General features: G+C 42.9%; 1 protein-coding gene across 2 annotated transcripts; it reads right to left on the bottom strand.

Annotated features, from left to right (window-relative positions):
- Positions 1–21308: 21308 nt before the first annotated feature.
- LOC147886037 (26S proteasome regulatory subunit 6B homolog) lies at positions 21309–56475 on the bottom strand. Of its 2 annotated transcripts, none has more exons than XM_087396759.1 (7): positions 56308–56475; positions 55540–56021; positions 43050–43280; positions 28986–29144; positions 28593–28745; positions 28332–28415; positions 21309–21612 (listed from the first exon to the last, which is right to left on the bottom strand). In XM_087396759.1, exons 2-7 carry the CDS (start codon positions 56014–56016, stop codon positions 21478–21480), a joined length of 1239 nt encoding a protein of 412 aa, XP_087252885.1. In that variant the 5' UTR covers positions 56017–56021; positions 56308–56475; the 3' UTR covers positions 21309–21477. The 2 variants fall into 2 exon arrangements, with proteins under 2 accessions (XP_087252885.1, XP_087252886.1); XM_087396760.1 differs by lacking the exon at positions 56308–56475 and adding an exon at positions 56107–56258.
- Positions 56476–72089: the final 15614 nt, after the last annotated feature.

The raw sequence follows: 72089 nt of genomic DNA, 5'->3' as shown, positions 1-72089 counted from the left end.
TCACGGCAGGTCGCCATAGCTAGAAGCTCAAAAGTCGACTGGTTATTTCTTCATTGCACCTTAAATACTAGAGCATTTGACTTTAGATTTGAAATGTGGATAGCTCTTGTTGTTGCCTAACCTCCCCTGAGAGGAATTAGAGAAATTTGGCTCCAACAAGTCACATTGTATGAAATAGTGTGAACTAGATTTTGTGTCAACACGGGCAGCAAGCGCAACTATCCTCCAATTGCTTGAAGCTGTAGATTCGCCCTATCACAAAGTATCTCTAGCTCAAAGCATTTTGGAAATGGTTGTCTACAAAGGGAGGACAAGCGCTTGGAAATTCTACTCAAAAGAGGAAAAAATTTAACAACTGAAATCCAATTAAATCCTCATAATAGATTGATGAAATTAATAGTCATCCTATAGGATTTTGCTTCATACAAAACCACCAAGGTTATAGTTAGTATTGGATAAAAATTTCAATAAGATCAATCCCTATTATACTAGGTCAAAACAAGAACTATGAGCATCGATATTTGGATTGATTTTTGTATATTTGGCATGAGTATTTGATGTTATCCAAAGTTTTGTAAATGTGTGCTTAACTGTGGAATGTTGTATGCATGTGGAAGTAAAGTATTGTTAGGTTTAATTGTTACCAAGTTCTATGCTAGCAATTGGAATTTGTCATAGTATGAGGCTATGTGGGCAGTTGATAAAGCATCTAAAGGATTAAACAATGAAGGGTTGATTGTGATAGTGCTCCAAATAGCCATAAGACATATTATGGCAGGAGCTATAATGGGATATGGATACAATTGCAACATGAGAAATCAGAGAGATTCGATTGTGAAACTCAAGTTAGCAATTAAAATTAATGACTGGGAGGAATCAAATTATGCTCCTTTGGCACATTACTCCTTGCAATGTGAGAGTTCCTTGTACAAGTTTAGTTAGATAAGTCATTATATCATAAAATATGAACAATACATCTCGGTGTACCAAATAGCTCTCGCTACGCAAAGAGCTTGGAATATGAATACATTGACACACATATTAGCTTGCAATGTTATACTTTTCAAGGACCACACTGAGCTAGTGAGTGTCCCTACAAGATGCCAGCTAACCAATCGGTGGCTTGCTATAATTTCCAAGGACCTCACCTCTTGAAGGCTTCGATCATTAGCCCTTGCCTACAACAATTGCCACTAACATGAATGCTTTGTTGTATTTGGACTGCAGGATGAACCACCTTTACAAGAACTGTCCAATGAGAAGGACCCCAAGAACGGCCATAGATCCCAAGACCCCAGCATTATGTTGTTGAGTATTAAGAGAGTCCAATCTCTTTGGTGTCATTAAATGTGATCACTAGGGCCCAAGCTAGAGCTCTAAGCAAGGAGCTTCAAAAGCTAGCCAAGAAAGATAACTGGCCACAGCCCAACCTATGTATGTGGGTCACACGGGTGTTGTCAAAGTAGAAAAGGGATCAGATAGAGTTATTATTCAAAGTGGACCCGATGAAACCACGACTCTACTGCATCCACTTCTACATCTTCAGGACACACCCTGTCACTACCAAATCCATCCAACCCATGTCCTAAAAGTAAGGATAATATAAGAGGGGTCCCAACTTATAAGTAGAGCCCACCAACCCCTACGAGTCATAATGAATACCTCGAAACTGCGATTGAACAACAACACCTTGCAGAGGCACAACAACTGGTCCAAGGCTATCAAGAGAAATTTGAGCAATGGATCAAGACCAGAAAGGGTGTGCACTGTGGACATGATACATCCAAACTCCTAAGCCCTTAACAGAAACCCAAAAGCCACTCCCATCATAGAAAAGATGGATGAGGAAGAATCAAGTGGATCATCGGTGGGGCATTCTCTCTCAAGGCACAAAATGTTCGAAGAGGATCCCACATGGCATTAGAATACAAAAGAGGACCCTATGTCCTTTTACAACTTTGAAGTGCCACAATATAAAGGTCGAGAGCCTATCACCCAACCTTGAGATGTGGCCATGCTAGCTGCATTCTTGTCCACATAAGTGAAAATGCATATTGCGATCCTATTTTGAGGGAATCCCATCCTTTAAAGAGATCTCTCTGATTGGATGAATGAACAAATGGTCACCACTAAGGAGGTGCTCATCGACATAGTAGGAGCACCTACAGAGGGGCCAAACCTTCTTAAGATACTAGTTAATAAACTAAGCCAATACTTTGAAAGTGATGACACCGATGCTATGCTCCCAATCACCTACCAAAACAAGACTACCACGACAATCTTGGATGGTGTTTTAGGTGTAAGCATAGTCACCAAATAGTGATGGGTTAAGTCGAGATGGATCGAGATCAAGAATACTAAACTAGTGGCCAAACTAACACATGGAGCAATAGCCCAACCAGTGGGAGTCTTGAGGGACATCAAGATCAAAACCTTTGGGCTTTTCTATCATGTCTTGTTCATCATTATGGATTTGTGTCCAACCATATAATTATGACATGATTCTAGGAAGGCCCTTTATGTGCCCTTTATCCATGATTGGTCCTTCAACCAAATCTATCTGTGCAAAGATGAGCAAATTATGAGGGTCAATCTTTAGACCTAAAAGGACCACCCCATGATCGATAATCTATTCGTGGTGATTGAGTCCAATACCATATGATGGAATGCCTCCATAAGCATGTTTCAAGCCTACAATGAGGACACAAGGGAGGATTAGGATGATCACTGGTATGCTCCACTATGCCAAAACGTGACTTCTTCCAAAATTGGATGCATGTCCTTGTGACCATAGACACGGTCGAGAAGACAAGAACACAGATGGCAACGTATCATTTGAAGATGCCTGAGGCTATAGTTCCACAAAATATAATTAATGTTTTGAGGGCACTTGAGTATGAACAGGGGATACAAAAGGTCAAGACCGACCTCCATTGATTGAAGTATGTTGGTGTTGTCATGGCACACCACAAATTCTCCATTAAGCATTGTGAACCCTGCCAACAAATGGGGCATTGATTTCATAGGACTGATCAGTCCAGCAACAAAACGGACACAAGCCTGATATATCATTGTGGCTATCAATTATTTCATGATGTGGGCAGAAGCCAAGGCTATCAAGAAGGTTAATGCACGAGAAACAACCAAATTTCTATATGATAATGTTATATCACACTTTGGCCTCCCACTCAAAATTGTGAGGGATTGTGGAACCCACTTTATCAAATGAAACAATTTGTATTTTAATGAGCGAATTCCTGATTGTCCATAGAAAGTCTACTCCCTATTATCTTATTGTGAACGGCCAAGTTGAGAGCTCTAATAAGACTCTATGCCAAACAATGACCTACATGGTGGAGGCCAATTATAATGGCTAGGAGCACAAACTCACTACTACACTTTGGGCATATTGCATGGCATACAAAGTCACATACTATATGTTTTTATCTTCCATGTCACTTGTAGGAAAAATTACATGTTGAAATTTTTTTTGTCAGGTTTTAATAATTAACTGCACCACTAAACATAATGGATATGCCAAATAATCATGAAGGAGCCACCGTGCCAGTGATTGGTCGTAATTAAATTGCATGCATGCTGGTGCATCACCCACAAATCATGGACAGGCAAGCTTTCTCACAACATGGGCAAGATCTCCCTTGCACGCCCTTTAGCCTTGCATTTGGGGTTGAGGTAGTAATGCCTATGGAATTTATAGTACCAAGCCTAAGGGTGATAGTCTGAGATTGTTTATCAAAAGAGGCCATTCCCTAGAGGCTAATAGAGCTTGAGAAGCTCAATAAAATGAGGTCAAGAGTGGCATATGGCATCAAAGTCAAATTTTTTTTCCAAAAAAGGTGGTTTCACTACAATATAAAAAACAAGGACCTCAAGGAAGGTGACCTTACGCATTTGTACAGCATGAGGAATACCAAGCGTAATCTTAAATATCACGAGATGCTTAAATATGTGATGCTTGGAGGTGCAATAGACGAAAAAGTAATCCTTGCAAGACCTAGTGTTGGGTCATCGATTGCCAAATTGACTGGCAAGGATGTATAGCAACCCTCACAAGCAATGGCTACACCTCTGTCATCTTGCTTGGCTCAAGCGTCTTAGAGTCAAATATCTTCTTGAACTACAAGTCCAATAAAACACCCACTCAAGTTGGCACTAGAAAAGCTAGTACCACAATGGTGCCTTTACCTTCAAACTTCATCACATAGCTTCACTTCCACCCTTACTTCCTATGCCAAATCAAGTGCCAGATGCTAAACCAAGGAAACCTCAAAGAAGGAGACATGCAACAAAGCCCAAAAAGCAAAGGAGTCACCGAAGATGGATCTCTAAGCAGGTACTAGAAGCTAAGGGCTACTATGAAGGCAATGAGTATATTTGGGTATCCAAGGCCTGCTACATGGCTACTCCACCTTCCTTTGACTTTCCCAAGAACATAAGGCAATCTATAGCTTCATCTAGCAACAATAGTCCCATATAAAACCTACCTCTAAAACAGAGGTAGTTCCACAAGTACCGATTGCTCACCCATCGAAGGAAAAAACAACTCCAACAAGGTCACATGCAACACCCTTCTACCCTTTAATTCTTATGTTGCAAGGAAAAACATTGTCAATGACCACGGCAGTCACACAAGAATGTACTCCTAAAAAGGGGGTAGTGACACAAGAACGTGCTGCATCAAAAGGAAAGTTAGAGGCAAAATCAATTGAGGAGCCCCGATGGGTCTTAAGATCAAACCCTTAAGTTCAGCATCTACTTCTACTTTTACATCCATGGCTAGCATGGTAGCACCACAAGAACCTGCTCCTAAAAATGGAGAAGTGCCATAAGCACCTACCGCTACCCCCTAATATGTAGATACCAGCTTCAAGGATGGCCATTGACACAAGTGCTATGGAAGATCGAGGTGTGCTGCAAGTTTATCCAAGACCTCAAGGCCATACTATGCTCACACCGAAACCATGCAAGTCAATACCAATGAGCTGTCCGATGCCATTTGTTCACAACTCCAAGGTACAACTCTCCACTCTCCGTATGGGCACATTCAACAAATGGGTGCGTCAATTTTACGAGCAAAAACCTATGAGTAGGTTTATCCGAGCATGTTTTACAAGAGATTTAAAAAATTGTATTTCCTTAGGAAACATGGTTTTTACACTTTTATTTTCACTAGAACTAGATCCCTTTATCATAAAAATATACGGAATTGTCACTCATTCAATTTTACATAACATAAATTTTCTTCTTCATAGACATCCTTTGTACCCCTGTTAGTACCTTTAAAAAGTGTTGAAAAATAATTCCTTTAAGAAACATCCCTCATAATCACTCTCAATGTAATAATATTATATATATATATATATAATCACTTATTAAACACATTTACATCAATATGATAAGAGCTTTCTAGTGTTTTAATAGCATAAATAACAAGATATTTATGGATATGTTTCTAAAGAAGTTTAAATTACTATAAATAAGTATTAACTTGGGCTTATATATCACTCTTATAAAATTTAATACTATATATGCAATATTTTCCAAAATATAACCCCATAGATGTTCTTAAATGGGGTTTTCTGATCAATTTGACTGGCTGAATGACTATATTTGGACATTCGATGTTATTCCACTTCAAAGGGGTTTCGCTGGCAAAACTACCTTGATGGCTTGCTTCAATGAGGTTTCTTTGGATAAACCCTTTCATGAAAGGGTTTTCAATGTCACCTCCTATTAAGTAAAAGTTGTAAGAAGGATCATAAGGGAATTTTCATAAAGAAGTCTACTCTACATGTGGGTTTCTTCAAAAGTCATCCCATTATGTTACTCACCATTCTCAAAGATTCATGTAAAGATTTTTGTATAAAATGGGCATTGCTATAATACTTTGCATATTTCTAAGGGAAACTATGTTTCGTTCGGATCTATTTTTGCCATATTTTTATATAGTTGGAAGCCTTTTTTTCCCTTCGCTCAGATGCTCGAAAGATTTTGCTTGGAAAATGCTCATCCCCTCAACAAATATGCTGCTTGGAGAGAGGCAAGGCACTTCAAACCCTCACAGTTTGATATTATTGATCATATCATCCGGTTTAGGTGAAAAGAGGAGGTTCATGAGAAAGGTAAAAATAGGAAGTCCTTGTAGAGTAGAGGCCTAGCCTTAGGTGAAAATAGCACCCTCTGTTGGTGCTCATAGGTAAACCCAAGCACTGCAAGTCCACAAGTGGGTCGGCACTTCACAAGTTAACTAAGGTGACTAGGATTCAGGAGTATGTAAAAGCTCAAGTTCTAGGGTCCCTAGATCACCTCGTTACACTCCAAATCAACATGGTAGTTTTGTCCATGAAAGCCAATTGAAGTGTTAGCACACCTTCCCGCACTCACAAGTCGATAGGTAAAATCTAGGAAGGTTAACATGCCGGTCAAATCTCTAAACAGCTCAAAAAAATTAACTTGCGTCTTTAAGGCTAACACATTGACTGCTAATGTGGTGATTGCTAACGTGACAACTACTAATGCTTGATTACTAACACTAAACTCGCTTCTTAATGAGCAATGCAGCAATATTCCACTATGATATAATGTTGGTCGTTGCTTTATGCCTAGCGTAGTGACATTGATAACGCAACAACATCGCTTTAAGGGCAACGCATTGATTTGCCAATCTCTATGATAATAATGCCACCCATTGCGATAATAAATCTGACTCACTGTGCTATAATGCCAATCGCTACGCTAATTAGTAATAATGGCAGGCATTGTGTTATGGGTAGCACTAACCCATTACGTTACCAGGATCTCTATATAAGAAAGTAGTCCATTCTGCAATTGTTGCTTTAGGAGTGCTTACCAGTTGTGGTCAAAAATTTCATTAAAATTTCAAAGTTTTCATCTCCCTTCCAAAACCACTCCCAAGCCTCCATACCCTAAATGACACCACATGCTCCATAGGCATGGACAACCTCTTTTTCATAAAAGAAATTATCTTTGGCTTTGAGCAAGAGATTCCCAGCCATGAAGCCTCCTCGTTCTTCCCACCCTCCACTACTCCCTTCACCTCTCATACCATTTCTCCCCCCCCCTTCTCAAATGGAGTGATTAGCCCACTATTGAGCTCAAGTAATCCACTTAATAGTCCACATCACACCCTTAAAAGAAGCACCACCTCAATACTGAGAATGTTAACAATTACACAGAGCACAATCTTCAAATGACAAGGTTCTCCCCCCTTGGCATAGAATGCCTTTAGAATATTCAAGGGGTGGTCATGCACTTGCAGTACAGGTGAAATGCCAAAGATTTTAATCTCTACTATCATAATGTGGCTAGTTACCAAGCGCTTCAGAATCTATAAGTGGCTCCCCTCATCTAGGCCATGGGCCTTCAATCTGTGGCAAACCGGTTCCCTTGCCACCTCAATCTTTGACAAGTCACAAACTTTGTCGATAAATTCAATAATACCACAAAGACGATAGGTTGGATGCATGAGTATGGCAGCATCAAGTACTACCCAAGTCCTGGCCCTCTATAAAGAAGAAGAAGGAAGGCCAGACCAACCAACAAATCCAGGACTCACAGGCCAAAGAGGTGGCCAAAAGAAAAGAGGAATAAGAGGTAGAGCTCAAACATAAGCAAGAAGAAGAGAGCCCAAAAGAAAGAGGCAAAGGTAGTCGAGCAGCTCTAAGTGCAACAACGGGCATTAAAGAAACCCACCATACCTTTGATTGACCTTTCTTAGGACCAAGGGCTGACCTCACCTCCACACGTAATAGAAGGCAGGGTAGAGAATATCACAACAAAGTAGCTCCATGCCATAGCAGCAAAGCTCAAAGCAAAACAATAGGTTGAGGCATAATAGCAACCACCTTGCTAGTCATTATCAATGGAAGCCATCGAAAATGCACCGTTGTTGCCTATTCTTCTTTGGAACAATATGTGTGCCTCTTAAAGAATGGCTAGGAGTGCCTAAAAAATAAGAGCTATTCATGGAGGCCTTGGTAGCAATGGCACACATGGCACAAAATACCCTGGCCCCGCAAGCACGAATATGCCACCCAACAAGCTTTCAATGCACATGCGGCCCTCATGCAAAGGGATAATCGCTCAACATCAGCTTCACAAAGCTCAAGCTCTGCTGGAGAAAGTGAAGGCTGATAGAAAAGTAGTCAAAGCCATAGGCTTGAAAGCTATCAAAGTCACAAAGGAGCTCCATAAAAAGCTATAGATAGGAAACCAAGGTGGCACTGGCCATAGAAAGATCTAGGGTGGAGTCCATAACCACCAAATATAAAAAACTCCAATGCCAGGCCACCTTTTCATTAACAACATGAAGTAGTAGAAGCTCAAAATTTGGACCTTGAGAATTAGCTGGCACAACAAGCCACCTAGATAGAGCACCTGCCAAGCTCCACAAACAACTCTCATATGCATCTACACATGTTGCTTCACTCACTTTTTCCCCATGCACAATTGAAGACACATTCACCTACTACTTACACACCATCTTCTCCACTTCTACACAACACCATCTCAATTTTGCACAGTCTTTGTCTTCTTCTTCCTTCAACCTTCTACTCTTCCATAATAATATACAAGCCTACCCTAGAATAAATATGGCATATTTCCATGAGGACATCGTAACACAAGATAATTCCAATATCCTAACCCTCCATTACCACCCAATTGTGTATAATTTTATGGCATGGATTCAAGTCCTAAAAGACTCTTCCCTTCTTTCCAATGATATGCCTATGCTTGAACTCCTAAATCCCAACACCTTATTTGTAGGACATGCCTTGCAATCCACAATCTTTGACCACATCTAGGGTGGATGCAATTGTATGGCTAACAAGATGCGGAGTATAGTTTCTAGCAACTATCTCTACATAATAGTAAGTTTATCACACTACAAGTATCATTGCCCTCTATAATAATATATTTGAAGCCCTTCATAATATGATTCAGAATGGCCTTAGGTGGTTTGATTATACTCATGTGGCATAACCCACAGGTCTATAAGAAGTAGATGCTGACACTGCATGGGGCATCTTTAATTCTATCTGTCCGATCCCTCCCCCCACCAATTAAAGCACCAACCCTTACTCTAACCCCACTCCCACTACCATTGTTTCCTCTAGTCCTTCAAGACCTTCCATTCATAGCACACCATCTCACTACACAACATCACCACACACACACACACACACACACACACACCACATGATGCATCAAGAGTCTGTTGGCATCAAGGGTGTAGATGGGCAATACCACATGGTACAATATCCTTAAGCCCATACTCTTCTTGGACGTTGAGGGTCCTTATGAGGAAGAGGACCATGCAAAGGTCAGTGAGAATCTGCACGAAGGAGAAGAAAATCTACTACAAGAGCCCCCGCTTGACCACAGCACATGGTACCACATGATCATATCCTCTCGAGTGATAGAAGGTGTCTCAAGCATTAATAGGTGGCAGAGAAAACTCCAAAGCTTCCACCTAAGTTGCAAGGATATAATGGAAGTTTGTGACCTTATGGAGTTGTTGTAGAAAAAAATTCAAAAATGGCAGAGGGACAATCTGGGGCACACCCATGGAGGATACACACACCCGGATCGCAAATAACATGCCAAAGAGAGAGATAGACGTAGGGCTACGACCATAATAGCAAATTCCATTTTGAGGCACGAGGCATTTTGGCACATGTATTGGTCAATGGGAGTAGATCAATGAGTCGATCCTACATACATGCCTCTAAGAAGACAGTGGTCGTGGAAAGATTTTGAACCAATGAAGGCATCTGACCCTAACATTGTATATAAGTGTCCAAGTCTTGAATTTCAAATAGTGGCACCTCCTATGTGCTTGTGGCATAAATTAAGAAGCTTAATTCCACTTTTAATTGTCCCAGATCCAATAGTAGCAACTACTATGCACTTTTTCCAACTTGCTTATTATTTTGTTGTGGGACATTCGTGACTTAAGAGCCTACTATAGAGGAGAATCTTTAGTGGCTACGATCCAAAATAGTTTTCAACCTCAACACCGCCCCCCCAGCTACCAAAAATTATGCACCTATATCAATGTGTCTGCAATCTTCACGGTCACCACATATAGACCTTTGAATGTATGTTTGAGACATATTTTTTGAAGCCTCTCCATCCATTTTGCAGAATCTCCCAGAGGCTCTTCGACTACCATCACATCATGAAACAATGCCTTAAAGTCCCGCATCATGCACTGAGTCCGATCCACAGATGGATCAAGAGCAAGAGGGGGGGCATTTTAACTACCATGGTTAACATCCTATGCTAGTGAAAGTGGATGGATGTTTTGCAAGATAGAGTAGAGAATAATGACAGAATGAGAGGTAGATAATACAAGATTGATTTGGATTCATATGGGCCCAAGTACTTGTAAAAGTAAGAGAGAGAGTGTGTGTGTGGTGAGAAAGAATAGGGTTGGCCCTCCCTTTAAAAGGTGAAATGTATAAAAGGCCAAATGTTTGACCTTGGTCTTCATTGTTGTATGCACAAGTTTGGAAATAGAGCTCTCTCTTTCTCTTCCAAGTGTTTGAGTTTTCTCTTGCTTCCATTGTATTGCCTTGTGTTTGCCACTCCATCCTCCTTTGTTCCCCTCTTCTCTTCCCTTGTATCCTCGCTTCTTCCATCTCCCCTTCCCTTTTCTCTCTTGTGGAAACACATTGCAATAATCTTGGAGTCTCGAGTGTGACAATTGAGGATGGTTTGTGCTTGCATTGCTCACACAAGGGTAGTAGGAGGAGATTTTCCCTTGGCATTCCTTCAAGATCCCCATGACATGTGAGTCACCGCTAGACTACACAGTATTTAGTTGAGTGAGATCCAACATTTTTGTCATGCAATTGATACATGTGTGAATCATTGTTTCTTAGTGATGCATGTGTGCTCCTAAATGGATACATATAAGGATGTGGCTATATGATTGTGTGGCATTGAGTGCATGACTTATGCGGTGATGGTATGTGTAGCATGTGTACACCATCCATGTGATTTTATATATGTGTGACATGTGTGCACCATTTGATGGTATGTGTCACATGTGTGCACCATCTGATGGCATGTGTCGCATGTGTGCACCATCCATCTATAAAATATTGAAAGTTTTCTTAATTGTAGTGATTAATCCCAAGGTTATTCTATGCCTGAAATATTTCATTATTATTGGTTGTTGTGAATTTAGGGGAAGAGTAATTGATCGGGCGATGGCATTTGGTGAGCATGATTTGCCATATTTTTGGTGCATAAGTGCAACTTCAGTGACGCGGGGATGAGCTAGACTAAGCCTAATTTTTTATATTACAACTGGTCATATGCATATTTTTAATTTTTGAACATGCTTAGCCTAAATGTATTAACTATAGTAGGAAAAGACATATTTATTTTTAGCAAAAGCAAGTTATTTTGGAAGTGACTCATGCGGCCTTTTCCCAATTTGAGATTACATAAAGCTTATATGAAATTCGCTCAAAACTTGTTGAATCATAATTCAAATACATAGGAGGTGGAAAGAGAGCACACTCCTATGGGGGGAGATTGCATCCAGCATGCTTGTTCTATCTCTTCTATTTATGAGTTTTGAAAGTTTGTGCATATTTTCACATAATATTTGTTGCGTTTCTTGAGGATTTGTAGGTTCTATGAGCCTTTCCCATTGCAGTGGTATCAGAGCAAGGATTTGTCAGTCCATAGCATGGGGAGCTCATGCTCTTGCAAACAAAGAAGCCAGTATATGTGTGCAAACATTAGGTAGAAAGAAAGTTGCCTAGGTATGGTCATTTTTGTTGTGCAAACAACAAAAGGAAAAGGAGTTCAAAGTGTAATGAACTATAAAGAAAAGGGCATGAGAGGAGGGGGGGGGATTAGGCAAAAGGAGGAAGAGTCGATAGTGTGGGAAGCCAACAATTGATTCATCTCCAACCTAGCTCCACCTAAGTAATGACAAAGGTGGCGATCAAGGCATAGTCCTTGGTATACCAATGGATTTTGGAAGTGGGAAATTCTAAAGGCCGTAAGTAGGTGTTTGTGAGAGCAAGAGACAAACTACAAGTGTTGTTTGACACAAGCTTTGATTTGTACTCTACAACATGGATGCCCTCATTGGAATGGTATGAGTCTAAAAGGTCACAGAGATACTATACTTGACAAATAGCTACTTTCAAAGCTTGGGAATTGAATCAAGATAAGTCTTCTGTCTGTGTATATTTCTTTCATCATCATTTCTTATTTACACTATGCACATATTTGACTATTTCAAGAAAGTGTTTTCTATTAGAAATATGTCATACTAAAGATCCACATAGGTCTATTAGAAATAGGTCATACGAAAGATCCACATCATGACGAGGATGCGAGACGTCCAACACCAATGATACTTATTGAGGATGAGTGGCAAGCATGCCATTAGCATGAGAACAAATGTCAAAGAGATTGAAGATGCATTACATCAAGTGACATAAACTTGGAAGCCACCTACTTCTATTGAAGAAGAGGACCCTATGCATACATCGGATTAATTGGAAGAACCAACTTGCATGGGACCTCGAGCAAGAATTTGATTATATGCACAACATGTGTGACACGCACAAGGCCAAAATGAGGAACATGCAACTCAAGTGCTAGAGAGATGATGGAAATCACAAAAATCATATGAAGGATAGAGATGATGATGAGAGTGGAACTAGTGAACTGTCAAACACCACCAATAGCGAGCATGGAAGAAGCAGGACAAGAGATAACATAAAACAAGAAGCATCATAATAGCAACACCTTGACACTACTCTTTTGCATGATCAGCGATGAAGACAACATGGGAAAAGCCATCTTGAAAGCACTCTAGCTATGTGATAAAAAGAAGTCATGTAAGATCAACCGCAAAATTTTTGCTTTTCCAAAATATGATGGTAAAAGAGATGGATAGGCTCTACTTGCTTGGATTAGTTCCTAGAACCATACTTTTTAAGGGAGCGCTACAAAGAGATTGAGAAGGTGAAACTTGCTATGAGCCACATGACAAGTAGTGCACAATTATGGTGGAGTGTGCTTATGAAAAGCATACATATTACAAAGACATGGAAGGCATTCAAAGATAAAATTAAGAAGCTCTTCCTACCTACATAATTTGAAGATGATACTCATAGGAAATGGTGAAGAATGAGGCAGATTGACAATGAAAGTGTGAATGTCTACACAAGAAATATCTTTTCACACGAGTTCAATTGCGAAGCATTGAAAAATTTCCACGGAAAGAGAAATGCCATACCTTTGTTGAGGTTTTACACCCTACTATTCATGCTAATGTGTGCATGTGCTTTGGCCACTACAGCTTCTGATGCTATTGATTTAGCATTAGAGTTAAAAAGGAAATAGGGAAGATATCTACTCACACCATTGAGCAAAGAAACGTAATCCATTGATGGCAAGTCTACTTGGAAACCTATTAAATCACATGTAAATGGAAGGACTAATATAATTGTTACATGTTACAATTGCAAAGAGAAGGGGCACTACTCTTATGAATGTTTAAAAAATCCACTTGCTACATGCAAGCCAGGTACCCAAGATAAGGATGCCACCAACAACAATAGAGGAAATGGAGGACGAACTAGTGGCCATACCAATGGCAATGGTTAGTGCAACAACTCTACATGGATCAACTCCATTGAAGATATTGTTGAAGGATCCCAAGATAAATATTTCAAGCAAGAGGGTAGAGATGAGGACAATGACACAGAAGATGCTGATGACAACCCTTCAACAGGTAAGTGTTATTTAGGTTAGTGCAACAACTCTACATGGATCATCTCCATTGGTGATATTGTTGAAGGATCCCAAGATGAATCTTTCAAGCAAGAGGGTGGAGGTGAGGATAGCGACACCAAAGATGCCGACTACAACCCTTTAGGTAAGTGTGCTTTAGGTAAAAGTGCATCTCCTTTCCATCCTCTTTGTTATGCATGACTGCACTAGTGCAGAGAAAATAGCATAATGTCTTGTTTGATAATGGAACCACCCATGACTTTATTTTGCATTGTTTAGTTTGAAAAACTAGGGCTTGCATCCATCAAAATGAAATATAGAGTCAAATTAGCTTTTCAAGGATCACATAATAATTGTTTGCAAATGGTTAAGGTTCTTAAGGTGACTCTAGGGCCATTAGTTGAGATGCGAGTCATGAGACTAAGAAACATAGGCAACAACATTTGGCTCCGTTCTAGCTTCCTGCGTTGACTGCTTTATTGCAGAGTTACCCCCTGGTCTTCCTCAATCTAGACCCAAGTATCATAAGATTGACCTTAGCCCAAGTAGCGCACTACGATGCAAAGCACTATATAGACACAACCCTATTGACCAACAAGAGGTTCAATCCCAAATAGAAGATCTTTTGGCTTGAGGCTTGATTCAACCTAGTAGTATACCATTTGGGGCACCCGTTTTTCTTGTTAAGGAGAAAAATGGGACTTTCCAAATGTGCATTGATTATTGTGCCTTGAATAAAATCACAGCAGAAGAATTGATACCCCATTCTGAGAGTTGATGAGATGTTCTTGATAAGTTAAAAGGAACCACAATCTTTAGTAAGATCAATCTTAAGTCAAGGTACTATCAAGTGAGAGTGTTCGAGCCCGATGTTTTCAAGACTTCTTTTAGGACTCAAACCAACCACTATGAATTCCTCATTATGCATTTTGGACTCACCAATGCACCTTCCACATTTAGTCAGATGATGAACTTAACTTCCTATCCTATTAGGACATTGTGGTAGTTTCTTTGATGACATCATGGTTTAAGAGTCGAGAGGAACACGACAAACACTTGGATCTTGTTTTCTCTTTCTTACATGAGAACCAATTGTATGCCGCTCCAGAGAAAAGCTCATTTTTCCAGTCTAAAATTGAACATCTTGGTCACATTGTTTCAGCTGAAGGCATTTGATGAGATCCCAAGAAGGTAGAGATGATAGTGAATTGGACATAGCCTAAAGACATCCTTGAGTTACGATCTTTTCTAGGTCTATGTAGTTTCTATCATGGGTTTGTTAGAACTTGTCGCACAAGGCACATCCATTGGCCAAACTACTATGTAAGACTAGTGTTTTCTCTTTGGCCAAACTACTATGTAAGACTAGTGTTTTCTCTTTGGTCAAGTAGCACACTTTAGATTTCCAATGGCTTAAAAAGGCAATGACCCAAATACGATTTTTGACCATGCTAGACTTCACAAGACCTTTCTTTGTCATGGTCATTTATGCTAGTGGATAGGGTTTTGGGGCTGTGCTCATGCAAGACGATTGTCCAATTGCATTCAAGTCATGTAACTTTGAAACGAGTGGAGCTAACATATTCCACATATGCTAAAGAGCTATCCATTGTGGTTCATGCCCTTAAACTCTGGAGGCAGTATCTTATGAATTATAAGATACTGCCTCCAGAGTTTAAGGGCATGAACCACAATGGCTGATGCAGCCTTATACATCTCCTCACGTAGCCGATAATATAAAATCGGAACGTTAAATGGATTGACTTTATTGATAACTTTAAACCAATGATCTAGTATCAACCAGGCAAAGACAATTAGTTGACATGTACTGAGATGAAGACCTAGCATAAATAATATCTCAGTCATCGAGGGCAACCCTTTCAAGCCTATGAAGGAGACCTATGCCACTAATTGAGACTTTTCAAAAATCGGGCATAAAAGTAAGCAAGCCAATGGTATCACCTCATATTCCATTCATGATGACTATCTATTACATGTAAAGTGCTTGTGTGTCATTGCACTATTTTGATGCTTGGTATTAGAAGAGGTGCATCAACCACCCTACATGGGGCATAGAAGCATCACTGTAATGTATCCGACTGTAATTCAAGACTTTTTTTGGCCCAAGCTTAAAGTTGATGTTACATCTTTTGTTGCATAATGCCTTATTTGCCAGAAAGTCAACAAATACAAGGGCAAATATCAAGGTTTGCTTATTCCTTTACTGATCTTTGATGGTCCATGGGAACACATCTCTATGGACTTCATTACTGGAATCCATATCTTTATGCACTTTATTACTGGATTTACTATGCCTTGCTTGGGTTTTGATAGATTTGGACTATCATTGATAGATTTAGCAAACATGCTTACTTTATCCCTTGCAAGAAGAATTTGACCAGCTATTCGTTTGTTCCCCAAGCATATCTTTATATACCGTGGACTTCCAAAAGTAATTGTGTCAAATTGGGATAGTTGCTCTCTTTGACAATCTTGGTATGAAGTTATACTTCTCCATCGCTTTTAGCTTGAGTCCAATGGAAAACCAAGATCACACAAAATACTATTTGTGACATGTTATGTTGTTGTGTATCTGCTTAGCTAGGCAAATGGGATAAATATTTACACACTTTACAATTTGCCTACAACATTAAGCACTCCACTATAGGCAAATCTCTATTTCAAATTATCCATGGCAAGACCATTCTGATTCCGTTGACCCATCATAGGCATTGAGTAGAGGCTACTGACCAATTCACTAAGGATTTCTCTAGCATTTTAAACTTTTTTTGGTAAGAACATTGAGCATGCTCAAGCTATCTACATTGAATGAGCGAACAAGTGTAGAATTAGAGTTGTGTTTACTAAAGGTGATCTGGTCCTGCTATGTATTGAGAAGGACTAACTCATGAGTATTGAGACCCATCTTGTAGTTAAGCTTGCCAATAAATCCTGTGGTCCCTTTAAGATATTAGGGCATATTAATGATGGCATATTCATAATTCTTTTTATGACCTTTCCATGGTGACCCACCGACTCGACCTATTTTAGAGGATGCACCTTTACTCTAAGGAGAGGCCAAGTGGTTAGAGCCAGACCATAACATTGATACACAATTCACTCAGACAAGACGTAGAAATTTCTATCCCATTTATCTTGTTACATTTAAGAATCACCCCATTGAGGATCCTTCATAAATGCCCGAGTAATAGTTTTAGCTAGTACACTAATTTATTGACTACCTTTTTGTCATGCAATTGAGGAAAATTGTGATTTCAAGCAAGAGGGATATTACAATAATTGGGATTATCCCATGAATTTGATCCTTTAGTATTTAGTTGAGCGATATCTAGCATTTTTTGTCACACGGTTGATGCATGTGTACTTGTTGTTCATAGAAATACATGTGTGCTCTTATATGGTTGGATATATGGCTATGGCTATATGAGTGTGTGGCATTGTGTGCACTACTTATGCGATGACCGTATATGTTGCATGTGTACAGCATCCATGTGATTTTATGTATGTGTGGCATGTGTACACCATCTGATGGCATGTGTTTAATGTGTGCACCATCCATTTGTGATTTATTGATTTTGTGTTGCTAACATACTAAAAGGTTGACTAATCCCAAGGTTTTTCTATGCTTGAAATATTTCATTATTATTGATTGTTGTGAATTTAAGGGAAGAGTAATTGTTCAGGAAATTGAACTTGTGAGCATGATTCACTTTTTTTTGGCACATAGGTGCAACTCCATTGATTCGAGTTTGGTGCTTTTGGCTGTAGGAGGGCTGGTCTCTCAGTGACTTGCAGTGGGACCCAAGGGAGTGATTTTTGCCTGCATAAGTGGGAGAGTTAGATAGAGTGGAGGAAGTGCCCTTATTCTCTTACACAACTTGCATTGGTCATCGGATATAGTTAGAGGCCGTAGCTTGGACACCACCAATGGAGTGCCACTAGGTTGAGCAGAATGTCCCTAGAGAGGTCATCTCACAATTTTGTACTCGCCTTTGGACCAGCCTGAGGCCATGGAAGATCTCCTATTTCTTTTGGATAATGGCTCATGGAGGGCTACCCATTTGTTCCTGGTTAGAGCAGATTCATGTTGATTGCAGATGCCTTTGTTGTGCAGAAGGAGTACTGGAGATGATCCCCCACTACCTGTGGGGCTACAAGGCTACACAAAGTATCTAGCTCGTGACATTTTGGATTGTGCCCAACTCACAACGGATGCATAGGAACTTCTCTTGGGGGATGGTAGCATGGCTCACAGAGGGCAGGCATGCTTTGACCCAGTGTCACCTGCTTATAGGATCCATGGCCAACAGGTGTCCTAGAGATAGAGGCCTTTGATGATGCAGCACCACCCACCTATTCACAACCAGCATTCTCACCAGAGGAGAGTGTCTGGGAGACAGGGGCTAGCTTCATTGCTTGGAACATTTAAATTGCTGGTTGTAGTCAGGTGATAGGGGGACAGCCGATGACTCCGGTGGATGGCTATCCTAGTGGCCATCTGGCAAGATATCATTTCCACAGTACTCGTGCTACTTGGGAGAGTCATACTCCAAGTTCGAGAGGGACTATCAAAAGGCATGTCACTTTTGCAAGGTTTGGCCTACAAGAATTTTCTACTCTCTTTTTGTGAGAGATATCCATTGGATGTATAGACTACCTCCATGGCTATTAGCCCTTATTCTAGAGGCAACCTATGTAGTGAGCCGATGCCCTGGGAATAGGCTAGTTTTCTTCTAATAGCCGTGCCTTTGTAATTATCGGTTTTTCAGCTCCCTATGGGGGCTGAAAGCACCAAGGTCTTCTTTTCAATCATTAATAGGAGAAGTTTTTTTTCTCAAGACAAAAAACTCCAATGATGCAAGGATGAGCTAGGCTAAGCCTAATTTTAAATATTAGAAATGGTCATGTATGTATTTCAATTTTTGAACATTAGAGGCTTAGCCTAAGCATATTAACTATAGTAGGAAAAGACAACTTTATCTTTAGTAAAAGCAAACTATTTTGGAAGTGACTTGTGGGGCCTTTTTCCAATTTGAGTTGTACATGAAGTTTGTATAAATTTTACTCGAAATCAATTGAATCATAATTCAAATATATAGGAGGTGGAAGGAGAGCACCACTCCTATGGTGAGATTGCACCCAACATGCTTGTTCTATCTCTTCGATTTGTGAGTTTTGAAAGTTTGTGCATATTTTCGTATAGTATTTGTTGTGTTTCTCGAGGATTTGTAGGTTCTATGAGCACTTTCTATCACAAACAAGCACTAAACCAACACCTGCGATATTACTAGGAAAGGTTTAAGAGCTAGTGGCTAAGTTTCATAATGTTGAACTGGTGTATGTGACATGGGATTGAAATGCAATGGCAAATCTCTTGGCATCTCAAGGTTTTCATGGTCCTATAGCTTAATGGATAAGACCTATCTTAGACTACAATTTTGAAAGGTTCACTTTGGAATAGTGTTTGACATATCTAGAAGGTCAACTTCTTTTTGTCTTGAAGCACATTCTAGACATTATTTTACATCTAGGCAAAATGAATGTTAATCTCTATTCTAAAATGCAAAAACAATAAGGGCAACAAAATATTTGTTTGAGACATTATTTTTAAAAGCAATCTTTTATAGATCAAATAGTCATGGTCCTATAACCTAAACAGCTGTCAAGGTAACTATGATACTCTTGACTCAGAATGTCCAAATTGAAACAAAGATTCATGGAATCAAGGATATGACTTTGTACTTGAGAGGTGCACTCACTATCCACGTACTAACTCAGAGTCACTAGTCTCTTGATACTCACAATATTCAAAACACTACTGTGGAAAAACACTCATGGTAGACAAAACACTTAGTAATTTCTTGGCACTCACAATATACAGCACACTCATTGAGTGAAATTTGAATAAGAATTTTGCCAAATGAAAGCAGTATTGTAGTATGCATCTCTCAAGAGAATTGCCTAATTGCATCTCTCTCAAGGATGCATTGGTTTCTACTAATTGTGGATGCAAGTACCATAGTGATAGAGACGCATGATCATAGCCTAACAATGGATGCTATTATGGAAAGATGGAGGAATGTGTTGAAGTGTTCAATAGCTGAAAGGGTTTATAGGGTTTGAATCTCAAAGCAAGATTGATTAGTTAGGAATTGCCAAATGTTGAAATTTTTATGATAGATCAAAAGCATGATTTTCAAGCGAAATTTAGATAGACAAGTTATCCTTTCAACAAAAGTCAATCAAATGAGGAATAAGGACCTAGAGGGATATGCATCAATTAATCAACCCAACTATCATAGGTTGTGTGGTACCCCTATACTGTCCTCTCTAACAGATGTCTCATTTGCCAATGTCCAATCTCGTGGTACCCCTATACTGTCTTCTCTCTAACAGATGTCTCATTTGCCATAGTGCATTTATGCAAAACAAAGAAAGAATATTGAGAAATATTTTGAGTCAAAATTAGAGCTATGGATGACTCTTTCTTTCAAGAAAGAAGCTTAAGTCTTCACCCTGCATGATAGATGGTTTGAGCGTCACCCACTAGGAAGGCATTAAAAACTACATCACCTACTGATAGGTCTCTTCTCACACCATGATTTGCAATGCATGCTAACCTCCACACTATGTTGTTTTCCCTTCTTGTTGCAACAATCATTTGACGATAATTTGAAATCAATGAGCTCACCTCACACCTTATCTACTAGAGGATACTTTCTCTTTGTTTGCAATAAAAGTAACGAAGAGCATGTGGATGCAAGGCTTGAGAATGTGGAGATGCTTCTTAGCAAATAACGAGGAAGTCTTCATCACTACCAAATGAAGGGTTTGCAGCACTACATCAAACCTTGCTATCCTTGAATTGGAAAAGTCATGTGCTTTCCCACCCTTACTTGTCATTGAGCCTTGCTATCACCCTCCCCTTATCACCAAGTTTCCTACCTTTGTTTGCTCGGAATAAAATACTCCAACAAAATGACAATGACATGTGATATGACATGAAAACAAACCCTTGAGAAAGGCCAAAAAAATGAGATCTACTACCCTTGAGAAAGGACAAACAACAAAATTGACGCCTCTTACCCTCTTACCAATAAGGGTCGTTATCAAAAAAGGGACGTTTTGGGGGGATATTTACCTCGTTATTTATTCATTTGTTCGAGTTTTGTTTATGTTTATATATATATATATATATATATATATATAATTCTTTTTTTAAAAATTGCATTGATAGTGTACCTTCTAGAGCCTTTAAGGTGCAAATTTTGTGTTAGAAGTGCACCTTCTTCATAGGCTAGATTGACATTCCCAAATGACAAACACAGTTCCAAATTATAATATATATGCTAAAGAGATAGGACAGAGATAGAGAGGAGGGAAGGAAGGGGTGGAAAGAACGGAGGGGGGGGGTTGCAAGTTTTCTTGCTCTTTTGAAGAGTCTCTTATATTTGACATGTACAAAAAGAATGATACATGACATAACAGGTCTTTAATCGGAATAGTTCTTTGACATCAGTCATTCAGAAAAATCTGTTTTATCTCCAAAATTCACAGAACCCCTATATTTGTCACGTATGAAATGTCTACATGACAGGTCTTTAATTGGAAGAGAGTTTACTTGACATCAAATCAGCATCTGTTCTATTTGTAAAATTCAAAATCTGTGTCTGACTTCTTCACATTGGATCTGTAACCCTTCTCAAAATCTTTTGGGAGGATCACATAACGATTCTTCCTAACAGCATGCATCCCAGCCTCCTGACAGATAGCAGATATCTGCAGCAACAGGAAAAAATCGAACACGCTTAAAAAGAAGTAATCGATGTATGAGGTAAATTGATTACTAAGATCATAGATAGACATTACAGAGTTCATGGACTGGTAAGTTTAAAATATAGAAAAATCCATTCAATAGACAATAAATCATGTGAAAAGAACTGAAGTGCACTAAAATTTCCCTTGAGTGACAATGTGAACGAAGTCAAGTGGTAATGGCTCCAGATTATTTACAGAGTGACCATGTGAATCTTTTTTATTCCCTGGAGAAAAGAGCCCTCTATTACGCTCGACCAATCAGAAAAGCAGCCGGCTGCCACAGCAACCTGCTTTCACAATCCCAGCTCATCGCTGTGAGTATCCCAGAAACAAGTGCCAATAACCAGGGTAGAGGGCTACCTATGCAAGCAATGATTCCTGCATTTGCAGTGTAGAAAGTGTTGACAAGGGTGGCTGCAGCCCAAGTCTCTTGCCTCCCCATACTAAACTGCTGCACAATATCCAGATGTTCCAGGAAATGATGCTAGCAAACAGTCTCCCAATTGCCAAGAGGACAGGACCGATCCTGTATGTCCTAGTGGGTGACACTCAGTCCATCTATCATGTAGGCCAAAGAGACCATATCGCAGCCCCTTTCTCTCTTTTTCTCTGGGGTACTGCCTTGGGGAGGTGACCTTTCCAACACCCCCTCTCACCGACACATCTTGGCCCAATGCTAACACGTCGATGACGATGCTCCAATAACTCACATGTCGTAGTCCTCTGGAACACTTCGATGTCGAAATCTTTTCTTGGCTTTTCATCCAATGGCTCCTGCTCCACCAGGTCTGGTTCCACTTCCGCACACCATCCTGATACATAGGTCCATCTCTCGTAGCACCTCCTGGCATCACCAACTTCAGTCATGGTCCCGCCTTCGAACTCGAGCAATCCAGCTTGGCAAGCTCTTCTTCTCCAAGCTACCACGTGTCCCCTCATAATGAGTGAACAACCTGGAGTCTTCCAAGCACCATGCTCTGAGGGTCTGTTTCAACCCGTTCTTCCTTTGGCAAGGTCTGCAACAAATGCATATGTCCAGATAACCTGGACCACGAACTCTCACTAAGTTCTCAAGCAGGTACTCTTCTGGCTTCAGTACACCTTGTCCATCACCTTCCAGCAATCTGCGTCCGAGATTTGAAGAAGCACCCACACTTCCCCTTCTGCCTTCGAAGAAGGCCAATTCCTTCCAATCTCACATTACCTGAGACAAATGAAGAGAAGAGTCTCTCCACAGCATGCTATAAAGGCTCAAATGAAGAACATCAAGTACATACCAGATTGTTGTACTGCCTGTGTGCTTGCTCTGAAAGCAAACCATGCACCTCATCGAGGCACATACCAATAGCTTGTGTAATCCTGTATTGCCCCCTTCTGAAGTACATCATCCATCTGAACATGAGACCCCAGGGCACTCCATGGAACCCACCCTCGTGTCAGTGTCAACAGCCATGCTGTCCTTCCCCTTCACAAAGGCATCTGTCTACTCGTCGACCCACATCCCAATGTTAAACATCATCATTGTGGTTTCTAGGTCGGCATATCTGTCCCGAGTAACACACGGAGATGTCACCAAGAACAACTCTTCGATTACCACATTTGCTTTGGCTTTTGTATCACCCTCTGAATTTGAGTCGGACTCCTTCCTATTTTTTTGATCCGCCTTCTTCTTTCTGCAGTCCTTTGCAAAATGACCTAGCGTGTCACAATAGAAGCACTTCTTCTTCTGCTTCCTCTTGGAAGTGTCCTCGTCATCAAAGTCGTCCTTCTTGGACTTGCCAACGTTACGCTTGCCCTTTCCTTTGCCAGCAGCACCTTGTCATCTTTGTCGTCGTTATAGAGCTTCTCCCTAGCTTCTTCATGTACCATTAATGGACCCAACTCCTCAAAAGTCATAGGTTTGGTCCTCTATCCTGCTGTCACAGACTCACAGTCGTAACAAAGCTTTTGAAACTCCGAGGTAGCCTCCTCAGTACAATCGAGGCCAAATGGCACGAGTCTGACCAACTGATGCCAGTTGATCCCTCACCACCTTGACCTTAGTCAAGTGGTCATGTACCGAATCTCCCTCATCCATATCAAGGTTGTAGAGCTGATGTTGAAGAAGCAAGATCCGAGATGTGTTGTGGGTCTCGTACATTTAGAATAACCCACGCCTCTATTGACATCTCGGCCATCTAGATGTGAGGAAGCACAGAGTCCGCCGTAGTCCCTATGATCAATGCCGCGGCATGGGCATCTCTGTCTTCCCAAGCTTCGACCTTCTCTCCGTCTACTGTCATGAGTATCTTGCCCTATCTGTCCACCATATCCTCCGGCTTCGCCTCCACTCCCGTATTCAATTTCCATAGCTTCCGAACAACTAAATGACTCCAGATCTTTATCTTCCAGAATGGGTAATTTGTCCCATCTAGTTTCCCAAACTCTCCAAAGAGAGGGATGGTGAAAGAAAGAAATTTGGGGGAGGAGGAAGAGAGAGGAGGGGCTGAAGAGATCAACATCTCTGCTGCTAAACCACACAGCAAAGTCAAACAAACTCAATTTTCCGTAGACCAGAACTCTAAACGCACCTGACTGAACCTGAGTCACCCTCCTTCTCGCAAGGGCAATGTCCTCCAGTCGTGGAAGTCGATTCCCAAGAGCTTTTGAATCAAGGTCGTCCTTTAGCAAGGTCCCTGCCTTCAGGCTCTCACACCTGTGAGCCTCGTACTTGGGCTCTGATACCATGCTAGAAATCGACCAACAGAGGGTACGCACAACAGAAGACTAATAGAATTGCCCAGGAGCTCACACAATGTGGTGTGGGGTGTGGAATCACAAACTTCTTTAACTTATGTGCATAACATAGATGAGCAGACTCATCAATAGACAATGAACCAGCCAGATAGATAAACCACCAAAATAATATATTTCCGTCCAAAGCTATGGACACGATACAAAAGAGATAGATCCAAGTCCTACCAATGGTGTGGTCCTCTGATTTTACCACAAGGTAGTCCTCCTATTTGCTGGCTATCTCTAGACTTGAGCCCGCGTGCTCCACCTCGAGCATAAGTAGACTTTCCGTCCAGGTCCCTTCCACCTTGCTGTCTGCAAACCAGCCTAGGTGGACAGCACTCTGAGTTAGGTCTGCAGCTCTACAGCCCACTTGAATCCTCCTGGATAGAGGCCCACAGGTGGCTGATCTGCTGCTCCTTCTGCTCCCTGAACTGCTGCTCCAAGTGATGTAGAATGAGGCCAAGGGCCTCTGCTTTTATAGGCCCCAAGGGGCTGGGAAAACCTACCGACCCAGCAGCCTCTAATGGCCGACTGCTGGTCGGTTTTCCTCCTCCCCCTGGCCGACTTTTCTGGCCCCTCCTGGGCCGACTTTACTGCCCTATATAAGGGCTGTCGCTGGGCTCTTTTGGGCTGCTGACTAGCCCCAAGGGCAGCCCCCATTGGGCCCTACCCTTGGGCACATCTATGGCTAGGTGGCTGGCCCACCATAGCCTCCACCTCTGCCCCTTCTGTCCTGCCGGTTCTGCCCTCTGCCAGGCTCTCTCCAGCCACATGTGCAGCGCCGTACTGATCCGTACTGCTGCTGAGGTCAGCCGCCATGTGTCGCCATCATACAGCCACTCCTAGCCTCTGTCTGGAGCTCCAAATCGCCACTGATCTGCTCCTGGACCTTCTCTAGATGTGCTGCCCACATGACAGCCATGATGCTGTCCATGTGGCGGCCCCTTTCTCTCGTTTTCTGTGGGGTACCGCCCTAGGTCTCCCTCCCCCATGCTCTCCTCATATGGGGGCTTACAGATGGGGAGGTGACCTTTCCAACAGGGAGATGGAGAGGGGAAAGAGCTTGATGGTGGGTGAGAGGGGGGAGAGGGGTTCATATGCAGGTTTGAAGGAGAGGCAGGCCCAAACGGACATAAATGGGCAGAAACCGCTTCAAAATGGGCAGAAAATGGCTACTTTTTGAATCTGAAACAACGGCTAGTTCTTTTTTTTGGGACAGTCACCGTATGGACCGTACGGCACTGTACGGAATGTCCTGTACATCGAACGCAGGCAACCATGGATGAGCAGTGGAGCTGGACATGGAGCTTAGTACCACAATAGTGTGGGCATGTCCTTGTCTAGACCTATGTCTAGAAGGATTGAGATTATGTGAAGCCGATTGAGTGGTGGGAGACAGATGGCTATTCCACTCCTATAGTGTGGGCTTTGGCTCTCAAAATTTTGTCTCAATTGAGACATGTGTCTTAGCCATTTGGTAAATAATATTAGTCTTTGATTCCACGACTCTCAAAAAACATAATGAATCACGATTTGTCATTATTAGTACTATCTTTACCACTCTTTTGTGGTCAAACTCAGAGCAAGAGGAGGAAGAGGTGCTTGTAGTGGAGTTTTTGGAGTCACAATACCATATTGAGGGTGACACTATCACTTCTGGTCAACGACGTACCAGATTTAGATTAGAGTGAGAGTCAAGACATGACATGTGATTTGGGACGGGACTCGAGACCTTCATTTCTATTATCATTTTGATGTTAGTTTTATAATGTATCAAACTTCTGTCACGATACCTATGATTACTAATCCATCGTAGGTTTTCGGACTTCGGTATTTACTATGCTGTTACTCATGTTTATTTTGATATTGACCACTTGCCTCGCAGGCTAGGTTCACTGCTCTACTATCTAGCCCTCTTCTTAAGTAAAATATTGAACTTTAATTGTAAGGTGTGACTTTCAATTCTCTGTTGTGACTTGCAAGCCCTTGAGTCTTGAATAGAGTATACTGTGATTTCTCTACAATCTTGCTTGCTTAGAACTAAAGCTAAAAGTTTAATAGGTGACATGTGTTGAATGTTTCAAATCTATGTAATTAAAATATCTGGCAACTTCTAGCTATGCTAGTAACCAAAGTTATATATTTCTATACTTAGATCTTTAAAATATTAAAGTATTTGTAATTATAAAAAAACATGTGCGTTGATTTTAAAACACTTAAGACACTCATGTCTAAAGCGTATCTAACATGTCATGTCTAGCAACCATGTCCTAAATGTTTCTTTTATCTGAATGTATGCACAGATAATTTAGAAACACTTGCAAGAATTTGTTGACTAGGGTCCTAATTGCAGTATACATCACACCCTAAAAAGTGACTCATATATTGCATATCCCAAAGGGCATTATTCTATAAGTAAATATTCCCCACTCAATTACAAAGGTTGTATTTGCGATGCTATTTAAACATGAATGTAGCCACTAAACCATCCAAAAAGCTGCTAGCGGCATTCTATGCAGCAAGCTATTTATGACCTATGTTACCTGCGTGACCTGCAGCAGAAGATTGACCTGGGTAACAAGCTACTACGGTACTATGACAAAAGGCTACCTATGACAACTTGTACTGCATACGGTACCTACAGCACAATGCTAATTACAACGACCTAAGCTCTTAGCTAGTTGTAGAACCCGCTCTAGAAGTGACCTAAGCTAGCAGAAAAACCCTGGCTACCTACTAGCGCAGATGCAGTACAGGCTACACCACCCACATAGACACAAACTACTAGTAATTGCAGTTCCTTCTATGTGCAATGTGCCTACTATATTATTGCACCTGATTCTAATGTACTTTGTTGCTTCAGTGAGAGTACAAGCTCACTTGTTGGGAGTTCAAAACAAAGGCATCAGCATTTGCCTTGCAATGCCCGAGTGTGCTTTCACACTTGATAGCATTGACAAATATACCTTCATCACATGCCAAGCAAGGTGCTCAATGCTCAAGCATCTATGTCTTCGTGTGCATAGGATTTTGGGAGTGCAGTATCTACCTATTCCAGTTTTTGCTATGTCTACTCTATCATATCCTTGATTCTGCAGAGGATATCAGCACTTTAATCACACCACACCTCTAGATTCTTGCACGTATCACAAACTTGCCCCCAAGGCCTCTTGAAGTATTTGGAGACGTGCTTTGCTTACAACTTCATCGTATTGGAGTGTCTTTGACAGTTAAAAAATCTCTAACTCAGCTTGTTGCCTGTAATGAGTGAGTCATGGAAAGACTCTTGCAGCTGCCGTGGAGTTATCTGATGCCTTCGGAAGTCAGCCATATTCTGAAAATAGTGAAACCCATCATCCTTTTGATGAGGGTTATGAATATTAATAAGCCATGCATTGGCAAAGTCTATGAAGGAATTGAAAATGCCTGCCAGTCAAGCCTTAAGATGTCCACGGAAGGGCTGGAGTTGGCACGTCAGGCCTCTCCCAAGCCTATAAAAGCATCAATTTGCCCTCCCACACTCCATCATCATTAGCAATTACAAACCTATAAAGGAATCAATTAAAAATTTGCCCTCCCTCACTCCATCATCACAAGCAATCATGCAGCGGCTAGAGAAGGCAATACAGCAAGACAATTCAGGGCCAAGGGAAAGATCGATGGGGGCTGGGAGGAAGGGAAGCACTCCGGTGTTGTGTGTTGCTCTGCTCTTCCTATCTAGATTGACGTCAACTGTCAGCAGGGCTTCTAATGAGGCATTGAGCATTGCTTTCCTCTTCATTAGTCTGTGTCGCATTTATTGCCAGGAGAGAGCAAGAAATATTTACACAAGAAATCTTTGTAAATACATTTTCTGTTTCAAATACTTGTGAGGATGTGCATCACAAATGTTCAAAGTATACCTCTGCTGCACTGATTTTGTCTGGACGAGAAACATAGTCTTCAAGATCCACCTCATCACTAAGGTTCATTTTAGCAGTACAGACCTGCATGATCAACACAATGAAACATTATAATCCAGCATCAAGTTAGGAACTGCAGATTCATCATACAAGTTAGGAACCACAGATTCATCATACTGGAAGACTAAAAAAAACAGATAAACCAGCGTTTACAATCAGCAGCAGGCTAGTCAAGCCAACTGCTTGTGAAAAAATGCATACCTGGAAGACCAGTCTTTTCTGCCTACGGTCTGGCAATGGAAATTCTATCTTCCTGTCCAGCCTTCCAGGGCGGAGTAGGGCAGGATCCAAGGTGTCAGCACGGTTTGTTGCCATTATTACTTTCACGTTGACAGTCTGGTCAAACCCATCCATCTGTGCATAGGACATAAGGTTCAATATAGGTATCCTCTACCCCTTTTATTTTATTAAAGCCCTCTTACATCATTTGAGCAACTATACTCTTTTGCTGATAACATTCACTCAGAAATAATACTTTCTTTAAGAGAGGAAGAAACCCTCCGACATTTAGAGTCCCTGTAATAGGAAGCTTATGTGCATATGACTTCAACTACAGGAGTACTGATGCCTATTCTTCCAAGACATAACAAGCACCTGATTCAACAGCTCCATCAAAATGCGCTGAACTTCTCTGTCAGCACCTGTTTGTGCATCAAAACGTGCTGTGGCAATTGCATCAATTTCATCAATAAATATGATGGCCGGGGCATTCTCCTTTGCAAGGCGGAAAACATCTCGCACCATCCGAGGACCCTGGATTATTCAGGTGCACACATAATATTAGCTATAAGCACATCTTATGATATCATCTAAAATATGAGCTAGACAATTTTAAGAAAAGAAAGTGCCAAAGTGAAGGATTCCTGTTTCAACACAAAAGGCAAAAAACTGGGTACCCTAAATAAATGACTAGAAAAAAGGACCAGCGTACAGGAGTCATAAAATAGCAGTTCACCCAAAAATAGAGCAAGATAACACTAGAAAGATTTGATTGACTTATAAATCTTATAGCTACATGAAAGCACTCAAACCACTGACTGCACTGTAAGTTATGAATAGTCAAAGTCAAACAACTTTGGACAGAATGATGTTTGTGGCCAGTATGCACAAACATTTACCAGCAAATCTGTAGTAATTTTAATAAATAATATTACATATACCTTTGTAAGACTAGACTAGAATATATCCAATCATACAAATTTAGATTTCATATAAATAATATTATATCCTTATGTATCAACATAAAGTCTGATCAAATGCACAGCATACACTACAGGAGCCACCACATGAAGACGTGTCCTCACACATCACTTGAAAATTTCCAGGAAAAATGGCACAACAGACTCATGACTCCATGCAAAGAACAAAATGCCTGCCATATCTGATTTCCAAATGAAGAACTCTCAACTTGGTTCCAAGCTATTGGCTCCTCACCGATCAGCCTACCCCCACCCCAGTTAATTTTGGATAGACATGGCATGGCCTATTTTGACCAGAAACATACAATCACAGAGGATTTCCTCTAGTATAGAGCAGAGTTCTGGTTCCTCAGTACGAGAACATGAGTTTGAACAGGAGCTTTTCTCCACTTTTCTTCACCAAAGGGTTCATCAAAAGGCCCAAAAAAAAACAGACGCAAGGAGAGGATCCCTCTCACAAGTGCAAGGCCTTAACATGGCAAGTGATTGAAAGAGCGATGGGGTATCCATGAAATAGTGCACAAAAGGATTGAGAGGGAAGCATCACCATCACTGTTCTAATGAAAGCAGACTTTTTCAACATTGGCGAGCATGTATATGTAAGGATTTCAAGACATTTGTATGGCATTGGCCTAGTGACTAGAGATCGTGGGTCTTGACAGGGAGACAATAACCTTCCATAGATCTCAACATCTTGGATGAAAGAAACCTCATGCTCCAAAGAGATGTCAAAACTCATACTATCAAATATGCTACGCTTCCTAGTTTCCATGTAACCTATTGATTCAATCCTCTATTCTACAAGACCTCTCTACTATAGTGGTTCATCCAAGATGCCATCATAGTGAAGGGTCGCGTAGACAAAAGAGAGCACGTACAAGGTATAAAGGTCGATGAGAAACACCGTCACATCAACTAGGATAGATAAAAAAAGAGAGTACAAGGTACTTGTACCTAGACCTAGGTGTCACATAGGACCAAGTGTCCTATGTGGCCTAAAAGGCACTAACACTACAAGTGCCTATATTTATGCCTACAAGGCACATACCATGGCCTATAGAGCATCACTAGAACCACCAAGAGATGGCCCACAAACCCCCCTCCATGGGATGGGCTGAAGTATTCTAGAAACATCTCAGAATACCTGGTATTTTCTGATCATGATGGCACATGTTCATCCAAAAGGATATAGCCACCTATGAATGTACAAGGGATGTCAGATCATGTAACAAAGGGAACCAAGTGTAAAGCCTATCGGAAGACTTCGAACTTGGGACAAGGAAGTGCCTTTGTAAACATAAGTCAGGTCTGGTGTGACATAAATAAATAAGGCATCCAACAGCCTGCTGATAAAGAGTGATATCGCATGGTGGGCTCCCATCATGAGCTGAGAATTTGAAGCCAAGGTCCATTGGAGTAGAGATTGGCTTGCAATCCTCGAACTGAAAACGATCAAGGAGCTGTCCAATATACTTGGACTGTGACATCATGATACCCCCCTCAACATGAGCAAACTGAATGCCCAAATAATAGTGGAGCTGTCCCATGTCTGACATTTCAAAAACCTGCTGTAAATCAACCTTGAAAGCTGCAATATGCTGAGTATCTGGGCCTGTGATGAGCATATCATCCACATATAAAATCAGCACTAAAAAATCAGATCCATTCCCATGGACATAAAGAGTGGGTTCTGTGGGGCTATTTTGAGAACCAAGGGATAGTAAGTGTGCATGAATTTTGGCATACCATGCCCTGGGTGCTTGCTTCAAACCATAAAGGGCTTTTCTAAGCCGGCATACCTTGTTTTCAGAATTAACAACCTCAAAGCCAGGAGGTTGTGTGACATAGACTTCTTCCTGCAGATCCCCATGAAGAAAAGCAGTCTTGATGTCAAGTTGGTGCACTTGCCAATGATGATGGGCTGCAATGGCAATGACACATCTAATGGTAGTAATCCTGGATGTGGGAGCAAATGTGTCATCCTGCTTCAACATGTATCCACTTGCTTGGTACTATTTCTTTTTGTTTTTCAATAGTATGCTTATTAAGAAATGAAATGTTTTCCTACTGTTCAGTTACGGACAATGGGGACTAGGTCTAGCATTTGAGGGTGGACCCCCTTGCTTGGGGTTATGGGCATTAGTGACCCACAAGAGTGATGGCCTCTCTTTGAGAGGGAACATCTGGAAACCACACCCCACCTGAGTATCCAAACATGGGACCAATCAAATACACAGATTGCATACTGACCTAGGAACCATTCAAGAGAATGTTCCCTGAGCTTTGGGTGTGGGCCTAGCAGCATGCCAAGAGTAATGGAGATACAAGATAAGACGACAAACAAATGAGCTCAGTATGGCTCAATTATGACCTTAGAGTGCGTCAATAGATAGTCCAAGTTGTTAGGAACCCGTGGGTGCGATCAGAATTGAATTCTGATAACTTTGAAATTTTAGGGTTTTTGGGAGTGACACGTGGCAGACTGCCACATGGAATCTGAGCTGGCAGGTCAGTCTACCTGTCCCACACATGTGGCAGCATGCATGGCAAGTGGCAAGGCATGCAAGCCAAGTGTCTGGCCCCAAATCTGGTAGATTTGGGGCAGGTTGTGGGCTGTCCTCTTTGGGACTGCAGCCCACCAAAAATCTAGGACAAGTGTCCACCTTCCACTCTAAGCCGGGGGGGGGGGGGGCTGAGCCTATAAAAGAAGGCCTCTCCCCTTCATTCCCTACATGAAAATTCGTCACTTTTCTTCTCCCTCCTTTTGGATGATGCAGCAGAACCTCTCCAGCTCCTTGGGTGCAGCCAGCTTCTCCCTAGGCCATTCTCTCACCTCAGCAGCACTATCTCTCTCTACAACAGCACATTCTCTCTCTACAGTTCCAGCCCCTCCTCTCCAAAAATCTGCCCCCTCTCAGCTCTTCTGGAACAGCAGCAGCATCCTCTCTCCTTCTCCTAGCCTGGGGCAGCCACAGCCCCTTCCTCTCTCCTGCTGCAGTATTTCTCTCTCTACTGCAGAATTTCTCTCTCTACTATTCCAGCCCATTCCCCTTGCAGAAATCTGCCTTTATGTGCACCTCTGGAACAGCAGCATCTCCTCTCTTACATCCCCTCCCTTGGGATCAGCATTGGCACTCTCTCTCTACAGCTATCACTCCATAAAGGCTTTCTCTCTCTCACCTACAGGCTGTTTTTCTAAGCTGTTCTCATTCCAGCCCCATTTTCCATACTCTCCTCATCCAAGGTAGCTTCAAAGGCATCAAGGACTTCATCTACAAAAGGGTCAAGTCACGAAGGGATCCTGTATTGTCAAGTTTATCTCATTTACAGCACTATTTCATGTTGTTTCTACTATCTTTCTAAAAACTAGTGCTTGCCTCTAATGTTGGATGTAAGTGGTGATTGTTGCAGGCTTCTTCCTTGTGGATTGGACAAGCCAAGAGTTGAAACCTGAGCTTGGAGTCCTCCTTTTTGTTGTCTACCTTGTACATATGCTCTTGAGTCTTGTATCTAGGTCCTAGGCTTTCACTGAGTTCATCAGTTTGGAAAGTGCATTGCACCTTGGTCTTGTATCTCTATTTTCAAGAATAAAGTGAGCCTGGATAAGGGGGGGGGGGGGGGGTCTTGCAATTTTCAATGATGTCACTTTGTGTTTAAGCTGTATAAGTCTTAATTCCAACTTAATTGCAAACTCTTAAGTTCAAGTATATGCTTCAACATGTATCCACTTGCTTGGTACTATTTCTTTTTGTTTTTCAATAGTATGCTTGTTAAGAAATGAAATGTTTTCCTATTGTTCAGTTACGGACAATGGGGACTAGGTCTAGCATTTGAGGGTGGACCCCCTTGCTTGGGGTTATGGGCATTAGTGACCCACAAGAGTGATGGCCTCTCTTTGAGAGGGACATCTGGAAACCACACCCCACCTGAGTACCCAAACATGGGATCAATCAAATGCACAGATTGCATACTGACCTAGGAACCATTCAAGAGAATGTTCCCTGAGCCTTGGGTGTGGGTCTGGCAGCATGCAAAGAGTAATGGAGATACAAGAGATAAGACGACAAACAAATGAGCTCAGTATGGCTCAATTATGACCTTAGAGTACGTCAATAAATAGTCCAAGCTGTTAGGAACCCGTGGGTGCGATCAGAATTGAATTCTGACAACTTTGAAATTTTAGGGTTTTTGGGAGTGACACGTGGCAGACTGCCACATGGAATCTGAGCTGGCAGGTCAGTCCACCTGTCCCACACATGTGGCAGCATGCATGGCAAGTGGTAGGGCATGCAGGCCAAGTGTCTGGCCCCAAATCTGGTAGATTTGGGGCAGGTTGTGGGCTGTCCTCTTTGGGACTGCAGCCCACCAAAAATCTGGGACAAGTGTCCACCTTCCACTCTAAGCTTGGGGGGGGGGGGGGGGGGGCTGAGCCTATAAAAGAAGGCCTCTCCCCTTCATTCCCTACATGAAAATTCGTCACTTTTCTTCTCCCTCCTTTTGGATGATGCAGCAGAACCTCTCCAGCTCCTTGGGTGCAGCCAGTTTCTCCCCAGGCCATTCTCTCACCTCAGCAGCACTTTCTCTCTCTACAACAGCACATTCTCTCTCTACAGTTCCAGCCCCTCCTCTCCAGAAATCTGCCCCCTCTCAGCTCTTCTGGAACAGCAGCAGCATCCTCTCTCCTCCTCCTAGCCTGGGGCAGCCACAGCCCCTTTGTCTCTCCTGCTGCGGTCTTTCTCTCTCTACTGCAGAATTTCTCTCTCTACTGTTCCAGCCCATTCCCCTTGCAGAAATCTACCTTTCTGTGCACCTCTGGAACAGCAGCAGCTCCTCTCTTACATCCCCTCCCTTGGGATCAACATTGGCACTCTCTCTCTACAGCTATCACTCCATAAAGCCTTTCTCTCTCTAGCCTACGGGCTGTTTTTCTAAGCTGTTCTCATTCCAGCCCCATTTTCCACTCTCTCCTCACCCAAGGTAGCTTCAGAGGCATCAAGGACTTCATCTACAAAAGGGTCAAGTCACGAAGGGAGCCTATATTGTCAAGTTTATCTTATTTACAGCACTATTTCATGTTGTTTCTACTATCTTTCTAGAAACTAGTGCTTGCCTCTAATGTTGGATGTAAGTGGTGATTGTTGTAGGCTTCTTCCTTGTGGATTGGGCAAGCCAAGAGTTGAAACCTGAGCTTGGAGTCCTCCTTTTTGTTGTCTACCTTGTACATATGCTCTTGAGTCTTGTATCTAGGTCCTAGGCTTTCACTGAGTTCATCAGTTTGGAAGGTGCATTGCACCTTGGTCTTGTATCTCCATTTTCAAGAATAAAGTGAACCTAGATAAGGGGGGGGGGGGGCGTCTTGGCCCCTCAATCATATTGCAATTTCCAATGATGTCACTTTGTGTTTAAGCTGTATAAGTCTTAATTCCAGCTTAATTGCAAACTCTTAAGTTCAAGTATATGTGTTTGGCAACTCGCAATCATTTCATTCAAACGCCTCCGCAAAATCCGTTGTCTGAATTGATAGAAAGCACCGAGTAGTTTACAAAATGTCTCCTCAAAGTCAATGCCTTGTTGTTGGGCACACCCTTTGGCAACAAGACGGGCTTTATATCGATCTATGCTGCCATCAGATTTGCTTTTTAATTTGTAGACCCACCGGGTACCAATGGCATGCTTGCCAGGAGGGAGATCTACTAACTCCCATGTGTCATTTTTAGCAATGGAATGTAACTCAGCTCTCATTGCATCCATCCACTCTTTGCTCTCAAAAGCATCTTTATGGCACAAAGGCTCTTCATTGCAAGCTATAGCAAGGAGTGCAAACTCAAGAAAGTGACCAGGCATCTGTCTATTCCATGATCTTGTCCGGGCAGCAAAAGGCTGATCTTGTTTGCTGTCCCTCAATGTATTAAGAAGCCATTTGGGAACTTGCCTTTGCTGTCTATTGACAGCTCTTTCTTCGATGACTGCATCATAAATAGTGGATCATTTTGTGCCAAAAGAGAAACCTGCAAATCAGCATGAGGTAGTGGCTGATTGTTGCTTGGTGGAGGGCCTGCAAGAGGCTCATGTTGCTGGTCAAAGTCCTCTTCTGAGAGTGGCAGAGGTAACCAAGATTCAAAGGCATCAAACATGTCAACATCTGGCTTAGCTTTGCAGTCCACAAGAGGAGAAGCTGAATGTTCAGCAAAGATTACATCTCTACTGACAATAATCTTCCCAGTATTTGGTTGGTATAACCGATACCCTCTGCTCTCCTAGCTGTAACCAATAAATATGCATTTGATTGCCTTGTCATCAAACTTATGTCTCAGCTGAGATGGTACATGAACATATGCAAGAGACCCAAAAACTCTCATGTGTGAAAGTGAGGGCTTCTTGCCTTTCCATCATAAGATGCAACAGTATTCAATGCTCGTGTAGGTGATCTATTCAGCACATAGTTGGCACACATCACTGCATCAAGCCAAAATTTATTGGGCAAAGACTTTGCCTTAAGCATGCATCTGGCCATCTCCATTGTGGACCTGTTTTTCCTTTCAGAAGCAGGATTCTGCTGAGGAGTGTAGGGAGTAGTGCATGAGTGAATAATGCCCCGTGAAGATAGAAATGCATCAAACTCCTTTGACATATACTCACCCCCCCTTTCTGTGTTGAGGGTGACAAGCTTGCATCCCGATTCATTCTCAACCATATTCAGCCACCTCTGAAAGATGAGAAAACTTCAGATTTGGCTTTTAAAGGATATACCCAGCAATATCTTGTGAAATCATCAATGAGAGTCATGAAATATTTGTACCCACCAATGGCATTTGTCCTCATTGGGCCACAGACATCACTGTGCACTAGCTGCAATTTCCTTTGTGAGAGTTTTGGACATTCTTTTGAAAAGGAAACTGATGCATCTTACCCAAAAGACAACCCTCACACATATGTTTGGAAACTGCAAAGTACCAGTGAGAACTATGGCATTGTCATCACGAAGATCATAAACTAGGCATCTGTAGCCATCAAAAATCACTCTAAAACCTGAAGTAGCAATTGCTGAAATTGAGATCAAGTTGACTTCAATTCCAGGCACAAAGAGAACATTTGTCAAAGTGACAGGATGACTTAAAATAGATGTGAGCTGCACATCTCCAATTCCTTTTACAACATATGAAGCATTATTAGCACATGTGACAGTCCCCCCTCGAGGTGCATCAGCTAAAGAGTGAAACAACTGTCTGCAAGATGTGACATGCTTGGAAGCACCACTATCAAAGTACCAAGACTAAGCATCATTAGCAGTAAAGAGTGCATCAGCTTTGGAGGGATCAAATGAGCAATGGACAGCCCATGCCCAATCATCCTGAAGAGCATGTGCATGTGAAGCATCTGCTGGCTCATGGGATTCAATAGCATGTGAGGCATTAACTATCAATCCTGCTTTCTTTCTCTCCGAAGCAATGTGCTTCTTGCATTCTGAAATGTCATGTCCAGGCTTGCGACAATAGTTGCATCTTTTCTTCTTTGACTTATCTGCTGTATTTTTAGATGCATGGAAGGAATTGCAGTTGCTATGCACAGATTTTGGCTTGCCCATAGGCTTGGAAGCCTTGCCTCTTCCTGTCTGCTATGAAGCAAATGCATGATCAAGAATAATGGCTTATCTATTAGCTCGACTTTGCTCTTCTTGCAAAAGCAAAGTAACTAGCTGATCAAAAGAATAGTGGTCTGGATTACCCATGGCCACTAATCGAAGGGTTGTAGCAAACCCTTGATATGTATCTGGCAGTCCATTCAGTGTGGTACTGACAAGCTGTGAATTTGGCACCACCTCATCAATGTTGGCAAGTTGTTCCATGAGGTCCTTGACCTTTGTCAGATATGCATCCATAGAATCACCTTCATTCATACTGACTTCCTGTAATTGCCTTCTCAAATATGCAACACGTGCCTCATTGCGAATCTGATAAAGAGAAGCCAATTTGTCCCAAGCATCCTTTGCTGTCCTGCAAGACCATATGTGTGGAATAATGATTCTCTTGCATGATAAAGCAATACATGAATGTGCGTTTGCATCTCTTGCATCCCATCTTGATTGTTCCTGAGTTGGAAGAGACGTAGCAAGAGTGCTAGAAGATGAGGCATCAGGAGGAGTACCCCCTGCAGAGGGACCAGCAGTAGAGGCAACCACTGTAGCATTGATTGGCCTCAGATCAACCCCAGAAACAATATTCCACAAATGCTTTGCAACAAGAATATGTTTCATAAGATAAGACCACATCGGATAGTTGGTGCCATCCAACTTATCATCTTGACAAAGAACACCAAATAGATCCTGATTGTTCCCAGCCATAGCAAATGTGATACCCTGAAAGAGACCTGAAAACCCAAAAGCCTCAAGGCTATCACGGCAAAAAGCTGGCTGTCCAAAAATGACAGCAAATATCTGCAAATTTCCAACCCAAAACAAAGGGCAAATGCAGATCTGACCCAAATGTGGCTGTGGCAGGCAATGTTCACTGCAAAAACAGCAAATTTGGCAAAAGCCCTAAATTTAATGAGGGCAAATAGGCCAAAAAGAGGGCAAATGCAGAAAAGCCCCAAATTTTGATGAAATTTTTGCAAATGTGACCCAATGAATGATAATCTGACCCAATGTATAGCCTCAAGGCTTGAAACTGCAAAAGTATGAGTTACTGTCCCAAACACCAGTTGAAATTGAGCTCCTAACACAAAAGCCCCAAATTTTGTTGACCTGAGTGATGATGTGGCACAATGTGACAGCCCTGAACCTGAAATTAACTGAAAACTTCAAATTTTGGAAGGATTTCAGTTGTCAACCTTGTCCAAAGTATTGTATTGACAGGCTGAAGGTCCAGATGTCAAAAGCCCTAAATTTTTCTGTTGGAATTAGGGTTTGACAGTAAAAACTGTCAAAAACAGTAAAATACTGCAAATGTTGCTTGTGAATCAGCTTCTGGTCCTTTGAGATTAGGACTGAGACTCAAAAGGCCTCTGTAGGTAGAGTATAACAAACCACGCAGCTGCTGCAGCAGGTTGAAGTGCAAAAGACAGCTGGAGCGTAGCTGGAACAGCCCTTAGACACCTCGAACTTAGTGCGTGGCTGGTAGTATATCCTTTGGAGGGCTCTGAACAGGTCGTGATAGCAGAACATCTTCAGCAGATGACTGAGGAAAGGTCACGGGAGCTAGGCGCCTGGATCTAGGTCTAGTTAAAGTCGCGGGAGCTAGGCGTCTGGAACAGCAGTACAAAGGTGACGACAGATGGTCACAAGTACTGTGGAGGACCTCGAAAATGCTGCAGCTGAAGCCTACAAGCAGTAGCCTCAGTCTGGGAACAGCAATGAAGCGCTTTGTGGCGACGAAAAAACACTAGAAACCTTGGACAGCAATTGGAGGAAACGTACGGGATCCGTACGTATCTGTACAGACAGTACGAAAAAGAGGCGCAGGAAGCATATCTGGGCTCTGATACCATTGAAGGGTCGCGTAGACAAAAGAGAGCATGTACAAGGTACAAGGGTCGATGGGAAACGCCGTCACGTCAACTAGGATAGATAAAAAAAGAGAGTACAAGGTACTTGTACCTAGACCTAGGACTAAGTGTCCTAGGTGTCACATAGGACTAAGTGTCCTATGTGGCCTAAAAGGCACTAACACTACAAGTGCCTATATTTATGCCTACAAGGCACATACCATGGCCTATAGAGCATCACTAGAACCACCAGGAGATGGCCTACACGAAGTTCAATACCATGCCACCATCACAACGAATAGCTCATCTATGTGTCATGGTAGCTCTCCCATAGGACAAGTTGGGCACTCTCCACTTTGCAAACCTGTATTGTGCACTCATTTTTACAAGCCCCACATCTTTAACATATCTAATCTTAAAAATCACAATCTTTATAAAACAAGCAAAAGAACAAAGGAAAGAAGAGACTTTGTAAGCAAGTTTAAGCAAAATTATGAGCACATGATAGAGAGGGAGGGGAGGGGGGCCGGTTTAGGGGTGGGGAACCTAGTAAGCAGAACAGTGGCATGGGTTATGCCTCTATTTATAGCCAAAAATGGGGCTTGTAGGCTATTGTGCCAATCAATCTGCCATCCAACCTATCCCATATAGCTGACCAACAACTAACCAACGGCAAGCCACAATTTGTCCAAGATGCCCAAGTGGTCCACTAAATAGCTTTGCACGTGGCTCCAAAATGGCCCCTCAATAAAACCTACCTATGTTGTGGGTGGAGCTTATTGGCCCCCACAACGTGTCCTAACCATGCCATGCCCCTAACAGGGGTAAGACCTAGGGTTAATGCGAGATAAATCCATAACTCAGATAGATCCAAGCTTTAGCAACATGTAAGCCAATGTTTGATGTGGTCAAGATTGAGACAAGACTAAACAAGTATCAATTTGGCCTACCGTTACGACGTAATCAATGCAGGGTCTAGGTTGACCCAGGTTGAGACTAGAGCAAGTGCGGATGAGGTTAAGATCTTGTGGATAGAACTAAATATATTCTTCATAAGACGAGAATATGTCCAATCTTACAAATTTACATTTTTTTATAGAAGAAGCAAAAGAACAAAGGAAAAAAGGGAGTATGTAAGCGACCTTAAACGACAAAATTAAGAGTAAATTAAGAAAAAGAAAAAAGAAAAGTAACTTAGCAAGCAAAGCTACAATAGCATCTAGGTTTCGAAAATATCTAGAATCTTTGGGTAAATCTGGTGCTGACAACGTGGATAGAGATACAAAAAGGCAGACAAGGCTAGTTTGGAAAATACTAGTCTCTAAAAACTGGCTATTTGGGGCATAGCTTCTATAGCTGGAAACATATGACAATAAATAGCTTAGTATTCATGATGTCTAGGAAACAGGCATTACCTGCCCCTTGGCCAGGGAATAGAAGCCTATGTAAGGGGCCTTAGGTATGGGACACATGTCCCAACCTTCAAGAGGATTAGCTTCCTTAGCCTCTAGGGTGGTTCTAAAATAGTGAGCCTCTGCCAACCTACCACGTACCAGGCCAACTTGGGTAGGCCCACGTTTGGCCCCATCAACTTGCTGTTTTGGCCGCCTGCTGCTTGGCTGGCCTCTAGTGGGGCCTATAAATTCCCCAGCCCTTGTGGCTTGCCACCATGTATGCCCACATGCTGGGCCCTTCTCTGCCTGTATTCCAACATGATGCACATAAAGACTATTTGGAACAATTTGGCTACATAGTTAGAGACAAGGCAAGATTTCACATTTTTAATGTCAACATGTATGTATGCTGTTTTTGAGCTCAATTATAGGCTTTCTTCAGGTAGTAGCATTGTTTCCTTGACCAGAAATCACTAGCATCACATAATGTAATATTAAAACCCATGGTAGAAGCAGCGCATAAATAAAGAGTCGTTCATATAGTTTTCATATGATTCTAAACAGACTATAATGCCGGTTCTTATACCTAGATTCAGGAACATTCCCAAACTCATCCTCAACATATTGCAGTTTCAATCTCACGATAGTCACTCATAGGATTGAAAACCATAAACTCCATCACGCATAGCAGGGACTAGCTACTATGACATCCCCACTGACGTCATCAACGCCCAACAGTGGGTGTAGACCATAGTATAAAAGTATGCTCTCACACATACAAATCCACACACCCACACATACTTGAGCATCCATTTGTTGGCGCAGAAGTCGCCACATGTGCACCGAGTATGGGGGGTCCCAAACCCCAACCCCTAGCCATGCAATAGAGCCTCTCTCTCCCAAAAAGTCCCAGGAGGGATGAGAGAGAGAGGACAAACAAGTCTTTTTATATTCAACTCCCCCAAGGGGGCACCAATGCATATGGGATTAGTCTCCCATCAAATTGCCATGTGTCGGCAGCACGCTAGCTCCACACACAAACCATGCTCCATTTTAGCCAACCGAGGGGTGAAGGCCACCACCTCCGACACCCCCCTATGGAAAACCTCGAGGTAAACAAACTGTGGAACTGACCAAACCTGGTCACGGACAAACACAAGACCGGACCACCAAACAAAGGCCAACTGCCACCAAACACCACGAGTAGCGCACATGCCAAAGTCCACAAGGAGGTACACGCATCAGGAGTCATGAAGAGCTGCCGCCGCCACACTGATCATGAAGTCACACTTCAAGTCGCCGCACGGATCGCGACAATCTACCGCCAAAGAGTCCACGACCGCCACATGTCGCCCACGCAGGGGCCGTCTCAAATTTCCGCATAGTCTGTAGTCTGATCGACTACTCTGATACCATGTTGGAGCAAAAGTCGCCACATGTGCACCGGGTACGGGGGTCCCAAACCCTACCTCCTAGCCATGCAATAGAGCCTCTCTCTCCTCCCAAAAAGTCCCGGGAGGGATTAGAGAGAGAGGACAAACAAGTCTTTTTATATTCAACCCCCCCAAGGGGGCACCAATGCATATGGGATTAGTCTCCCATCAAATTGCCATGTGTCGACAGCGCGCTAGCTCCACACACAAACCATGCTCCATTTTAGCCAACCGAGGGGTGAAGGCCACCACCTCCAACACCATTTATACAAAGTCTTCGTACTGAGTTTCTATCGGCACTCCAGAGGTGAAGGGCAAACTCAACCATGACGAAGGCTAGCACTAAAGGAGAAGGCTAATCAAAAAGTAGTCCAAATCTCTTCATTCAAGCTACAACTGCTTGTGAAGTCTAAACGATTTCATTTTAGTCTCTCCCAAATGAGCATCTAAATCTAAATCTAGCTGATAGAGCAACGCACCATTTAAGATAGAAAGAATTATCGTAATACCAGCAGGCCACAACTTGGACGAAAACTTCACAAGGTGAAACTTGCATGTCCGCTAATACGGCGGAAGCATATACCTAGATGAATCCAAGAACATTCCCGGTTCTAAGTGCTTTGTTGATAGCAAAAGCCACTATGTCAAAGAAAATATAATCAAACGTTGTCCATACTCCCTCATATTCCACAATCACAGCTGTGTCGGAACACTGTTGCACATATTTGAGTTCAGTAAGCATATTGACTAAGCTGTCCAAGAACATTTGATGTACACAGGCAGAACTAATGACAGCAGGGGAAAATCTATTCAGAAGTCTATAGCAATTGGATCTTACACAGTTCTTACATCAAGAAAACGATTCAAAAAAGTACTAGCTAAAATCACAGCTCAAGGAATTACTTTCCATGAAACTCTACAACTATTCAGCTGTTGCCCAGAGTCCTACTTCTAAGTTTTTTGAACAAAACTGTGTTTGCTCATGCTTGGGCCCTGAAAGTTGGATACTCCATAGCCTCTCAACTGGTTTCTCTGTTTGTTTTACAGAGCATAAAGAATGTTTATTCATGGAACGTACACAACATAAACAAATGAAAATTGTTTTAAAAACAGTGGGAACAAATCAGGAATGAGATATATGATACTTACTTCCCCAAGGTACTTCTGCACAAACTCAGAGCCGACTACACGGATGAACGCAGCCGTTGTATGATGGGCAACAGCTTTGGCCAGCATGGTTTTTCCTGTCCCAGGTGGACCATACAAGAGAACGCCCCGCGGTGGATCTATGCCAATCTGTTTATACAATTCATGGTGTGTCAAAGGAAGCTCCACTGCCTCTCGGATTTCCTGCTTTTGAATATCACATCCTCCAATATCCTGTCAGCAAAAATGTAAAACTGTCAGACAGGGCATGCCTATTTATCATTTAATGTTAAATCTAGGATCACCAGAACTTTCACGCAAGGCTAACTCTAATAGTAATCACCATTATTACCCATACGAACAAAATGGATCAGGATAACAATCATTAATCATTAGTTTTTGAATTCTGACAACTTATTCCTCTGTAATCTGCACTGACAGAATTCTCAATTGATACCTAAAAGGTGGTGTAACTAACCAAGGAGAGAGTAAACCTTATCTTGATAATGGAATTCATAAAAATGTAAACCTAACCAATGCTCCAAAAAATACCCAAGGTAAAAGGTATAGTTCAAAACTTGTCAACCTCAATCTTGAAGTTAACTTGATCGCCTTGGCTCCTGCTGCTGCCAACCATTAGGTGATGCTTTGAACCAGCAGCCTTAACCAGCAGCCAGGTCTGCTGACCTGCTGCTCTTGTATCAGCCTGTGCATAGGCCCTTTGCAGGCTGGGGTTCTCCCAGCTCTTCTGTGTGGGCACATAGCCAGCCCTAAACCAGGGCCTAATGCCAGCCATATGTGCTGACCAGGGTGGCCCATGTGACTGCCTTAAAACTAATCTAAGAAGGATGTCTGTCTGCTGCTCATGTGGCAGCCAGTCTTCTGCCCACAAGGAAACCCTAATCCATCCCCCTTCATCCCATCATCCTCGGACCTCCTCATATGGGGGCTCACAGGTCAGAACGAGTATCAAAGGGGTGAGGCTGGCCTTGAACTAGTTTCAAAGCAGAAAGGTAGATAAATATCCTAACCGTTTATCTGGCTGACATAAGTGTCGACTGAACATCTCAGTGAGTGACTTGCCGGATGTGACAAAATTGTGCAGGGAATACATGTCCATGTTGATAGCATACCTGATGGAAAATTGTGCAACGATGTATCACCATGGTCATGCATCAGTAGCGATGTCAATTGGTAAGAATGAATGTGCACCTCTAGGTTGACAACCGAGACATCAATTGTGGAAAGATCATCAATAGCAGAGTGCATCTACAGCTTGTAATGAACCAATGCATCGACGTACACATTCATCTATAGATTGTCAATAGTGACGTGCATTTGCAGATCTCGGGAAGCAAATATCTAGATGAATCCAGGAACATGCCCAAACTCATAGTCTAAAACACAACATAGTGCAGTTTCAATCTCATGATAGTCACTTATAAGGTTGAAAACCATAAACTCCATCACGCATAGCAGGGACTAGCTACTATAACAAAGTCTATCTGGTTTTTTACCATCTACCTGGTCTACGATTGAACTTTGTGAATTGTCGTTGATTGGAGGCCTGAGCACAAAAGCTCATTTTCTGGTGTTAATCTATTTGAAGTGGGTTAACCAGGCGTGTGTTGTATGGCCTTGAATATTGTTTTCAAGCTGTGAATATTTTTGCTATGTGTTTTGTGAATGAATAAAACTAGTGGGGTGCTCAATTGCCTTTTAAAGGTGTACTTCACCACACACGCTGATCACCACACAGAGAAACAGGAGGGCAATGCCCTCTATTTCTAGGAGGTGGCTAGCCTGCCTGACACATCCCAGCACTCCTGAAACCCCTGATCTGCAAAATAACCACACACAACATCAGAACTGAGCAGGCTGCTCACCACCCAACCGTGACATCTACGGGATGTGATCCCGAATCAGAAGATGTCCCCTCCGAGCCACGAGCTGAGCTACTGGCACGAACTCCCAATCAGATCCTAACCAGCCTGGTGTCCCATACCACCAGGTGGCGCTGTGAAGCCCTGGATCTGCCACTGGGCCTTGGGCTACACTAAGATGCAGGCGCGCGTCCGCGACACAATCCAGGATCAGACCTAGCACCTGGGAACGAGACTTGCTCCCAACTGCACACCAACTGCACACTGAGAACTGAACCCCCTGGGCCTCTTTTATAGACTCGGGCCCCGGCGCCAAAAATAGCGAAGACCTATAAATAGTTCGTACCCTTGCCACTCAACCCGAGAATCAAGCCTGCCTAGCTCTAAGCCTCCCCAGGCTAACCTGAGCTAGTTCTGTGTACCTAGTACACGTCAGATACCAATCCGTGCACATGACATACTCCCCCTCCTCTAAGAACTCACTCCTGAGTTCGCTAAGAAATCTGGAAATGTTCTTTGGAGGTTTTGTAATGTCTCCCATGTTGCATCCTCCTCAACACGATCCTTCCACTTAATCTTGTATTCCGTGATAGTACGATTTCGAATCTGTCTTTCACGAAATTCAAGAATAGATTCAGGTTCGTGAGGAATAAAAGTCAAATCTGTAACTTCTATAATCTCATGAGGAGAAACAAGTTGATCATCTGCACCCAATACTTCTTTCAGTCTACTGACATGAAAGACTGGATGTACTTTAACATCAGGAGGCAATTCTAGTCGATATGCAACTGGTCCAATTCTTTTAATGACCTTGAAAGGACCACAGTATCTGGGGGATAATTTCGGAACCAAACCAGTACTTAGGCTCTTGGATTCCTTGGGAATTCTCAAATATACCATCGTTCCTTCAGAGAACTCTCTTGGTGAACGATGTCTATTAGCATAAAATCGGTCCCGATCTTGAGCACTTCTAATAGACTCCTTGGCAAACTGCAACATTTCCTGCATGTCTTGCAAGAAGTTCTTAGCAGCATCATTTTGAATCCCTTTTAATCCTACCATAACTGGTGACTTAGGTTGAAACCCGTACATAAGCATAAAAGGATTGTAACCTATACTAGAATGCTTTGCACTGTTGTAAGCAAATTCAATCATAGGTAGATAATCTTCCCATGAAGACTGTCTCTTAGATACATATGCCCGAAGCATGTCTTCAACCAACTGGTTGACCTTCTCTGTACTGCCATCGGATTGTGCATGATCCGAGGAACTCATACTTAGAGTAGTTTCCAACTTCTCAAATACAAGTGTCCAAAAGTTACTTGTAAACTTTGAGTCCCTGTCACTGACTATGTCAGATGGCAAACCATACAGCTTGAACAAGTGGTCCACAAACTCGTGAGCCAACTGAACAGCTGAAATAGTTGTTCTTGTAGGTAAGAATCTAGCCATTTTTGTCAAACGGTCGACTATGACCCAAATAGAGTCATGACCCTTGCGCGTTCGAGGTAAACCAGTAATAAAATCCATGGAAATACTTTCCCATTTATTACCTGGAATCTGTAATGGCTGTAATAAGCCCGCGCTTCTAAGGCGTTCAGCCTTAGTAACCTGACAAACCCGGCAACCTACTACATAGTTCTCTATAAATGCACGCATCTTAGGCCAATAAAAGGTATGCTTCACAAGAGACAGAGTCCTATGTATACCTGGATGTCCCGCACTAGGAGCATCATGACACTCCCAGAGAATCTTGGATTTAAGGTCCAGAACATCAGGCACACAAATCTTTTCATTTCGGAACAGCAAGCCGTTCCTAATCATCCACTAACCTCCCGCCGCCTGTATCCTAGGTGGCACAATCCCTGAGTCCTGGTCAACCATGGAGCTCCCATCCTGGACTCTCTGCCAATAAGAACTGAAATGACTATCAGTTGCGTATAGCCCTCTCAAGGATTGAAATAGGTCTGAGGATATTTCCGTAAATGACAAAGCATTTACAAACTTAACTCGACTTAAGGCATCCGCCACACTATTCAACGAACCCTTACGATAACGTATTTCGAAATCAAAATCTTGCATTAGCTCTGCCCATCTAGCTTTCCTTCCTCTCAATTCTGATCCATCACACACATACTTAATTGACTGGTGATCAGTCAATACAAGGAACTTTGAACCATACAAGTAGTGTCTCCAAACCTTGAGAGCATACACTACCGCATAAAGTTCCTTCTCAAGTGTGAGCCAACGATACTGAGTGTCGTCTAGCTTCTTACTCTCAAAAGCTACAGGTCTGCCCTCTTGGAATAGAGCTGCCCCAATCGCATAATCACTCGCATCGGCCTCTAAAACATAAGGCCGGGTAGGATCGGGTAATGCAAGAACGGGTGCTTCCTTGATAGAAAACTTCAAGGTTTCAAAAGCCTTGTTCATTGCATCATTCCAAGAGATCGGCTGGGTAGACCTGCGTCCACGACCTTTCAATATGTTGGTCAAAGGTGCCGCGATATGTGAATAATCACGCACTGACTTCCGAAGAAATACCGTAAATCCTAGGAAAGAACGAAGTTGTTTCACAGTCTGAGGGATAGGCCATTCTAAAACCTTCTGGATACGATCCAGATCAATGCTAATACCTTCAGAAGAAATCTTGTGTCCTAAGTAAATGATCTCTTTCAGAAAGAAGTCACATTTACTCATCTTGGCATAAAGCTTATGCTGTCTTAGAACAAGTAAGACAACCCGGAGGTGTCCTATATGATCCTCAAGCGTTTTACTATATACCAAGATATCATCTAAGAACACGACAACAAATTTGCCCAGATAATCTCTGAACAAATCGTTCATCATCTGCTGAAAAGTAGCAGGAGCATTGGTCAAACCAAAAGGTAATACGAGGAACTCGTAATGACCATACCTAGTCCGGAATGCGGTCCTATCTATGTGTTTAGCATAGATACGGATTTGGTGATAACCCGTACGCAAATCAATCTTAGTGAAATACTTCGCTCCGGCCAAACGGTCTATCAAATCATCAGAACGAGGTAAAGGATAGCGGTTCTTAATTGTAACTTTATTTAATCGTTTATAATCTATACACATTCTCCAGGAAGAATCTTTCTTCTTTCTTAAGAGGACAGGTGCACCCCAAGGTGATTTACTTGGGCGGATATAGCCCATATTCAGGTAATCCTGAAGCTGGATAGCTAACTCATCCTCCTTTACCTGGCTCATCCTATAAGGTGGTACACTGATAGGTTGAGCCCCTGGGACTAAGTCTATGCGATGATCTACTGCCCGTTCTGGAGGTAAACCTTCCGGCAGTTGAGCTGGGAATACGTCTTTAAAATTATCTAACAACATTCTCAATTCTCGGTGTTCAAACACACTTAATTCATTCTTGTTAATTACCGAAACAACAAATGAAGAAAGTGGAATCAAAACACACTGATAGACATCATAATGAGAATTGTTTAATATATTCCGAAGCTGCATCGCAGATACAATAGGCCCCTGAGAAGGGGGAATCTTATCACACTGAATACAAAATTGGGTGTCCTTGTCTACAAAAGAAAGCGTATGCTCCGTCCATCCAATCTGGATATTGTGGGTTTTAAACCGCTCTATCCCGATCAGCAAGTCTACATGCTCTAGATGCATAACATAACATGTGAGAGCTCCCGTGTAGGCTTGAATCCGGATGGGAAGCGCTTCAACCTTGTGATCCCAAAACTGCTTCCCAGCTGGAAGCTGCACCTCGTAGGTGTGGTCGCTAGGTACTGTGGACAGCCCCATCTTCTGCACAAATTTGTAATTAACAAAATTGTGAGAGCTGCCCGGATCAAAGAGAATGTGAACCTGTTGATCCCTAACTTCTCCATAAACTCGGAAAAGATCATGGGAACCAAACAACGAAGTATTAAAGGTACAATTACAAGAAAGGGGGCAGGTAATGACATTTACTGAAATACCTGTCATCGTGACTTGGTTGGCTCCCTTGGCTGCGGTACGTGGACCCGCCTGGAGCTTCGGTCCTAGCACCAATTTTTGGTTCTTCCGCTTAGGACACTCATTCTTTGTGTGGCCCCGCTCCTCGCAATAAAAACATCGGCCTTCTTTCTTGAGCCTGAGAGTGCGAAGGAAACGGGCCTTACCATTTTTCGCAGGAGTTAAGCTTTTCCTGGAGGCGTTGTCCGTAGACTTCGTCTCCCCAATACCAGTTGCATGCTGAAAGAACTTGCGTTTGTTCTTTCCGCTCGTCTCGGTAACTGTGGTTGCCTTGGTACCGGCCATGGTATCATCATATATGCGCGCATATGTCATGGCCTCCTGCAATGTTATTCTTAATCTGTAACTTATAGGAGTCTGGCAAACCATCCACGAAAAAACCTAACAAGGTTACAGGATCCATTTTAGTGGCCCTGGTCTGCAGATCCCTAAATCTTTGAAGATAAACTTCAAAAGTTAAATTCAATTTTGACATATCGAGGGCCTTGAGCTTGTCGACGATATCATAGTCATCTTCCTTCTTCAGGAACTCCTTCCTGAAGATACCCTCAAATTCTGTCCAAGTATCAGGCTTAGGCTGGAGTTCTTTCCACCAAAGCAAGGCTTTACCTGACATAAACCCTGCTGCAAGCTGAATCTTTTTCTCGTCTGGATAGGGGTGAAATTGGAAGTGTACTTGCCACTTGTGCAACCAAGTGTCAACTACCTCCTTTGTTCTTGATTTTTGGTCACCTGGAAAGGGATCCGGAGTGATATTCGGGCCTAGCACGGAAGCCATGGCATCCACATGCGTGAGTGCCTGAACCGTGCTAGCCAGAAGAGTCAAAGTTGCTTGTATCCCTTGGAGTTGCTGTGTCAACCCCGATTGATTAGCATTGACCTGCTCAAATTTACCATCAAGAGCAGTCGTAAACTCACTGAAGGCTTTCTTAGTTATCAGGTCGTCATAGAGACCCTGATCATCCTCTCCCACTGGAGTGTAATCCAAGTCCTGCTCTCCCATGGTGAATTCCGGATTTTGAGCATCAGACATGGCTGAAATCTGATTGGATTACGAACGGAGAGAAAGAACTGACTGAAACGAAGCACAGAGGAAGATGGAACAGAAGAAAACCGTCCCAGATGAAGCTGACGGAAGGAGATGCTGAAATCTGGTGAATCGGAAGACCCAGAGTCACGGAGCCTCCCCGAACTCGCAAACCGGATGCGCAGGCTGCAGTAGAAACTGTACGGACTGCTGACGTGGCCTGTACGGCTGCTGGCACAGGCCGTACGGTAGCTGCAGGTACAGGCGCAGTCGCTGTTCGGAGCAGCAGCAGGTACAGGAGCAGGCGGGACAGTCCGTACAGCTGTACGGCTGTCGCTGAAGCTGTACGGACTGGTACAGAAGCTGCGGGAGCTGTGCAGGGCTGACGCAGGCAAGGGCAGATGCAGGGGAGCTGATCGAAACAGGGCGCAGGCTGTACGGACGAGGCTGGCTGGGCACGAAACTCGAGGTAGGGGCTCGAAAATCGAGGATGCTTGTGGTAGCCTAGCACCCAGCCCCCCACCTATATAGGGTGCAGGGCTGCCTTATTTGGAAGCTGGGCTTCCAAAAAAGGCTGAGCCCCTCCAGCTTTGGAGGGGTGCTTTTTCGAAAAAAGCACCTGAGCCCCTCCAACTTTGGAGAGGTGCTTTTTTCGAAAAAAGCACCTTCCTCCTGCGCAGGCTGCACGCAGCCCTAGGCGCAGGCTGTTCGCAGCCTGTTGCGCAGGCTGTGGACAGCCTATTGCGCTGGCTGTGGACAGCCTATTACACAGGCTGTCCCGCCTCTACTGCCTCGCCTACTGCGCCCCTTCCTAAGCTCCGCATCCCTTCGTCCCTTGCAGTCTTTTTCCTGCACATCGCTCCTTTTCTGCTCTCTTTCTCCTCCCTCTAAACTTCTCTCCGTAGCCTTCAGAGATTTCGATTCTCTCTCACTCCTCTTCTTCTTTCTTTTCCAGATCTTTCTTCACCCCTTCTACCCCAGGTAGTCAGCAAAAACGCAGCAGGAAATTTCGAATTTTAGGGCATACCTGGAAGAGAAATCCGTCAAAATTCTCGCATCAGAAGTTCCTACCTCAGGAGTTGGCTCTGATACCAACTGACACATCCCAGCACTCCTGAAACCCCTGATCTGCAAAATAACCACACACAACATCAGAACTGAGCAGGCTGCTCACCACCCAACCGTGACATCTACGGGATGTGATCCCGAATCAAAAGATGTCCCCTCCGAGCCACGAGCTGAGCTACTAGCACGAACTCCCAATCAAATCCTAACCAGCCTAGTGTCCCATACCACCAGGTGGCGCTGTGAAGCCCTGGATCTGCCACTGGGCCTTGGGCTACGCTAAGATGCAGGCGCGCGTCCGCGACACAATCCAGGATCAGACCTAGCACCTGGGAACGAGACTTGCTCCCAACTGCACACTAAGAACTGAACCCCCTGGGCCTCTTTTATAGACTCGGGCCCCAGCGCCAAAAATAGCGAAGACCTATAAATAGTTCGTACCCTTGCCACTCAACCCGAGAATCAAGCCTGCCTAGCTCTAAGCCTCCCCAGGCTAACCTGAGCTAGTTCTGTGTACCTAGTACACGTCAGATACCAATCCGTGCACATGACACTGCCCCTCCACCTGCTGCTGGCCTCTGGGGGGCTGACCAGTCAAGCCTACCGACCTGACCAGGCAACCACACTGCCAACCCTGGGTCAGGGATTAACCTGCCGACCTGTCTGCCAATGTGCCAACTGGTTCACCCCCCCCAGACCTGATCTGGTTTGGTGTTCCAGGCTTATAAATAGGAGGCGGCTAGCCTGCCCCCTCCACCTGCTGCTGGCTGACCCACCAGTCTCTGGGATTTTGTCCTGCATCTTGCAATTGGCCTACCTAATCAAAAGCTCACTCAGCAGTGTCTCTAAGTGCATGAGAACATTGCATGATGGAAAGAAAGCAGGCAAAATGGGAGAACTATATAAGTCATAAATTTCAAACTGTTTGAATTTTTACAGATTCAACTTTAGCCCAATTAGCGTAACCACACTGCCAACCCTGGGTCAGGGATTAACCTGCCGACCTGTCTGCCAATGTGCCAACTGGTTCACCCCCCCAGACCTGATCTGGTTTGGGTATTCCAGGCTTATAAATAGGAGGCGGCTAGCCTGCCCCCTCCACCTGCTGCCGGCTGACCCACCAGTCTCTGGGATTTTGTCCTGCATCTTGCAATTGGCCTACCTAATCAAAAGCTCACTCAGCAGTGTCTCTAAGTGCATGAGAACATTGCATGATGGAAAGAAAGCAGGCAAAATGGGAGAACTATATAAGTCATAAACTTCAAACTATTTGAACTGATAAAAAATAAACTTAATTTACATCAGTGCGCGTAGGCATCTCGAGTGAGACCATAGTATAAACAAATGCTTCCACATATTACATCCAGATACTGACTTTCTATCAACAGTCGGGAGGTGGGGGGGCAGACTCGCTGGCAACAAAGGCTACAAAGGAGAAGGCTAATCAAAAAGTAGTCCACATTCTCTTCACTCAAGCTACTACTGCTTGTGAAGACTATATGATTTCATTTTAGTCTCTCCTGAGATAGCATTCTAAGCCACAAAGATAGCTGATAGGGCAACGCACCAGTTAAGATCAAAAGATTCTGTCTCAATATCAGCAGGCCACAACCTGGACAAAAACTTTGTGCTGAAGCATATAGCTAGATGATCCAAGGCATGCCGAAACTTATCCAAGCAGTTTCAATCTCATGACAATCACAAGGTTGAAAACCTAAACTCCAGCACGCATAGCAGTCGCTACTATGTCCCCACTGGTGTCCTCAATGAACATCTAGACCTAACCTTGGGTTTTAATTTGGGTAAAATTCGAGTTGTAGCATGGGTTATGAAACTAGCAAGCTTAGGATAAAATGCTTGTTCTAGGCCTAGTGTTTGATTAATTGTGTGCATGGGTAGAGGGGCCATGGGATAAAATTTTAAAAAAAGAATTAACTTTTAACAACTTGAATTATTATTTGTTCCTTGATTATTTACCTGATTAAGGTTAGCTTAGTATTTAAACTATAATTAAATACAAAAGTAAAAGCCAAAAAATAATTTTTTGCTTTTTACAGCTTTCTCATGGCTTTCCTTGTTTTCCCTTGTTAAAAAGAGAGGTCCTACTCTTTGTATTGCAGATCTTGCATCTTCTTGCTCAAACAATCCACTTATCATCCTCTTAAGCCCTTGTCCAATGCATCCTTACTGCGTCCTCAACACAAATTTCAATTACTTCCATGCCTTCATCTGCTTCCCAGATGCCTATTCTTTACAGCCAGTTGTGTCTCCATGCTCGAGCTATCAATTCAGCCCTTCTTTACTGAATTGTGATTTGATATAGAGCTACTTCCTCCCCCATGCTTCCACATTCCAGCCTCCATCCTCTTGCAGCTCAGCCCTCTTCTTGATTGTCATTTGCTCCTTAGACACACTTTGCAATTCTTTGAGCCTCTTCAATTGTTTCACCACTTTCCAAGAGACCCTCGCGCAGTTCTACTCACACTATTGCAAAACCATCAGGATGTTTCAGTTGTATGCACATCTTTTGATCAGAGGGCTCCTGCACTCTGAAACTGTAGAATGTGCCCCATGGAGTTCCTTTTATACGGCACAAGGCGCTTCCTATTTGGGCTTCTGGCCCAGGCTGAGTCAGCCCTAATTAGAACTGACCTAGACCCTGCTTCAGACCTGCCAGAGTCAGCCATACAGCCGTACTGCCAGCTGTACCTGCAGCACTGGTCAACATAACCAAGCTGACCAGCTCCACACCTTGGCTTATATAAGGCCTCTATAAGGCCTGGCCCCGGCCCTAGCACTCCATCCAGCCCACATGCAGGGCTGAGTCACACTGAATCCTAGAGGCACCCACACTGAGTCAGTCCTACGTTGACTGAGCTGCCCTAACGGGTTTTGGGGGGGGGGGGGGGGGGGGTCTCTCATAAACCCAAAAAAAGATCTTTGAATGTTGCCCATGTAGCAGCCTGTTTGCTACCCAAATGGCACTTCATCTCTTAACCTTTCCATATGCCCATGACGCATCATGCTCACCCATATTGCTACAGGCATCAAGGCCCTTTGTCTTCCTCGTTTTGGGGCTAGTGCCTCACCATTCTGACAGGATGGTCAACATTTGGACATCTAGGAGTGACACAGGCCAGTTGTAATTTGCCAGGAAGCTACATCTGGGAAGACGAGGGAACTCAGGGCTAGTGGAGAGGCTAGCAGCTCGAGAGCACAGGGAGGAAGTTTACTGTTCATGTTAGAATCATGTGAGTGTTGTGCATACGCAACACAGAAATCAGTCCCTGATTGGGCTGCCTTATGCAAGCAATTTGAAATAACAAATTTGGGGAGCTTGCACTATTTTTGGATATTTGGGGAGCTTGCACTATTTTTGGATATTTAAGTATGGCAGAAAAAGGAAGGCGTTTTTGTGAGCCAGAGCAAGAATGCAAAGGGTCTACATGACAAATTTCACATGCACAATGACAAGTGAATTTCACATAAACCTAGATGAATCCAGGAACATTCCCAAACTCGTCCTCTAAAACACAACATAGTGAAGTTTCAATCTCACGATAGTCACTCATAAGATTAAAAAACATAAACTCCATCACGCATAGCATGGACTAGCTACTATGACATCCCCACTGACGTCATCAGCGCCCAACAGTGGGTGTACACCATAGTATAAAAATATGCTCTCACACATACAAATCCACACACCCACACATACTTGAGCATCCATTTATACAAAGTCTTTGTACCGAGTCCAAAATCTCTTCATTCAAGCTAATTTGCTTGCGAAGTCTAAACGATTTCATTTTAGTCTCTCCCAAACAAGCATCTAAATCTAGTTGATAGAAAAAGCAAATTTCACATGTTGGAACCAATGGAGACAGGGCTGAAATCTGTGTTCATGAGCTAGATGCGGCTGGATTAGCTGTTATATATGTAATCCAGCCTTTAGTTATCTCATGACATCTCTTCTAAGAGCATCTTGTGACTTTGCAGTGAACGGGCAGTAGTTCACTACAAGCTGCAATTTTTCGCCCCCAACAGTGGGAGCACTCGTGGGTCACTATAAGACAATTACTCTCTCCGTAGAGGCAAGGGTATATGGGAGCCATGGCAGCAAATCTGAAGCCATATGACTTCAGAAGTTTCTTGCTGATCTTAGATAGCACCACAGGGTTCCATTTCTTGCCAAGAATCCTGTAGGTCATTCCAAGATAATACGCATTGATATCATATAACACTTTATCTGCAAGAGAGTGGAATCTGGGTAGGAGGAAAACCCAACCGGTGGTACAAAGGGAAGTTTGATCTTTGCTGCAATGTTTAGTAATATAGAAGGACCTATACCGCCATTGAAGGTTCCATTTGACAAGCGAAAAGTCAACTCATTGAAACTCCCATGTACAATTGCCATTTGTGGACGAGAAAAGATAATAATAGTCGAGACTGATACGCATTCCTGACTTGCAATTCAAAATGCAAAAGCAAAAGGGGGTTTTCGAGGACGTACGTTGTACGTGACATCGGGCTTTTCTGATTGGGACAACAGGGAAATGCTGGAATCGGCCTCGGGGGGTAAGACATCCACTAAAGCATTTGAGTGGCGGTGCAAAGCAACAGATGCCGATGGCTTCAATAGCTCCCTGTCAATGGTGCTCAGGATTCTAACGTAGTAATTGGAGCCAGTCGTCGAGCCCACGATCCCATTGCTTTGATCGACCATTTCCATGAATTGTCCGATGACGAGAGGGACAGACTGAATGCGCTTCACCTCCTCTTGGGCACGTAGAAGCTCCCGTTTCAGATTCTTTTGCTCATCCTTCACATACTCTTCCTGTATATCAAGGAACTCAAGCTGCCGCTCAAGGGTCTTCATTCGAGTATAAAGGTCTTCCTCCTCCATTTCTGACAAAATTGTAGCGTCGGGCTTGAGGAGGGGAGGAGAATCGATTGCCATTGCACTGACGCTCTGCACTGCGACGGCCATCGAAGCTGCAAGCAGGAAAGACGAAACTTTGGGGATGAATACTGGCACAAAAACCCAAATCATGAAGATCCAGAAAGGGAAGAAGCATACCGGAGGCTAAGAAGTTGTGCAAAAGCCTTCGCTTGTCACAAAAAACCACCACTACTCTTCCCAAATCTTTCCAAAGCTTGGAGACCCACAACGCATATCACTACTCTTCCCCAAATCTTCCCAACTAAGCTAGACCCAGAAAGAACCCAAATCTTGAAGACCCACAAAATCTTGAAAACACAGAAAAGGGAAGAAGCATACCGGAGGCTAAGTAGTTGTGCAAAGGCCAACAAGGGAAGAAAGAAAAGTAGAGTGCTTGCTTGTTGAAGGCTTTTCTGCTGCAAAACGTTTTCGATGGATCAAACAGAGAGTTTTTGGTAATTGGTGCAGTCGGTCACCGCCCTGCCACCACCTGCCATACCCGGTCGTTTCCCCTCAACCGGAAGAACCGGTGCATGGAATATATGCTTTGCAATGGCTTTGTATACACTTTAGAGAATGTAAATAGCTCAAAACAAATTTCTATAACTTGTAAAGAAGGTGCAAATTGAGAGAGAAAAAAGCAAGTGAAGGTGAATAAATATGGGAAAATGTAGAGTGGGAGTAGAGGTGATGGACCATTAAATATGAGTGGGGACATGAGTGGAGACCCTCATTTAAATATATCACATGCTTTTAATAAAGGTGGTGCCATACAAGGTAAAAGATAAAATAGTTCACTACCCTTAGTATTAAAGCTTCAAAAATAGCCATACAAATCAGTAAAACCAAAAGGTGCTCATCATGGAAAAGGGAAAGAGAAACCTGGTTGTTAAAAAAGCCACCCTGTTTTAGAGTTCACTGCCTAGGGAGTCTCTGTAACAGACAACCAAGGAGGTGGTCCAGCGAATACCTCTCGCAATAAAGATTTACAAAAAAACTTGCCACACTCTCGTCTTTTGATGGTTGCTCTAAAACTTGAAGTTCCACGCTCCCAATGGCACGTAGGATAAAAATTATGTCTTGCCAAATGGTGGCCATCACTGAGACCTATTGGCCTCCCATCACTAGACCGCATCAATAGGCAAACCAGATCTTCCAAGCAATGATGCTAGACACCATCTCCCATATGTTGTCCTTTGGGGAGGGCAAAGGGCAACGCGGGATGGAGGTGATGCCTCATATGCCTCGATTCTAGAGACATGCTTGAATCTTGTAAAATAGAGAGGCTCGATCTATGGAGAAAACCTTACCCCTTCTATAAGCCATGCCACCATCCCCCCAAAAGCTTAATCCTAAGTAACATTAAGAAAGTCAGCATGACTTTTTGAGTTAGTTTTCCAACATCTGCCCATATTAGTGCCCAAAATATAGGACTTCCCATGGACCCTTTGTAGAGTCAAAAAATTTATCGAGTATCACATGAACACACCTGCCCATAAGAGGGCTTCCTTGTTGAGGATAGCGAACTATGGTTGGGTGTAGTAGAAAGGGGGGACAAGTGTCACAATGCATGGACATGTGGGTGATTTACTGGTGTCTTTTGGGGTGATGTCTAGCCGCTTAGCATCCCTCTAATTTCGGTACCAGCCTAGAAGATATCCCATGATCCGGGAATTTCTCATGTAGAGTGACCATCTTCCTCATTATATATGGCTTGGTGTTTGTCATTTGATGAGTAGCTCAATCTGAGATGTAGCTCTTCTCTCAACTCATGAAATAAAGCTTCTTCAATGTTTTCATCATTAGCGTCCTCTTTACTTCCTTGCATTATGCATGTGTGAAATTGCACGCAGTAACTTAAACGTGCATTTTCTTCTATTGGTGTCAGAGCAGGTTCGAAGATGGAAGCGAAGCTCGGTCAAGTTTGTCACTTTCAACGGCAAAAACTTTCTTGGCAGCTTGGAACCAGACTTTACTTGATGGAAAAGGGTTTATGGCCAATAGTGTCGGGAACATAAGAAGAATCAAGTGAATCCGATGAGCAGAAAGCAACATGGGATAGTCATAATGGGAAGGGTCTCGAGATCATTGGTTAAGCACTAAGAGCAAAATATTATCATCACCTTGATTTGACAGCCAGTGCAGCTGAGAATTGGCTTGCAATCGATGCATTATTTAGGTCTCGCCTAAAAAATTGGAAGGTAATTTTGAAGTAGAAATTCTTCAATCTAAAGATGAGCGATACTTCCTCTCTTGGTGAGCACCTGAGTCGCATGCGAGCTATTTTGAATCAGCTACTTGAATGCTCTCCTTTCAAGTCTTCAACCTACTTATGCTAGCATAATCAAGATTCTACATGTAAATCTGTGAGCTCTCTATGAACGAAATGATTGCCACCCTCCTGCATGATGAGAGATGTCAAAAGATGGACGAGCCCTAGGACATGGAACGTGCATATATACGTAAGGTTTCTATTGGGAAAAACAAAGAAGCTGAGCTTCAGTGCAGATATTGTGGAAATCCCGGCCTCGTGAAGAGTATTGCTATTAGAAATGTGAAAATACAAAGAAGCACAAGAGAGAAACAACCCAAATGAAGGAGCATGCTCATGCAATGGAGCAGTAGCGTGACACTGGATTGTGTGTAGTCAGTGCTTACGACTATGATGACTTTGCTTTCTGAGTCTAGCTTGAATCATGTAATAAGGTTGAAAATACCAAGTAGGGTTGAGACCATTAGATTGCGTGTCATGTCAATTATCTAGTCCTAGTTGTGTCGATTGTCTAGTCCTTTGTTTGCCTCCTCAAATTTGATCAACTAACGGTTTCTTGGGGTAGCATAGCTTTTAAAAACTTTCACTTTGTTTTGTGGAGAATTATTTGGTGGCTTTTCATATGTTCTAACTGTCGTCTTGTATACAAGTGTCTTTGTTTTGGATCCTTGCGAGTTTGTCAGCAGCAACAGCAGCAGGTCTTTACACAGGTGATTTTGGAATCACCCATCCTCAGTTTGAGGGGGGTGTTGAGGATAGCAAACTGTGTTTGGGTGTAGTAGATGGGGGGGACAAGTGTAACAATGCATCAAATACCCTTTGCATGGACATGTGGTTATTTGGTGGTGTCTTTTGGGTAATGTTTAGCAGTTTAGCATCCCTCCAATTTCAGCACTAGACTAGTAGATATCCTGTAATCTAGGGCAAGAATTTCTCTTGTTGAGTGACGTTCAAACTCGATATATATGGCTCAGTGTTTGTCATTTGATAAGCTGCTCAGTTTGAGATGTAGCTCTTCTCTCAATTCATGAAATAAAGCTTCTTCAACGTTTTTATCATTAGAAATCTCTTTACTTCCTTGCATTATGCATATGTGAAATTGCATGCAGTAACTTAAAACGTGGATTTTATTATTCCCTGTATGGGAAGCTACTGAATTTAGCAAGGGGATCAAGGAAGAAGTATGTCCGCACATGTCGCTCCAACACTTGTCACACATTGATTGAGAGGGTTGCACCCTACTTGGTAGGTTTCTAGCATAGGAAAGGGTCGAAAACTATTGGCTCTACACAATTCTTACTCGAGATTCTTGTCATACAATCTAGTATCCCCGTCTAGTAATCAAACGATGTGCTAGTGGACCCAAGTTGGAGGAAGCTAGGTTGGCATCATAATGCCACAATAAATGCTCCCCCAGCTTTACAAACGCTTATGAGGCATTGTACCCTCACTGCTAGTAGCATTGATCCAGCACTAATAGCTAGCATGGGGAAGTCCTCTAATGTGATTGAATGTCAATTTGGGTACTGAAATGCACGCTTGAAATCTACAATTGTGATGGCATTTAAGAGGGACATATGCATGTAGTCATGTTTTTGAATTTTAGGAAGAGGCATAAAATACTTGTGCAAAAGAACATATGCATAATAATCCACCGAAAACACGATATTCTTTGGGATTTTGAGGGTATCTTATAAAGTGAGACCATAGGCAAAAAAAAAAGAAAGAGAAAAATATAAATAAAATAGCCACTCAAAAGGGGGAAAATTTTGAATAATAGTTTATAAATGCATGCTTACTAAATAACTTTTTTTTAAGCATTTGAAAAACAAAAATATTATACGTAAAAATGGTCATTGTCAAACTTGAATTTCATTCCTTGATACCTTTATTTGTGGTTCTTGATGGAGACTAAATAGATGGCACGCAGATCTATTGTGACTCATATGTGCATTACATGTTGATAGGTTCACATGTTGTTGCGTTAATTTTTATTTCTAAGCCCAATGTTTTATATTTTTCCCTTGATGTGGAGCACATAACCAGAAACTTATCTTGTTGCACCTTACTGGATAGACTTTCATCTTGTTGCATTTATTTACTTGATTGAACCCGTATGTCCTTTAGTTTAATGTTGTTTTGAGCATATAATCACTAAATTGGAGTATAATCTCAATTTCATCATTCCAATGTTTTTAAAAAAGAGGTAGAAAAAGAAGTATGAAAATTTTAGAGATGAGATGCAACACAAGGTTCATTGCCCTTGATCCTCCCTATAAAAAATAGGGCTAGTTCTTTTCTTATGGTGATGGACAAGATTAGTGATGTTGGAAATTGAAGCACAACAAATACATGAATAAGGGATTGGTGGCATTAGCTTGTGAGTACTTTCTTTCATAACATGGAAGTAACAATCACCACGTCTAATAAAATATAATGAGATGGACTACGATCACATGAATGTTGGTGTTTTTGTCCTTAGATTTTGCATGTACCACGGTCATTTCTTTTGATTCCCTAGCGCTTCTCATTGTCACGAACATGCATTAAAAAAAGAGAGAGCTAGTTCATCATAAGTGTATAGGATTTGAATTGAATGTGTTGTAAAAATGCAACTTTGCATATTGAAATGATGAATCGAAAGAGCTCTTACAAAAAATAACACATTTTTCAAAAATTGCAAAAGGGAGAAAAATAAATAAAATAAAATAAGAACATTGTAAAAACAAGGCTGAAGTATGTTCAGTCGGCCTGCCTCATGCGTTTCTCTGTATGGGCCGATGTTGTGGTTTTTTTTGTGCTTTCTTGTGACCTCTCTAACTATCATCTTGGATAGGAGTGTCTTTGTTTTGGGTCCTTGCGAGTTTGTCAGCAGCACAGCAGCAGCAGCAGGTCTTTACACAGGTGATATTGGAATCACCCATCCTTAGTTTGAGGGGGGTGTTGAGGATAGCAAACTATGTTTGGGTGTAGTAGATGGGGGGGACAAGTGTAACAATGCATCAAATACCCTTTGCATGGACATGTGGTTATTTGGTGGTGTCTTTTGGGTAATGCTTAGCCATTTAGCATCCCTCCAATTTCGGCACCAGCCTGGAAGATATTTTGTAATCTAGGGTAAGAATTTCTCTTGCTGAGTGACCTTCGAACTAGATATACATGGCTCAGTGTTTGTCATTTGATGGAGCTGCTCAGTCCGAGATGTAGCTCCTCTCTCAATTCATGAAATAAAGCTTCTTCAACATTTTTATCATTAGTAGTCTCTTTACTTCATTATGCACATGTGAAATTGCATGCAGTAACTTAAAACATGGGTTTTCTTCATTCCCTGCATGTGAAGCTTCTGAATTTAGCAAGGGGATCAAGGTAGAAGTATGTCCGCATGTGTCGCTCCAACGCTTTTCACACATTGATTGAGAGGGTTGCATCCTACTTGGTAGGTTTCTAGCATAGGAAAGGGTCAAAAACTATTGGCTCTACACAATTCTTACTCGAGATTCTTGTCATACAATCTAGTATCCCTGTCTAGCAATCCAACGATGTGCTAGTGGACCCAAGTTGGAGGAAGCTAGGTTGGCATCGTAATGCCACAATAAATGCTCCCCCAGCTTTCCAAATGCTTATGGGGCGTTGTACCCTCACTACTAGTAGCATTGATCCAACACTAATAGCTAGCATGGGGAAGTCCTCTAATGTGATTGAATGTCAATTTGGGTACTGAAATGCACGCTTGAAATCTAGAATTGTGATGGCATTTAAGAGGGACATATGCATGTAGTCATGTTTTTTAATTTTAGGAAGAGATATAAATTACTTGTGCAAAAGAACATATGTAGAATAATCCACCAAAAACACGATATTCTTTGGGAATTTGAGGGCATCTTATAAAGTGAGACAATAGGCGAAAAAAATAGAAAGAGAAAAATATAAATAAAATAGCCACTCAAAAGGGGGAAAATCTTGAATAATAGATTATAAATGCATGCTTATTAAATAACTTTTTTTTTTGCATTATATGTAAAAATGGTCATTGTCTAACCTAAATTTCATTCCTTGATACCTTTATTTGTGGTTCTTGATGGAGACTAAATAGATGGCACATAGATGTATTGTAACTTATATGTGCATTACATGTTGATAGGTTCACATGTTGTTGCGTTAAGCTTTATTTCTAAGCCCAATCTTATATATTTTTCCCTTGATGTGGAGCACATAATCAGAAACTTATCTTGTCGCACCTTACTTGATAGGTTTTCATCTTGCTACATTTATTTATTTGATTGAACCCGAATGTCCTTAAGTTTACTTTTGTTTTGAGCACATAATCACTAAATTGGAGTATAATCTCAATTTTATCATTCCAATATTTTTTAAAAAGAGGTAGAAAAAGAAGTATGAAAATTTTAGAGATGAGATGCAACACAAGGTCCATTGCCTCTGATCCTCCCTATAAAAAATAGGACTAGTGCTTTTCTTATGGTGATGGACAAGATTAGTGATGTTGGAAATTGAAGCACAACAAATACATGAATAAGAGACTGGTGGCATTAGCTTGTGAGTACTTTCTTTCATAACATGGAAGTAACAATCACCACGTTTAATAAAATATAATGAGATGGACTACGATCACATGAATGTTGGTGATTTTGTCCTTAGATTTTGCATGTACCACGGTCATTTCTTTTGATTCCCTAGCACTTCTCATCGTCACAAACATGCATTAAGAAAAGAGAGAGCTAGTTCATCATAAGTATATAAGATTTGAATTGAATGTGTTGTAAAAATGCAACTTTGCATATTCAAATGATGAATAGAAAGAAATCTTACCAAAAATAACACATTTTTCAAAAAATGCAAAAGGGAGAAAAATAAAATAAAATAAAATAAGAACATTGTAAAAACAAGGTTGAAATATGTTTAGTCGGCTTGCCTCATGCGTTTCTCTGTATGGGCCGATGTTGTGGGCTTTTTTATGCCTCAAGGTTGTGCATTTGCTTGTGGAGTGGTAGTCAATGTTGAAGTCTCCTAGTGCATATGTCTCTATCCCTTGTGGGATCGAGAGAAGGAGTTTTTCTAGCATGGCGCAAAGTTGTTTTGCGTTTGCTCTTGGGTGCTTGTAAATGTTTATGATTGCTACCGGTTTCCCTTTTTTGGGTGCAATGTCGTGAGCATGCACTTGCATCCTTGTTCGAATATATTTTGCACATGCAAGAGTTGCAAAGAGTCATGGTAATATGTGGCTAGCCCTAGCCCCTCCATCATTGCGACGTGTGAGAGTTTAGGAAGTGCGACATGGCAAGCAGCTGTCGCGTGTGTTGCTTGCAGGCAATGAACTAGTGCACCCATTAACGCGGTAGTGTGAAAGATATCTTGTTTGTGTGGATTGAATGACCTTGTGTTGAGGCTTTGTATGTGGTAGATGTTTACTACTGCGTCGGGTGTTTTGAACCCCCAAATGTCCACCTCGATTCTTCCCTTAGGCGACACATTTCTTGCAGCACTCTGCGGTCCACCTTTATGTTGCTGTGTTGAAGTGTTTGTAGGAGGTACAGATTCCTTGGATCGCATATGTGAGAAAGTGATGTGTAGACAAGCCTATGCGTGCGGATGTTGGAGGGATCAAATTCCAGTGCTCCCAATGTTAGACCTTGTGCTTGGTGAATAGTTCTTGCTGATGCTGGCTGAATGGGGAATTGTTTGCGGCACGCTATGTTGAAGTGGTTCCCAATTTGGAACTCTCTAGTGATTTGCATTACTGGAGTCCATCTTCTTGATGTCTTGTAGACATGGTTGTTGACATGCTCGGTGCGTGCTCTGATACCGGCATTGATGTCTGTGAGCTCTATCCACACTATAGGTGGTTTGTTGGTGGTGTTATGTCCTCTGAACCATCCATCCACCCCATTGACAATACCATCCACAATGTCAAAGTTGCTAGAGCAAATTTCAACTAGCATCCCCTCCTTGAGTTTTTGGTGTAGCCCTCTAGTCTTTCGTGGGTCCGAAGATATGCTCACCCTTTTGTTGCATGTTCTGTGTTTGTGGTATGTGGCTAGTAGGATGTGCTCCGTTCCTTGGGCTGCTTTGTAGAAGTAGTCGTTGTGACGGTCTTCCGTAGCATTTGTGTACAATAGGTGTGGTGTTGTTTCCTTGTGTGGTACGGGCCTCACATTGTCTCATTCAGGATTGCTATGTCATCCTCTATTTGTTCTCCCAGGTGTATTCTATTTAGTATTCGAAGGAACAGCCTCGGCGTTTGGCACATTGGTGTACTCAATGCGTAGTACCGAATGTGGGTTCCCCAGCAAGAGCCAAGTACATTGCTGCTATCTGAGTGCTGTGCGAATATCCAAGAGTCCTTGACGGGGCTTGCTTGGTAGAGGTCTCCACAAAGCAGTACATCCAACCCTCCAAACAGGGCATTGTGGTTGTGCTTTAATTCTCGCATGTGCATATGGGCAGCGGCGAAAGTGTTCAGCCCAACAAGCGAGATTTCGTCAATTACAATCAAGTCAACGTTCCTATTCATTGTAGACAATGTTTGGAGCTTCTTTGCTGAGAGGGCGACGTACGAAGCTGCAAGTAGAGGTAGGTGGTGGAGCGTAGTGTGTATAGTGCTCCCCCCTATGCCACGTGTTGCTTTGTCGATGTATGCCATTAGGAGTGCGCGAGCAAGCTTAGTGTCTGAAGTTGGTTATGCGAATAGAGTCGGAGTAGGGCTTGCACAATTAATGTCATGGCGAAGTCTTTCCGGACCCTGCATTACCAGACAGTAAAGGCATGATGCTTTCTATTGGCCTGTTTCTTTTCTTCAACAAAATGTCATCGATTATTGTGTGTTGTTCGGTGCTTGTTTTTCGATACATGTCGTAGTATGCTTCATTTGGCATGACATGTTGTGGACACTAAAATGGCTTTTGCAGTTCCTCGGGTCTTTGGTGGTGTGCCATCTCATCTCGTAGGCTGAATTTATCTGCCCCAGCATTGCGGTATGTTGTTTCCCCACGTGATGTTGTTGTGCTTATGGTTTGGGCTTGGTTGATGTTGTTGTACATTTTGAGTTTGTTGAAGACTTTCTTGTTGTTGCTAATCTCGTCCTTGTTGGCACTGTGTAGGACATGCCACATTGGGTTTGCGTCATCCAGATAGTACTAAGTTCCGTGGAATGGTAGGAACAGTAGGCATCGCTCCCTGAAATGGTCCTCCGGTTTTGTTTGAGCATTGTAGTTGTTGAAGCAGACCACCTTCATTTGTTTCCTTAGGCATGCTTGCCCGTTGGTTACGTTGTAGTGCATGCTTGTCAGGTGTCTCCCTCTCTTGGCATACTTTGTGATGATGTCATCGAAGAATATGTCTGTGATAGTGGGGTCCATCTTCTATAGCTCGCTACATCTCTTTAGCAACAGTGTCCTCTCCTCAGCTGGGCTAGTGTTAACATAGATGCACTCCCTAGTTGCGCTTGTCAGTGGTGGCAGTGACAAGCATAGGTACACTGCTTGGTGCGCGCTTATGTGCTACGTGTTGAGTATTGCATTGCCAACTTTGCGAATGCGCTTATTCGCGGGGGAGTTGTTGTCAATGCTGTTTGCAATGGCTTCCTTGACCGCATCATTTGTTTCTTTGTCAATTTTAGTGATGTACGATGTGCAGTACGATGCTACCCCGTGTGGGTTGACCACAAATTGGATGTTCGTGTTAGCTCCCCAAAAACTTGAGATTGCAACATTGAAGTTATTAGTGTATATGTCCTTTGGTTCCTTTTCAAGAAAATAGATGGCTCCGCGATGCTGCTACGAAGCGCTTGAGTGTACGCCTCGTTTGAAAGTTGTAGTTTTTCAAGGAATTGGGTGTATCCTAATTTGACTATTTCCTTGTTCAGCAAAGCAGAGCTTATGAGTTTGTAGTTCCTCTTGTGGTTGCCTACGTTTGCATTGTCATGTAATGGATGAAACAACTTCGTCTCCCCAAAGGGAGGGTGCGGGAAGTCGAACCGGCACATTCTCTTGTCTTTCTTGCAAGTTTTCTTGTGGATGTGCGTCTGTGCATCCCTTACAAGTGGCGCTAGCTTGTTGCTATTTGTGGTAATGTGGTTGTCAACAAAGTTCTCCAGAGCGTCCGCACCGCTTCATCCCAAAACTAGTGCCTCTACAGTCCACAGCAGGCCATGATCGTGGTGGCTGCCTTGGTTTTGGAATTCTATGACGAAGAAGAAATCTTCCATCCATCCCAGCATAGTGCCGTCTTGCTGCAGTAAGGTCTTCATTGCTCAAAACCTGTGCGCGTAGTACTGAGCAATTGTGATAGGGTCAAAACGGACCACGTGTTGTAGTTTCCTGCTACTTGTTGTCGCTAAATTATGTTCTTTGCCCTGGGCAAGGGTGCCTAGGCAACTCAGCAAAGGTGTCTAGCATTTCTCGGCTGCTGAGAAAGTCACAAAGAATGTGGGGAGCCCTAGTTGTGTGAGCATTGCGAAAATGTTTTGCTTGAGCCTTCTTTTGTAGTCTGCGGACGTGCGCAGGCAAATGAAGTCCTTGTAACCTATAAACTCTGTAGCAGTTGCTCTATGTTCATGTCCACCAATGTGTTTTGTGCATGCAACACAACCCCTTCTAACTTCGCTTTCCTCATCCGAACACAATTGGTTGACAGAACCTGTTGCACCAGCACTTTCATGCATTTGAAGAACAGGTTCTCTATGTTGAATGCGAAGCGGCGATCCCTATGCCTTATCTCCCACTTTGCGATGTCCTGATAGCTTCGTTCCTTGGTTTTCCTATATGCCCTCTTTTGCCCATAAAAAAGAGTGGGGAAGCCCAACTCCTTGCAATGCTCATCGAAGAATAGGCCTAGAGGCTTGAACCCTTCAGAAGGTACGACCACCAAAGTCTTGTCCTCAAAGTCCACGACCTGCTGGCTTGTGTTGAGCCTATGCACCAATGTGTCAGTGCAATTTGCATCCTCGTCCTTGTTAAGACATGCATTGCCAGTTGTGTCATTGGTCGGGCCATCGCTATTGCAGAGGCTCGCAATGTGCTGGCTCCATTGTGTGTTGATTTTTATGTTCTCCTCCTCGTACAAAGGTGTGGGAAGGAGCTCTTGCAATGCATGCATGGTACTTGTTGGCTGCACCAACCTACTAATGTAGTTGTGTTTGTATTACAGGCGTCGCTTCATAGCAACTGCCACTATCGCGCTATCTATGAAAGGTGGCAACACAGTTTGTGCTCGGTGTCCGCAAACTTGTCGTGCAACTCGAATTGGCCCTCGTATGTTAGCTCATGAATTTGAGCAAACGGTATTCGTATTGAGACTAGTCGCTCCTCAACTTTGTTCAAGGTGGAGGTGTATTTTGTCTTCTCGGGAAATGGCATGGTGTGGGATGAGAACTTTGGCAAAAGCCCATTGGCAATGTGGCAGTAGCACAGTGTGCACATCTGATGGCCCTCAATTGGCGTTCCATTGGGGTAGAGCCCATGCTCTCGCATGAATGTCTCATGGATGTCTTTGGCTAGTCTAGTCCTGGTTGGCGTGAAGCACAAGCACCCACACCAGATGCACTCTGTGCTCTATGTGTCAACTTTCTGCAAGTAATGCCTCAGTGCTTTGTTGCAGGGCTTGTTGCCGCCATCGTTGGCCCTCTTTTTGCTAGGTAGCATTTGCCGCCTGAGTGTGGATGTAGTACGTTTTGGGATGGTGGGTTTTTTTGCTCGTTGCGGGGTGCATTGTTGTGCAGCCTTGCTTTGGATCCTGTAGACTTTGCTGCATGTGCTTAAGAGGTTGTGCTTTTTCACTTGCATAAATGGTTGCAATTTCGGCTGCAGCCTTGCTCGAGTGTGCGTGCATGAAGGCAACCAATCTTTACTCATCCTCCTTCTCCCAGTTCATGTATACTTGTTTGCCCCTTCGCCTAAGCAGTGGCTCAATTGTGCTGGGGTTGTTTGCCTTGTTCAACAGAAGCAAATGTGTTGTTGCTCCATATGTGTCGCCGACCCTAATAGTCTCGACGCTCCCAGAGTTGTTTAGTATGAGGAGGTCAAAGCAGTCGTGGAACTTGCCATGGAAAATTTGGAGGCAACTAGTCGCCATCGAGCGCGTGCATGGCGTACTACAAAACAACCCAGCAATGATGTCCCTTTCCTGGCCCATGTCTCGATGTGCGAGATCGCCAAGTCTCGCCGAACATGTTACCCTATTGCATCCAGGAGGTCTACTGGAGAGGCTGCAGGATAAATGTGGGCGATGCAAATGAGGATGTTGCTATTGCCTAGCCATTTTGCGGTGAATAAAGGATCCAGGCATGACAGGCTCAACAAGTCAAGGGGGGGTGTCGCTATTTGTTGCAAAAGGCCACCATGCTTTAAGGAAAGGGGTTGGGGGGGGGGTTGGGGGTACAAGAAGGTTGCGCTTGGAGACTTCTCGAGGTAAGTTTCTAAAGTGTTGCATGTGAAACCTTGCAAAAAAAACAAACACTAGCTCAAGCGTACTCTTGATGGAGATGTAATTGAGTAGTAGCTGCTTCCTGGTATTTAGACATCAAAAGAGAAAGGGGAGTGGGCACCTTTGCTTTCTTAGTGGGTTTACTCACAAGGGGGAGTTTTGTTTGTACAAAGGGCACACACTTTTAGGAAGTGTTGCTCACACGTAGGATAGATATGTACAAAACACAAAAGGACAGATGCTGAAAGAGAGAGTGTCATGTTGGGGGACCCCTTGTGATGCACCAGCCACAAATGTTCTCATGCATCCAACATTGGCAACGGTGAACTCCAAATATTTCTTCTCATACAAACCCATACAACAAGTCAAGGGGGAGAGTCTCCATTTATTATGCTAAACGTAAAAAACCACCATGCTTTAGGGGGGGGATTTTGTGTATGGGAGGTGTGTGCTTGGAGATTTTGAGTTAAGTTTGTTAAGTGTGGCGTGCAAAAGTTCGCAAGAAACAAACAATGGCTCCAGTGCCCTTTTGTTGCCGAGACAAAAGTGAAAAGTAGTTGCTTGCTTGTGTTTGGATGTAAAAAAGAGAAAGGGGAGCGGCCACCTTTGCTTTATTAGCGGGTTTACTTATAGGGGGGAGTTTTGTTTGTGCAAAGGGCACACACTTTCGAGAAGTGTTGCTCACGTGAAGGACAGATATGTACAAAACACAAAAGGATAGATGCTCAAAGGGAGAGTGTCATGTGAGGGGGATCAGTGTCAAGCACTTGCTACAAATGCTATCACATACCCAGCACTGTTTATGGTGAACTCCTTGGACGGTTTCTTCTCAAATAGAAGGTTCCTGGTGGCTACAATGCTCTTGTTGTGAGACTCAATGAATGGGTAATGGAGCTTTAGGATGTTAATCAACATGGGCACACGGATCTGTATGGCAACTTGGAGGCCATCACAATCCACAACAAACCCTTTTAGGCAAGGGACACGGTGGACAACTTGTGGACTGTCACAGCTGTAGCAGAATGGTCGCGTTGCAGGTCACGGCTAACTTTGGAACCCCCGTAGTTGCTCTACTAGAACTCCACGAGTGGGCTGTTCAAACTTATGAAGTGCAGAACGCCGGTGACCTATAGCAGAACATCGAGTAATGGTTAGTAGCAGTGTTTTCGATTGCACAACATGGTGAGGCTAGCTTTTGTGGGGGAAGAGGGAGCACTCAGGAAGGGATAAGGAGACACCAAAAGTGGTGGAGCAAAAGCTACTCCAGCTTATTCCTCTATCATATATATATGAGTATACATGGGCACTGTACAAGTGGGTGGGCACACTGCCCTTTACCCCAACAACCTCCCACTTAAAGGCAGTGTGCCTTTAAGGGAGTATAGTACACATATAATACAATCAGCCATAGGCTGAAAAACAAGATGACCAGACCGTCATCCTATGCCCATCGGCACTTTACAATGTGCAAAGTGCATAGAGGATAAGCTGCTAGCAGACATCAGGCTTGCAAGATAGAAAATGACAAGCTGTAGATGCCTGTCAACCAAGATCTCATGCCAGATCTCACTGGGAGAGTGAACTCTCACCACCACGTGCTCCTGTGCTAAGTCCATAGCACTCGAACTGTCACTGTGTAAAGAAAATGTCTCTGTACCACCTGTGACCATAAGCACATGCCCTACAATAGACCTCTGCTGGTCTACCCAACCTGCATCACCTGCATGCTGCTCCTGGAAGCATAAGGACCTGATGTCCACAACTGCTTCCCTACTGCATAATCATGCTACCAACTCCCACTGCAACGGAAGCAAGAACTGGAAGTGTAGCCCCAATAGCAAACATGTGAGAACCAAGTCTCAACACAGTCATGGATGCATGAAGTACTATGGATACCATATCAACCATAACTTGTTGCTCAATTAATCTGTGATCGTCAAACCTACTGTGTTTCAAGTATGAAGCCAATACAGGCAATGGAGTACTCAGTAACTTCCCCCTCTCCATACTGAAACAACCAAGTATCTGACAAACATCATCAAGACCATGCAGCTCCCACTGCAAAGCATCCCTGTCCATAAGGAACCATATGGCAAGTAACCTCAGAAGGATAGCAACCTCCTGAATACTGAGACCATAACCTGTCTCACTGCGCATCATATCCTGAGCTCTCATAGCGGTATCAAACCTATGAAGCCAAGCTCGAGGGGATTGCTTCTGGCCATGGAGGCACTTACGAAGCAAACATATCAATGATTCCTGCCCATGCGCAATATGACCCGAGTCAATAACTGCAGAAACCACATCTGTCCTGGCATAACCAGCCAATGGATCATACCGGGCATCATTAGCCAAGGTATCCTCCTCACCATGCATAGCCTCATCCTCATCTGCAAGAGGCACTCCGCATCCTGGGAGTAAACTGTAACTGTCCATAGAAGATGCATCTACAATCTCCATAGGAGTATAAACCTGTGGAATACTAGAGACATCTGACTGTCTCTGACCAAAATCAGGAAGTAATCGTGGCTATCCCAACTTTATAACCTGCTCACCGTGGGAAAAACCTCCCACTCCAAGGGATATGGGCTGTCCCTGCATAGAATTCGGAGGTATCAGTGCACTTACACCCTCCTGGAACACCACTCTCTTGCTATCCACAGTCCTGGGCTGTCTAAACATAGCATCCTCTCTAAAATAGGCATTATGTCTGCGTATCAACTCTCTAGTTGAAGAATCCCATAACCTGTAGTCCCTACTGGACTCACTGTATCCAAGGAAGATACACCTCCTCGATCGGGAACCATGAGCATAAGCCTCACAGCCAAACACACGTAAATGCTCATAACATGGTGCCCTGCCTGTCAAGAAGTCAAATGGCACTCTACCATTCAGAGATTTCCTGGGTAACCTCTTAAGCAAGTATGCAGCTGTCTTACATGCCTCAGCCCAATAGCATTCGGTAAGACCTGCATACCGTAGCATGCTACCAATCTTGTCCAATAGAATCCGATTTATGCCTTCTGCCAAGGCATCGTGAGTAGAAAGATGAGGAGTGGTCAACACCCTCCTAATACCAAGTGTATCACATAGATGCTGAAATCTAGAAGAGGTAAACTCTGCATCACCATCAGTCATCAAGCTCAATAGCTTCTTTCCTGACTGATTTTCAGCATTACCCAAGAAGCGCTGAAATGTATCATATACATCATGCTTCTGCCGAATCGGATAGACCCATATGTACTTTGTAGCAGCATCAATAAATGTCACAAAGTAAGAGGCACCACCTAGTGAAACGGTAGGCATAGGCCCACAAACTGCACTATGAACCAACTGCAATGGCTTAAGATACCTCTCACTGACTGTCTTCCTCACAAAGGAGGATCCTGACTGCTGACCATCATCACAATCA

Source organism: Dipteris shenzhenensis, chromosome 25 (genome assembly GCF_047967505.1).
Source record: "Dipteris shenzhenensis isolate YYH24624 ecotype China chromosome 25, Dip_SZ_1.0, whole genome shotgun sequence".
Taxonomy (NCBI): domain Eukaryota; kingdom Viridiplantae; phylum Streptophyta; class Polypodiopsida; order Gleicheniales; family Dipteridaceae; genus Dipteris; species Dipteris shenzhenensis.
Note: the sequence above shows the minus strand (reverse complement) of the source record. Positions and strands in the feature narration are given on the sequence as shown.

Coding starts and splice junctions, on each gene's coding strand:
- LOC147886037 (XM_087396759.1), bottom strand. CDS start 56,016: ATGGCCGTCGCAGTGCAGAGCGTCAGTGCAATGGCAATCGATTCTCCT. Junction 43,281..55,539: donor AGCCCGATGTCACGTACAAC/GTACGTCCTCGA, acceptor TTTTGCTGACAG/GATATTGGAGGATGTGATAT. Junction 28,416..28,592: donor AGAAAAGACTGGTCTTCCAG/GTATGCATTTTT, acceptor TTGATCATGCAG/GTCTGTACTGCTAAAATGAA.